The following is a 72,089-nucleotide window of genomic DNA, read 5'->3' as shown; positions in this document are numbered from 1 at the left end:
ATTTGTCACTCCGTGTAAACGGAGAGGTATCTCTGGGCCCACTCGGTAGGACATCATCATAATGTGCACAATGTGATCAAGGAGTTGATCACGGGATGATGTGTTACGAAACGAGTAAAGAGACTTGCCGGTAACGAGATTGAACAAGGTATCGGGATACCGACGATCGAATCTCGGACAAGTATCGTACCGCTAGACAAAGGGAATTGTATACGGGATTGATTAAGTCCTTGACATCGTGGTTCATCCGATGAGATCATTGTGGAACATGTGGGAGCCAACATGGGTATCCAGATCCCGCTGTTGGTTATTAACCGGAGAGTCATCTCGGTCATGTCTGCATGTCTCCCGAACCCATAGGGTCTACACACTTAAGGTTCGGTGACGCTAGGGTTATAGAGATATTAGTATGCGGTAACCCGAAAGTTGTTCGGAGTCCCGGATGAGATCCCGGACGTCACGAGGAGTTCCAGAATGGTCCGGAGGTAAAGAATTATATATAGGAAGTGCTATCTCGGCCATCGGGACAAGTTTTGGGGTCACCGGTATTGTACCGGAACCACCAGAAGGGTCCCGGGGGTCCACCGGGTGGGGCCACCTACCCCGGGGGCCACATGGGCTGCAGGGGGTGCGCCTTGGCCTACATGGGCCAAGGGCACCAGCCCCAAGAGGCCCATGCGCCAAGAGATAAGGGAAAGGAAGAGTCCTAAAGGGGAAGGCACCTCCGATGTGCCTTGGGGAGGATGGACTCCTCCCTGGCCGCACCCTTCCTTGGAGGAAGGGCCAAGGCTGCGCCCCCCCTCTCCCTTGACCCTATATATAGTGGGGGGAAGGGAGGGCAGCACCAGCTAAGCCTTGGCGCCTCCCTCTCCCTCCCATGACACATCTCCCTCCTCCCGCAGCGCTTGGCGAAGCCCTGTTGGAATCCCGCTACTTCCACCACCACGCCGTCGTGCTGCTGGATCTCCATCAACCTCTCCTCCCCCCTTGCTGGATCAAGAAGGAGACGTCGCTGCTCCGTATGTGTGTTGAACGCGGAGGTGCCGTCCGTTCGGCGCTAGGATCATCGGTGATTTGGATCACGACGAGTACGACTCCATCAACCCCGTTCTCTTGAACGCTTCCGCGCGCGATCTACAAGAGTATGTAGATCCACTCCTCCCTCGTTGCTAGATGACTCCATAGATAGATCTTGGTGACACGTAGAATTTTTTTGAATTTATGCTACGTTCCCCAACACATTAACCTTAATGAACTCCGTAGCAGAAGGCTGCCAAGTCACAAAATTCTCTTCCACATCATTAGTAAAATTTAAACCATCCAATGGTTTAGATTTTACCATTGGATGCACATTTCAAAAAACTTTTCGGTAATAGTTTTTGTGTGTGACACACAACCCTTATTTTGAAAGTTTGACATGAAAGCGAAGTTGCCTTGTATAGAAAATTAGAGGAAATACTAGTTTATGGAACCTCCCACTATGACCTGCCTCACTCACTCCCCTTTATCTATACCATTCAGGTTACAATCCTTTTTCTTTTCTTTTTTGAATTGACAACGGGATGGAATGGCTCCCCATCTGAATATTTCATTAGAAAAAGATTAGTCCAGTTTATAAGGAATAGCTAATCCAAAACATGCCAAAAATCACACAAGCAGCAGCAGCAACAACAACAACAATAATAATAAGAGAAATAGGTGCCCATGACACGACATAGCCCAACAATCATTTTATTCTGGTTAAAACTTTAATTGAAGAGGCGAACCAACCTGTGGTTGGATGGTTAGGAGGACAGTGGTATTCTCACTCATCAGAATTCAAGTCACGATGCTCGCATTTTTCTTGGATTTATTTCAGGATTTTCGGCGATGCGTGTTCAGTGGAAGGAGACGTTCCGTCGACTACGAGACGCCTACGGTGTCTTTGTAAAATCTTAAGATGATATGTCGCTCAGTCTCTCGAAGGTGCTCATAGGGGCAAGATGTATGTGCGCACGTGTTCATAGGTATGAGTGGATGCGTGTGTATATAAGCATTTGAGTGTGTACTTGTATGTTAAAAAAACCTTAATTGAAGCTTTGGAAAGTAAATACTTTGAAAAGAAAAATATATGAAATCATCACATTACATTCCAGCTAAACTGTGAAAGACCACTCACAATTCACAAAACCCATTGCCAGGAGAGACCCACACAAGATGCATATGATTCAGAACAGCAACGCAAACCAATGGACACACACTGACACACATCTACATCCGAGCGACACAGCCGTGGCGCCTGCCGACGAAGCCTCTGATGGCCTCGATGAGCTCGGCGATGCGCGCCGCCGCCTCCTCGTCGGCCGGCTCGGGGGCGCCCTGGTTAAGGTAGAACATATGGCCCACACCGGGGCTCTGCGCCACCTCTACATCCTTCCCAGCGCGCCGCATCACGTTGCAATACTCAACCTGCCGGTCACGCATCGTGTCCAAGGTCGCGACACTCACCAGAAGCGGCGGCATGGCCAGAACTGCCGCCGCCGCGTCGTCCCGGACGGGCCAAATGTAGGGGTGGTCTCGGGTGGCGCCTTTGGGGAGTGCCAGCGCCAGGAGCCTGTCCGCCAGCTTGTAGTCCACGTACGGGTCCAGTTGCATGTCGGCCGACTCGGATCGGCTTGGAGTGGACCGGGAGAAACCCGGGTTGAGCATAATGGCTCCGGCGAGCCGGACCGGGCCCCGGTAGGCCGGCTCCGCCGAGTTGAACCCGGCGGCAACATGGTGCACCAGGTTGGCTCCATTGCTATCACCTATCAGGAAGACACGTGAAAAGTCGGCCACGGCCTTGAGCTTCCCCACCGGGTCGGACGTCGGCTCAAGGACCGGTTCAGCTAGCAGCCCTGGCTGAGCGAGCGACTTCAGCCAGTCAATGGCGGCAAAGCCGGCGGCCATGGCCGCCGGGAGCGGGTGCTCCGGAGCAAGGGGGAGAGTGATGGACACGATACCGGCAATGGGGATGGAGGCGGCGAGACGGGCGTAGAAGCAATGGTACAGCGACCAGGTAGGGTCGGTCAGGCAGAACACGCCGGCGTGGAAGTGGAGGAGGACCGGAAGACGGCGACCAGCCAAAGGAGCCGCCTCCGGGAGGTAGAGGCGGAGAGGCGGGTTGGCCCGGATGTCGTGCACCGTTACACCGTTGCGCGGCACATCGTACGGCGCAATGGTGGTTGCTAGTTGGCTTGCCTCCGGGGGAGGCGGAGACCGCTCGATGGTGCCGTCGTCGTAGACCTTGATCCAACCCCCGATGTCCTCCACTAGTTTCTTGCAGCAGACAGTGTCTGCCATTCTCTAGTGACTTTTGGTACGTGTGCGTGTGTTTGAACTATGTTGGCTGTGTCGCTTGATGGGATGATAACCACTTCTTACGAAGCCTTATATAGAGGTTTCAAGGGTGGGTTATTAGTTAGCTAAATAATGTTCTTGCTGGGGGCGAGGGGTATTCATATTTATTAAACTCTATAGTTTAGTTGTGCCCTGTCATTGTTGACATTACTCTCTCTTGTCTCTATGTGAAAGTAAAATAACATCCTGGTTCTGACAAAATACTTTTAGTTGCTGCCGTCCGTGCTGAAATTAATTTCCAAGGTTGATTTATTAAGACATGGGAAATGTCAGATAGAAGGGATTGGTGCACACGATTGACTAGCATAATCTGGTAGTGTTGCTCCTTCCACGTTCTCCATAGAGTTATTATACACGCTACATTATACATTCATCCGGAAGGTATATTCCACTTCATCAAATTTTCATCAGCCAACTCTATACTTTGTCCTTTTAGCTACATTTTCTTCTTCTGAATTGGTAGTGTAATGATAGCTATATTCAGCCAGTATGACAGTATACATTTAGGCCCCGTTTGGTAGCTCAATATATAAGAAAACACACTAGCGTACATATACATGAAATATTTTCTGAAAAAGTCTGAATCTTTTATTTAAAAAATGCGAACAATTTTAAAATGCTGAATAGTTTTGGAATTTGTGAACGAAATTTGAACAATTTTACTTTGAAAGTGAACAAAATTTTGAAACACAAACAATTTCTGAACATCTTTCGAAACATGATTTTTTTTAAAATTGTGGTTTTCTTTTTTGGGGGGGGGTTTGTTTGTCCCATTTTCCTTTTTATTTTTCAATTTTATTTTGATCTTAGTTCTCTTTAAAAAATCACAAACTATTTCTAAATCGCGAACCTTTTCTTAAATCCATGAACTTTTCAAATTCGGAAATATTATTTTAATATCGTGAACTTTGTTTTCAATCTGTGAACGTTTTTACACATCCAAGTACTATTTTCAACTTTATGAACTTTTTCCAATGCCCGGGATTTTTTCTTCAAATTCGTGAGCATCTGTTTTTAAAATTCATGATTTTTTTTCAAATCCATGAATGCCTGGGCAGGCCCAACAGGCACGCGACAAGAAAGATGCATTGCCTAGTTGGGCTAAAACATAAGCTTTTTTTTCTTTTCTATTTTTAGTTTTTCTTTTTTCCTTAATTTGTTTTTCTCCTTTTTGAAACCTATATAAAATTTGAAATATTTTTTTAATGCCAAAAATGTTCATATTTTCAAACATTGTTCACAATTTTTAAAAATATTCTGAAATTAAAAACACTATTCACGTTTACATTTTTGGCCACAAATTTAATAAATGTTTGCAATTTGTGGATAATATCAATTGTTGGGAATTTGTCCACAGTTTTAGAAAAAGTGTTCAAGTTTATAAAATTTGCATACACAATTTGAAATTCCATAAATTGTTCACTAATTTCAATAGATTGTTAGGATATAGGAGAATGTTCATGTTGATTGATAATGCCAAAAATTGGAAATAACAGAGGCATTCTTAATTAGAAACTACATGCTCACTGATGCACCCGTTTGGCCTAGTCTAGCCCACTCCTCTCAATAGGTGTTTTTTTTTCAATGGATGAATAACCCCGACTTCTTGCAACATCTTGACACGGATATATGAAACATCCATGCCAGGTTTGAACAACTTCCGACACCGTTTGCACGTTGTGACACGTCCGCCCATTTATCAGTTTTTTTTCACCGAGAAAACTCTAGAAAATGCAAAACTTGTTAAAAATCCAAACAATTTGGCACGATGCCTTGAATTTATCATATAAGTTGGTGGAAAAAAATTGGAGCCATTCGACGGATGTCGAAAATCAACGTGCTTTCAAAAGGACCTTTCTCACCCTACCTGAACACCCTTCCTTGGACATGGTCTTTGGGGTGCTATTGTTTTCTTAGGACTTTCAGATGAATCTCTAATTCTTTTTCCCCCGTTTCTGCTTGGAGTCAGGTCATGCGAGTTCATCCAACCTTGCATTGCAATTTGCAAGTAACCTTGCTTCAGCAGAGGAGAATTGGGTGATGGACTTGCTATCAGCCTGGTTATGAACTACTATGTCTATTCCTAAATAGATAGCATATTAGAAAGCATGCACTCTAAATTTGGCTGATGCGATAAAAAGAGTATTCATATTGTTTTGTTGAGTAAATAAGGTATTCAAATTGTTTGGGTGAAATGTACGTGAAAGGAATATTGATTTACGAAGAATGATATTTCAAATTATGTATGCCAAGAATTAGGTACTACACACTTTGTGTGAAATTTCAAATTTTCAAAAGGGTTAAACTATTATTTTTAGGGAAGGTTATCCTATATATGATTACATGTGTCAGCTGAGACGTGCAATGCAAGCTTCCTGGTGTGACAAAAATTTGTGGAATTGAAAAAAGTTCATCGGTTTGAAAAAGGTTAAGAATTTGACAAAAAGTTCACAAATTTGAAAAAAAATCACAAAATAAAAAAAGTTCACAATTTTGACAAAACAAAGTTCACGAATTTGATAAAAGTTTGTGAAATTCAAAAAAGTTCATCAACTTGAAAAAATGTTAAATAATTAGTAAAAAGGTTAAAAAATTTGAAAAAAAAATCTTGAAATTGATAAAAGTATGCGATATTGAAAAATATTCATTTATATGAAAAAAGATCACATATTTAAAAGATAAGTTCAGGGATTTAAAAAATGTTCACGAATTTAAGAAAATGAAAAAATAAAATAGAAAAATAAGAAGAAATAAAGAAAAATAAACCGAAGAAAAAAAGGCAAAAAAGAAAAACAAACTGATAAAATACACAACAAGATGAATAAAAGAAGAATCCAAGCGGAAGAGGTGCGCTGTCCTAGTTGGTTACCGTAGGTATACATAAAACAAGAGGTTGGGTGTTCGATACTGCCTCACCCACTTATTTTTTGAAGCTTAAAAAAATTATAAATTAATAAATGGGCCAGGGCCAGGATGGAGCGGGGACGTGTTCCAGTTTGTCTTTTTTTTACGGGGAAATATTTGGAGCTTTATTCAACAATCGAAGCCCCTGCAGAATCTGCAAGGAGGCTAGTTACAATGATGCCAGGGGCAGAGTCAAACCAACATTCTGTTACATCCAGTGTGCTTGCATGTCTAGCACATAGGTGAGCAGGGTAGTTGGCTGTTCTCGAAATATATTGAATACAGAAAGACTTAAAACTAGAAGAATGCTCCAAAATTTCGGACAGGATGGGCGCCACAACAGTCCTATCATCATGCCGCGAGTTCCAGAGATTAACGACCTCCAGGCAGTCGGATTCTATCACGACTCTCTCATAACCCCTGAGCTTAGCAAATATGACACCGTCCCGGATTGCTAGGGTTTCAGAGATAAGGGGGTTGGTAATCCCCTGATAAGGTTTACACCATGCAGCTCTGAAAGTGGAAAGGGATCGAGCAACTCCTCCCACCCCTCCTCTTCGAGCTTCCAATGCAACACTGCCATCAGTGTTTATCTTGACCTCCCCCTCCTCAGGTGGCCTCCATCCATGGCCCGGAAGCAGCCGGGCCTGAGCCTTTGGTAGATCAAGCAAAGCTAAAGTATCTCTGGTCATTTTCATGGACTGTATTGGGTCGAGACCACCTTTATCATGAGTTATATTATTTCTAGACGTCCAAATAGCCCACATGATCGTCACCAGTTTGGCTCGATCGGACTCAGAGAACTTGGGATCACAAGTGATATCCTTTGACCATGTTAGAGGGTGTAGATCAGGTCGTTTTACCCCAAGCCAAACCGGAGCTTGAGTCCAAAGCCCTCTCGCGTGGGAACAATTCAACAATGCATGCATCATGTCTTCATCTTCATGCTGACATATTTTGCACTGGCTCACTGTTGCTATATGTCGATATTTGAGTGTGGATTCTATTGGCAGAATACCTCGTAAAACCCTCCACCAAAATACTCTCACTTTTGGCAGAACCTTCAGTTTACATAATGTGGTCCATAACTATTTCTCTGTCGCTAATGCTTCGACTACCGTCCCTTCCTCTAGAGCCAAATGCTCGTTCTGAGTCACGAGAGCGCGGTAAGCTGACTTGACAGTGTATGAACCAGATCTCTCAAAAGCCCATGCCAGAATATCATCACCACCGCCAATCCTTAGGGGGATGTTCAGAATGGCGTCTGCATCTGATGGTATGAAGTTCTCTCTGATTACCTGATCTTTCCAGAGCCAAGTTTCAGGATCGATAAGATCAGACACTTGCTGTAGCTGCGCATTACCAATGTGAGCAACCGGAATCATAGTTCTGGTATCAGGGATCCATTTGTCCTCCCAGATAGAAACGGTCGTGCCGCTTCCAATGCGCTTAAGCAAGCCTGATTTCAACGCTTCCCTGCCTGCGATTATAGCCCTCCACACAGCTGAAGAAAACTTTGGTGCAGTGGCTTGCATGAAATCACAGGAGTGGAAATATCTTCCTTTCAAGACCCGCGAACACAGAGAGTTGGGATTCGTCATCAAGCACCACCCATGCTTGCCGAGCAGTGCTAAATTAAAGAGTTGTAAGTCTTTGAATCCCATCCCTCCTTTAACTTTTGGTGCAGCCAAAGAATCCCAAGATAACCAATGTAAAGACCGGCGATCAAGGTTATTGCTCCACCAGTATTTTGCCATAAGTGAGGCCAACTTCTTACACACTTTTTTCGTTAGCTGAAAGCAAGACATACTGTATGTGGGAATTGATTGGGCGACTGCTTTAATTCTGACTTCCCTTCCAGCGCATGAAATAAGTCTCTCTACTCCACCTTGGAGTTTTGACCGAATCCTCTCCTCGATGTGGTCGAAAGTTCCTCCAGTAATTCGACCAACAGCCGTTGGAAGGCCGAGGTAGCGTTCACCAAAAGCTTCCACTGAAATCTGTAGCGTTTGCTTTAGTAAAAGCCTTGTAGAATCATGAGTGTTTGGGCTAAAAAATATTGCACTTTTTTCTTTATTCACTGCTTGGCCAGAACACTCCACATAGATACGAAGAATCTCATTCAACCGATAAGCACTCTGCACCTTAGCTTGCAGGAAGATCAGGCTATCGTCCGCAAAAATTAAGTGATTGATCCACGGACATCGATAGCTAACCCGTATGCCTTTGTCGATATAAGCCCCTCCATAGAAATTCAGCTGTGAAGTGAGGCCCTCAGCACAAAGCAGAAACAAGTAAGGTGATACGGGGTCACCCTGACGGAACCCCCGAGAGGGAGAGAAGAAAGGGAGAAGCTCGCCATTTACTCGAATAGCAAACCGCACTAAATTTACGCACTTCATAATGAGACGAACAAATTCCATTCCAAACCCCAACTTTAGCATAATCGCTTCGAGGTAGTGCCACTCAACGCGATCATAGGCTTTCATCATATCTAACTTAATAGCAGAAGCAGCATTTCCTCCCTTCTTCCTTCTCTTCATGGCATGCACGCTTTCATACGCGATTAAGACATTGTCTGTTATCAAGCGACCCGGGACGAATGCGCTCTGCTCCGATCCAATAATATCATCCAAAAACTCTCTCAGCCAATTAGTGATCGCTTTGGCAGCAACTTTATACAGGACGGAGCAAAGAGAGATCGGGCGATATTGGGAAATCTTTTGTGGAAAACGTACCTTGGGTATTAGGGTGATGGATGTGTCATTCATACCCGCTGGCAATTCACCACCATTCAAGAAATTGAGCGCCACTGGAATTATGTCATCCTTTAGGAGATTCCAGTGTCGCTGAAAAAATCCCGCGGTGAACCCATCGACTCCTGGGGCTTTTGATGGTGCCATTTGAAACAGAGCTTTTTTAACTTCTTCTGCCCTGTATGGCTTTTGCAGCTCGTAATTCATCCGGTCCGTAACTCTGCTGGGTACATACTCGAGCAGATCTTCCATCTGCTGAAAACCTTGAGACATGTATAAATTTTTGAAAAAACTTTGGACCTCTTCCCGATCCTCCTCAGGAGTGGTGCACATAGTACCATCCGAGCGTTCAAGTTTCTCGATCCGGTTCATGCGCTTACGCTGAGACATTTGGGCATGGAAATATCTCATGTTCCTGTCTCCTTCACGCAGCCATGGTACTCTAGACCGCTGTCGGGCCCAAATCTCTTCTTGGTGCAGGGCAAGTCTTAGCTTCTTCACAATCGCTTTCTCCTCCTCGGACGGCCCACTGCCCACAGATCGACTCCGCAGCCGTGTTAGCTGTTCACGTAACTTACGTTTGCGAGCAAGACAACCAAACTCCCTTTTACCCCATGCAGATAACTGTGTCTATAAGTTGTTCAGGGCCTCAACCACGCCACCTAGGCCGTGCCGACCCGACCCCTTCTGCCAAGAGTCTAGTATGAGCTGGTCATAATCCGCATGTGTCTGCCACATGTCCTCATATCGAAAGGGTTTGGGCCCTCGATGTACACTGGAAGTTAGTTTTCCCTTAGATCTGCTAAGACAAAACAGTGATCTGACTCCGCAGCAACAATGTGCCGAACTTTGACATTTGCAAATAAATCAGTAAGTGCTGTGTTGCCAAAGGCTCTGTCCAGCCGGGCTTTAACATTTGATCTACCCGACTGCCTATTATCCCATGTATATTCCATGCCTGACCAGCCCAAGTCAACCATTGCACACTCATCCATTACTTTCCGGAACGCTTTCATATGCCACTCGAGTCTTGGTGAGAGAGAAAAGTGTTCGGAGCCGAATAATGTTTCGTTAAAATCCCCAATGCACATCCATGCTTCATGCCGGATAGCAAACAAAGTTCTCATGAATCTCCAACTGTGCCATCTATCTTCCACGCGCGGAGCTCCATAGAATCCTGTGACACGCCATTTTTTGGACGTATCATTTTTCCTCTGCACCATAACATCGATATGGGCAGAACTATAATTTTTGAGCTCAACATCTAGCTCAGCAGACCAGAACAAACTTAGTCCCCCACTGAGTCCAACGCTGCTCACCGCAAAACATCCCGCAAAACCAAGAGAGTTCTGTAGATTCTCCACTCGCTTGGCTGAAATTTTGGTCTCCATGAGAAATAAGAGACCGGGCCATTCCTGCTTCACAATGCTGCGAAGCTCCTGAACTGCCTCGGGGTTCCCAAGCCCCCGCCAGTTCCAGCTGAGGCAACTCATCATTCTCGGCGGGGCTACTCTGTAGCCGCCGCCGAACATCCTGAGTTTTGAGAGTTAGTGGGAGTCAGTTTTTTCTTTTTGGTTTCTGGCTCCCTCCCTGACTCCTTCTCATCACCATCCGAACGCACCTTGCCCGCTGTAAACACCACCACAGCATTTGTGGTTTCATTCATTTGTGGTTTCTGCGGTTGATCAGTCGGAGGCAAAGTGATCTGTCGATAAACTTGCTTCGTTCCATGAGCCCCCCTTTCTCTTATTCCTCTGATCATGCTTCTTTTTAGGCGAGTTAACCTCCGGACTGGAATCAGCTCTAGCGTTTGTAGCACGAGCATCTTTAGTGCTACTTTGGCTAGACTGTTGCTCCTTGGACGAGCTATCATTAGACACACCTTTTTTCTTCTCCTCTGGCGCTCTCAGGCTTGTTTTAAAAGGTAGCTCACCATTTTCATCACGCGTACCAGGAGTCGGACAATGAAGGTCAAAATGTCCCAGTCGCCCGCATGAGAAACAGAAATTTGATACTTGCTCATATTGAATATCATACCAGTTCCTCCCACCTCTTGCTGCATAATCAATTAAGATCCACCTGCGAAGAGGCTTTCTTACATCAATGGTAACCCTAGCTCGAAGGTACCCACCAACTGGGTCGAATTGCACAGATGATGCATTATTATCGATTTGTTTGGCCACTGCTTTTCCCATCACATCATTCCGCAAATTGAAAGGTAAATTTGGGACCCTAACCCAAATCTGAAGGTTCTCAAACTGCAGCTCAGACGGCCGCATACACTCTTTAAATTCCGTGAGAACAACTGCGTGCTTGCTTATATGCCACGGCGATCCCTCCCACACGTGATCGCGATCACGTTGGGACTCAAACTCTGCAATGAACATGTTCTCACCCGCCGGGCGGAACACCAATCCTCTAGGGTTTCCCCAAGCCGGGCGCAACGCATTGGCGATCGTCTGAATATGCAATAAGTTCCAGTTTGTCTGATGGGCCGGCGGATCTGCTATGTACGTCTACAAACAGCTCGTACGCGTCACATACGGAAGTGTGTATACGTTATGGTCAAATGACTATACTATCCTTATACATTTTGTGAAAAGGATGTATACATAAGTTTTTCTTTTCGAAAAGGTGAAGAATCGGGCTTCTGTGTCGGCTGATGCACACAATCATCTTTGTTTTGAAGTTTGATACCATTCTTATAGAATAGTCGAAAAAAGTCCAGAGCACAACCAAACACAAAATAAGAATACATGACACACCATTTAACACTTCCCAAACAAAGTGTGTGGCGCAACATTTATCACGCATTTACTTAATCTTTTTCGATTAACGATGTATTTTATTGACTCAGTGTAGTGATGCCGTAGCGATACAATCTCTATGTGTTGTTGCTGATTTCACGCAGCACACCGACGATGTCGCCTCTCATCGTGTCTGCTCGCGACCAGCGGCCATGGTCGCTCGAGCACGCTCCGGCCACCTTCACCCAACTATGCCGCTCCGACTCCATGCTGCATCGCCTCCATTATTACCATTATCGTGTACGCAACACCCCTTCTCCCTTCCCCAACTAGACCGAGCTCCTGCTCAAGGCCATGACTGCAAGCAATGCAACACGGTGACTTTCTGCAACAAGACATCTGTTGCTAAATTTTTTTACAACAAGAGCTCTTTTGCAAAAAAAAAATTCAAAAATATCCTGCAACAAGACCTCTATTGCAAATAAAAAATAAAAGAAATCTGCAACACAATCTTTGTTTTAAATATTCTTGCAACAAGACATGTGTTGCAAAAAGGGTTATCGCAACACGACTTCTATTGCAAAAGTGACGATGATGCTTGATCGGAAGATTGGTCTTATCAGGCGTCTCATAAACCGCGCCGGCCCATGCGTAGCACGACCCTCTTTTTTCAATTCCTTGGCCCTCCCAGCTTATTTTCACAGCATTTCGGCCTCACTAAGGGCATGTACAATGATGCTATTTTTGAAGTGCCACGTAGGATAAATGATGAGGTGGAGGAGAGAGAACTCATAAGAGAAGACAAGAGATGATCTCTTAGCATAATATGTCTCACCACGTTTTTAGGAATAGCTAGTTATTGAAGATAAGACTAAGAGATGGCCCATTGTAGATATTCTTTTTTGTTATCTCTAAATTACATGTAAGATTTAAGATAAGACTATTTTATCAACCATTGTACATGCCCTAATACAACTTTCCTCGCTCCACCACTGGTTGTAGTCCCCCCGTCGCCGTAGTGGTTGTGGGGAGCCCCAACGCATGAGAAATTCCTGCTGGAGCAACCCCTAAATCCGGCGTCGTAGTTCTCAGTTTGACCTCACCCGCCATGGACATGGTCGCCGTAGCCGAGACCCTGTTGTCCGCCGCCGTCGTACCCGCCTAGCACTGTCGCCTGCATCACAGTCGGCGGGGCCGTAACCTCCAGGCGATGCTTAGAGCATCTCCAGCCGTTGCGCCCCCAAGACGCGCCGAAAATCGCCTCTTGGGGGCGAGCTGGCGGTTTTTTCGGCGTGGGGACGATACGTCCCCAGCCGTTGGGCCCCAGACGTCCCCACAGTTCGGTCAAGAATATCCTGAAGTACCTGAAGAGGACTAAGGATATGTTTCTCGTTTATGAAGGTGACAAAGAGCTCGTCGTAAAGGGTTGCGTCGATGCTAGCTTCGACACAGATCTGGATGACTCTAAGTCACAAACCAGATACATGTATATTTTGAATGGTGGGGCAGTAAGCTGGTGCAGTTGCAAGCAAAGCGTTGTGGCGGGATCTACATGTGAAGCGGAGTACATGGCAGCCTCGGAGGTAGCACAAGAAGCAATCTGGGTGAAGGAGTTCATTACCGACCTAGGAGTCATTCCCAATGCGTCGGGCCCGATGATTCTCTTCTGTGACAACACTGGAGCTATTGCCCTTGCCAAGGAGCCCAGGTTTCACAGGAAGACCAGGCATATCAAGCGTCGCTTCAACTCCATTCGTGAAAGTGTTCAAAATGAAGACATTGATATTTGTAAAGTACATAGGGATCTGAATGTGGCAGATCCGTTGACTAAACCTCTCCCTAGAGCAAAACATGATCAACACCAGAACTCTATGGGTGTTCGATTCATCACAATGTAACTAGATTATTGACTCTAGTGCAAGTGGAAGACTGTTGGAAATATGCCCTAGAGGCAATAATAAAATGGTTATTATTATATTTCCTTGTTCATGATAATTTTCTATTGTTCATGCTATAATTGTGTTATCTGGAAATCCTAATACATGTGTGAATACATAGACCACAACACGTCCCTAGTGAGCCTCTAGTTGACTAGCTCGTTGATCAAAAGATAGTCATGGTTTCCTGACTATGGACATTAGATGTCATTGATAACAGGATCACATCATTAGGAGAATGATGTGATGGGCAAGACCCAATCCTAAGCATAGCTCAAAGATCGTGTAGTTCGTTTGCTAGAGCTTTTCCGAGTGTCAAGTATCATTTCCTTAGACCATGAGATTGTGTAACTCCCGGATACCGTAGGAGTGCTTTGGGTGTGCCAAACGTCACAACGTAACTGGGTGACTATAAAGGTGCACTACGGGTATCTCCGAAAGTGTCTGTTGGGTTGGCACGAATCGAGACTGGGATTTGTCACTCCGTATGACGGAGAGGTATCTCTGGGCCCACTCGATAATGCATCATCATAATGAGCTCAATGTGACCAAGTGGTTGATCACGGGATCATGCATTACGATACGAGTAAAGTGACTTGCCGGTAACGAGATTGAACGAGGTATTGGGATACTGACGATCGAGTCTCGGGCAAGTAACGTACCGATTGACAAAGGGAATTGTATACGGGATTGATTGAATCCTCGACATCGTGGTTCATCCGATGAGATCATCGAGAAGCATGTGGGAGCCAATATGGGTATCAAGATCCGACTGTTGGTTATTGACCGGAGAGTCGTCTCGGTCATGTCTGCGTGTCTCCCGAACCCGTAGGGTCTACACACTTTAAGGTTCGGTGACGCTAGGGTTGTTGAGATATTAGTATGCCGTAACCCGAAAGTTGTTCGGAGTCCCGGATGAGATCCCGGACGTCACAAGGAGTTCCGGAATGGTCCGGAGGTGAAGAATTATATATAGGAAGTCCAGTTTCGGCCATCAGGAAAGTTTCAGGGGTCACCGGTATTGTACCGGGACCATCGGAAGGGTCCCGGGGGTCCACCGGGTGGGGCCACCTATCCCGGAGGGCCCCATGGACTGAAGTGGGGAAGGAAACTAGCCCCTGGTGGGCTGGTGCGCCCCCCATGGGCCTCCCCATGCGCCTAGGGTTGGAAACCCTAGGGGGGGGGGGGGGGGTCGCCCCACTTGGCTTAGGGGGCAAGCCACCCCCTTGGAGATTGGATCTCCTAGGGCCGGCGCCCCCCTAGGGGTCCTATATATAGTGGGAGGGAGGGAGGGCAGCCGCACCCTAGCCCCTGGCGCCTCCCTCTCCCTCCCGTGACACCTCTCCCTCTCGCTAAGCTTGGCGAAGCCCTACCGAGATCATTGTTGCTTCCACCACCATGCCGTCGTGCTGTTGGATCTCCATCAACCTCTCCTTCCCCCTTGCTGGATCAAGTTGGAGGAGACGTCTTCCCAATCGTACGTGTGTTGAACGCGGAGGTGCCGTCCGTTCGGCGCTCGGTCATCGGTGATTTGGATCACGACGAGTACGACTCCATCAACCCCGTTCTCTTGAACGCTTCCGCTCGCGATCTACAAGTGTATGTAGATGCACTCCCCTTTCCCTTATTGCTAGATAACTCGATAGATTGATGTTGGGGCGCGGCTTACTCTTAGTCGGAGACAAGCATGCTAGCAGTCGCTGGGAGAGACTTGTGGTTTGTCGGGGGCGAGACGAGAGATCTCCGATCCGGTTTATCCGGGCCGGATCGGGAGGTTCCTTTTTTGCCACCCAAAACCAGATTTGCTACATCTCACCTGACAAGGATGATCACCCTCATGTGCTACTAGATTGAAGCATTGCTTCACGATGCCATGCCATGCAAGGCGCTCCCATGCTTTTAGCAACCCAAAACCAGATTTTATTTCTGTATAGACACCAAAAATCAACCAAACAATACACTAACTTTGAGGGTGATGATCATCCTTGGCAGGTGGAACCATTCCACACGAATTCAATTCAGCAGCGAGACCTCCATGGCCAGGCTCGCCCTGAACAGGAAGAAAGAGAAAAAGTAAGAATGCCAAGGCAGCGGCCTACGAGACGGAATGCCTGGTGTTCCGCGAATGCGTGGACTTGGTCTCGGCCTCGAGGTTGACGGAGCCGGGGCTCTCCGACGTGTCGGAGCCGGCGCTGTTCTCCCCGCTGCTCGCCTTGCCGGACCACAGCTTGCTCAGCATCTTCCTCGGCATCTGCAGCGGGCCCTTGGCCGCCGCCTTGCCGCCGTTCCCTCCGCTCTTGTTGTTGCCCAGGCCGCTCATCGACCGGAAGGAGCTGGTGTCGCCGGACGCTGGCGCCATGCCGCCGCCCCACTGGTCGTCCTCGGTCGTGGCCGTCGTGGCGGCCGACCTGGAGCTGCCATACGAGTTGCCGTTCTCTCCGGGGAGGAGCGAGCGCAGGGCGGAGGACGGGTGGTGATCAGACGCTGCCGCCTCGGCGGAGGCCGATGCTCGGAGCTGCTCGAAGAAGAGGACCTGCACGACCAAGCGCAGAGGGAGGCGCTCGTTCTGCACGGCGTGGGAGCTCGCCTCGGCGGTCAGCTTCTTGCAGTCCATGAGCCCGCACAGCCTCTTCTTCTCGCTCTTCGTCAGGCTCGGATGCTCCTGCACATGACACATTATTTCAGTTCAAAGTTCTGACTGAGCTCCAACAAACAAACACATGAACATGATGATCCAATCCAATACTAGTATGTAAATGGGCAAGTGTGTAGGTACGTACCTTGAGATACATGTCAATGGCGCGGTAGAGCCCATCGTGGGTCGGCCGAGCCGCGAGGGGCGCCATTTCAGCGATGGCGATGAACTTTTGGAGAGGGAGATTGGGGTCTTTGGCGATCTCGGCTAGATACCCGTCGACCAGCCTCACCAACGCGAGCTCCGAGTCGCCGCCAGAGACCAAAGAGGCCGGGTAGCTCTCACCGTCCTCCAATGCTTCATCATCGCCGTTGCGCTGCACCATGAACTCCTCCAGTATCGAGGACACCAGGTCAACATTGTAGAGAGCATTCTCGTCGGAGCTCGCGGGTATCAGAAGATCAGAGACGGAAGCTCTGTCCAGCTGCGAGCCGATCCTCTTTACCAGGTCGCCGCGCAAGGCCTCGTCTGACCCCAGTAAGCACGCCGCTCTCACCAGCTTGAGCAGGAAGCCGCAGGAGACGGAGCCTCTCTCAGGTGGCAGCAGAGAAATGATGGTCTCAAGAGCCGCACGGTGCCGTGTGCAGTCAAGCCCGTTGCTCGCAGCACTGTCCAAGGTGCTGAACAGCCTTCGGTACGCGTAGGCTCGCAGCGCTTCTCCGACCACCTCGCCGGCGGTTCTCCCCTTGGCCTTGATGGCCAGGATCACCTTCTTGTACAAGCCCATCTCGAGGTCGCAGATGTCCTCCACCCACCAGTCCCTGGGCACCGTCAGCTGCTTCCTCACGCCGTTCCAGTGCGAGTCGGGGTCGCTCTCCGACGGCAGCTTCTTCCGGTTGTAGGTGTACGACCAGTCGACCTCCGAGGGGTCGATGGAAGCCTTGGCCGCGATGGAGTCCACACAGTGGTTGATCACCTTCAGGTTCTCTGACCAGGGAAGGAGCGACCTTGTTGTCTGCAGCACGATGATCGAGTCCTTCCAGGTGCGGAATATGCTGGAGGAGAGGAACACATCAATCTTGTAGATGAGGTTCCCTTTGTCGATCGTCTCGAACATTTCGAGAAACTCGGCCGCGCAGCGGGCCGCGAGGACGTTGTACGCGTTCAGCGTGACGGTCATACCATAGCAGAACTTTGCACAGATTTCAAATGCTGAAGGTCCACCGGGGATGTCAGAAATGTCTACTTCATCGTTGCCTTCCTCGTCCGTGGAGGCAACCAATGTTTGCAGACGGGAACTCTTGGACAAAAGTGGGAACTGCACGCAATTTGAACAACAATGTCAGTACTATTTAACCAAGGACAGAATTGCAATGGATATGGATCAGCTGTCACTAACTCTACTGGATTATATGTCAAAAACTCATGCGAAAAGCTTTAACTTCAACCAATGTAAGGGGTCATAAAACAGTATATGCTAAAAACGATATCACATATACTCTATCTCCCTCTAATTGACATATAAAATTGTATAATCGAAAGGACTTGAAAGTGCACATTTGAAGCAAAAATAGTGTGGAGGGGCATTTGAACGCTTGATCAAAAAGAAAAGTGAAATTGTACCTTATGAAGATAAAACTTGACATCTCCTACAGTGATAACAATATCCGTCGCCAGTTCAGTTGCCACAAACCTACAAAAGACATTCCAACATATAAATGTAGTGCAAACCGAGACACGACATGACATAGAAGTGTACAGCATACAAGACGAACATACAAGGTTGCAAAATGATTAAAATTTTGGAGATGAAAATAGAATAAAAATGCTTAGTATTTAAAGTGTTTGCATGCATATTTTCAATGACACCTTTGACATCATCATAGGCAAACATCACTAGTATATTTTCAAGACATGAGCATCTTGAAGATTTTCTGATACTGAAATGTGTCAATGATTTGTCAAATTGGGCATCCAGTAACTTTAAGACAAATAGATATGTTGCACAATGGAGTCTCATGCAAATCTACATCAGAAATAGTAATGGAGTTAATGATAATGAGAATGAATGATAAACTAATTCATAGGTTTGTTTTAGGACCATGTTGGTTCAGAGAATCGGGACCGCAATAATTGCAAGGAAAAATGATCACACACGGCGGAGGAAGAAAACATGTTTTGCGAAAAAGAATGAGACATAAAGCAAAGATCCCTAGAATCTGAACTATAACATGAAATGACATAACAAACTCATCCACTCGCTGAATTGGCTAAGAGTAAGAAAAGGAATGACAGAGTGATAGCCTAAATAAAGTACCAAGGGCAAAGATATAAAGTGAAGAAAGCAAATTCATGAAAGGTAGCCATGTGTATATGACAGGTATAACTAATCAGACTACTAAGTGGTCCAAGGAAAATGATCTGACAACAAATGGAACTTCATTTTCAAAATGGACCACACCACCACCAACCCATGAACACTGAACATGCTAGAAGAAATATATACGAGGAAATTGGCACATGCTCTGAATCTGAAGTATACAGAAAACGTAAGAAGACATGCCATTGGCAAAGAATCAGAGAAGATGTATCTGTAAAGGAGATCAATTGTATCGAGAGCCTTTTGAGCGCGATCATGAAAACCCACTGCTTAACACAAACAGCACTCTCTTTCACACATAACCTTTTGGTGCCAATCATTGTCGAATGAACAATAATAATAGTACACACTTCACTGCAAATGTTTTGTAATTTAGAGTAGACCCGGCTGCTTGTTATACCATTGCTACAAACTACGAAATACTAATATAGCTAGTATAGCTTTAATAAGATCAAGCATTCAAACTTGCTTGACATGGGTAGTACAAAGATCTGCCCAACAAAACCCATAATCATACTTCTAACTTAAGTTTGCAGCTAAGTACTCAGGGTGTTTGCAAGACAAAACTTCAAGAGTTACTATCTTGGAGTAGACGATTTTGAAGTTCGCTAACAAAGTAACAACTGCAACTCAGCATAGATTACAGAGGAACAACATCAAGTTAAGTTGGTTTCTGTCGCGTTAAAACTTTGTCCCAAGGTCTGTAGTTTTTCTTTTGTACCATATACTTTTTTAGAACATGTACCTGTTATGTTTGTATTTAATAATAATAGAAAATAGGCCTATCTCATATTAACTCATGTACACAAATAAGAGAAGCAGATCCCTGCTAACTTTGGACAAATAGAGAACTAAGGATGGCAGTAAAGTTTAATCAGGAATATGAGCGTACAACCACTTTTATGTACACAAATGGATCAACTACAACTCATGGACTACAGGCTGAAAATAGAAGCTAGACCACAAGTGATCAAATCAGTAGAAAAAATAATAAACCAGAGTGAGAAGTCAAACAATATGCATTAGTTCACCTGATATTCCCCTCTGTCTGAAAGACATCTGGCTTTGCTCCAAGCTTCATATACTTCATCTTCACACAACTGAGAGTAACCTGAATCCCCTCTCTGTCTTCTCCTTGTCTCCAATCCAATCACCACAGATCAGAACGAAGAAGCACGAAGTGACAAGATCCCTGAGCTATAAAGCTGTAAAGATCTAGGTCTTGGTGTTCCCCTTGCTCATGGCATTGCCAAGGCCAAGAAACCAATTAAAGTAGGATATCTCTCTCTCTCTAGATTGGCAAACTATTTCAACAATCTTGTGGAGCTCTGGGTCCACGAGAGCACAATGCCAGGAATCCAAGAACTCCCCCAAAGCTGGATCACACAAGCAGCACCTGCAAAGCAGCACGGAGCAGCACCTTGGGGTGAGGGGACAGCGGGAATAATTGGTGAGGCAAGGAGGGATGGGGTGTAGGGAGACCATGGGAACAAGCACTAGTGAGGCTGGAATCTTATCAGGTTGCAGTGGAGAAACCCACATGAATGGGCACCGGAAAAATAAAACCAAAGTTGGACTTTTTAAAGGAATTTGCACATGAATGCAGTCAATCGGAGAATAAATAAAGAAGCCGCAGAACGGTCTTGTGCAAACCGTTGCTTTTGCTGTACCAAAAAATAAGATGGGGAGAAACAGAAAAAAACACACACTGTAAATTCAAGAAAATGGCGAGAATATGAACTGCGTATAGAGCTGAAAATATACAACAAATGCGTTATAAAGCTTGATTTTGTTTGAAGCAAGGGATGAATACACTGGGAAAGTGAGAGAGACGCACAAAATCGTCAATGCAAGATTCACATTCCAGGAGAAGAACTGCGTACAGAAACGGAAGCAAAGGGGATAAAAAATGGAGGAGATTACCTTTGGCCAGGGATATCAACCACTCCGCCGAATTTCCCGGGGGAGAACCGCGAGAACGGAGAATTTCCAGGAGAGGCAGAGCGGAAGCGCCCAAGATCGCGCTCGCGCACGGACGGAAATGGGAGGAGCAGTCAATCAAGCGGACATCTGCGTGATTCAGGTTCTGTGTGTGTTCTCGAGACAAGACTCGCTTTGCGACTACTCCAAAGCAAGGAGTAATGGAGTTAGTTTAGCTTTAAAAGCTAGCGGCGGTGGGGGGTGGCAAATGGCAATGGCAATGTGCCATTGGGTGGGGCCGGAGAATGGACTGTTCTGCCCCCAGAGATCACTGCTCCCTCGTCTCCGCTGCATGCTGGCCCAAACAATTTTCTTTTCTTTAGTTTTGAGTAAAATTAACCATGCTTTTAGATTTTCTTTTAATAAAGGGCAACAATTTTTATTACTAACTTAAAATGTAGCATAAGGTGATACATACATACATACCATAACAAAATTATGCCCTACTTACACACAGCCACGCGGAAGTGTTGTCGGGTTCCGTTTGGTGACGGCGGGGATTGCTTGTTGGAGGTTTTCGACCTCGTCCGCTGCTGGGGCAACAGGCCGGGGTACTTATCCCTGGCGGTTGTCTTGGGGCGGGTGTCTTACAACTAAAAGGACGTTGTTAGTGCCGGCCAGGCATTGCCTGGACTCACCGATATTCTCCTGGAGCTCGATGGTGTTGCGGAGTATCCTTCTAAGACTTGCAATGATCTTCTGCCTCCTGGCTTATCGTGTAGCGTGTCGTCTAGCACCGCGGTGGCTTGGAGGCCGCGGGCTGGTGTTTGGAGTAGGGTGGTGTCCATAGGCTCATCGAAACTTATGCCCACCTCGCGACCTTGGGCCACGAGGGCATTAGTGGTTGCCCTTGGCTGGCGAAGAGCTCGGCGTCGCCTCTCATTGTTCATCGTTTCTTGCCGTCGTGCCTTCTGCGCGGCGACCACCATCGTGTTTTTCTGTAACTGTAGTTGGGCGACTAGGGTAGCCTACCGGAAGGCTTCTATTGTCTGTGTGGTGGGATCGCTCCTTGGTATGGGAACGCTGAACAATTGCAACTCCTCTTCAGTAATGAGGGGCTGCATCATCGTGGTCCTAGCGAGGCTAGAAATTATGGCCCCATGGGTTGTGAAGCTCGACAGGCCAACGCCGAGGATGTTGAATTTGCTTGGACAGTGACCAACTGGGGGTGGGGCCGGAGGTGCTGATGGAGCGATGGCCACTGGCTCCGGGACTGGGGGCTGTGAGGTTGTAAGCCCCACGTGTGTTGTTGTGGCTCCGCTAGCGTTGGGTTTGATCGGATCCATTGGTGTTGAAGAACTTCCGGCAGGATCGCTACTCGTCTATGATGCAGTCTTCTGGTATATGGTTGATGAACCAATTGTCGAGCATAATGGCGACCAGGCGGTGCGACATCAGGGTGGGCTAAAAGAGTCAGTGTGAAGTCGGCGCAGTGATCTAACCTTAAGGCCAAGGTTCGAGCCTCGAGTACTAGATGTCTTGGTCCAAGATCGCGCCCTTCGAGCCGAGAGTCACTAGCGAGGACATTGTAGGCCCCGACAAGACGGGTCGAGCCTCCATGTTGAAGCTGATATGGTCGTGCAAACGCGTCTGTATCTCCCACCAGTATGTGGCCTCAATGTTCTGTAGGACGAAGCAGCCCCATAAGTCGACAGTCGATGGAAATGGTGTCATGAACCCCGGTGTGGGTGGGTGGGTGGTCGGTGGGTTGATGTCGACCTAGCCAGCCCTGCCCATGCCGAAGGTGATGAAGCTTTCTCCGGGCGGGAGACCACCGAAAACGTGAGAAGACCCGATCTGGGTTCGGTCCCTGGTCGACGCAACCCCTCCGTGACACGTCGATGGACCGTGCGTGGAACTATCAGTACCCTCGGTAGGGTGGCAAACATGTCTGGAAGTACCAGACCAGAGATCGCACAAGGAGTTTACCCAGGTTTGGCCCCTCTGGGAGAGGTATATCCCACATCCTACTTCTGGTTTGTATTCATGGTGGAGTACCTCATACGAGGTTTACAAAGGGGGATGATGTTATTGTTGGGGAACGTTGCAGAAAACAAAAATTTTCCTACTCGTTTCACCAAGATCATCTAGGAGTTCATCTAGCAACGAGTCATCGGATGCATCTACATACCTTTGTAGATGGCGCACGAAAGCGTTCAAAAGAACGGTGATGATGTAGTCGTACTCGACGTGATCCAAATCACCGATGACCAGCGCCGAACGGACGGCACCTCCGCGTTCAACACACGTACGGGACGGGAGACGTCTCCTCCTTCTTGATCCAGCAAGGGGGGAGGAGAGGTTGATGAAGATCCAGCAGCACGACGGCGTGGTGGTGGATGCAGGGCGTCACAGAAGCAGGGCTTCGCCAAGACTACGAGGGAGAGACGTAACGGGGGGAGATGGAGGCGCCAGGGGCTGGTGTGAAATCCCTCCTCTCCCCCCACTATATATAGGGGTGCCATGGGGGGGCGCCGGCCCTAGTAGATGAGATCTACTAAGGGGGGCGGCGGCCAAGGGGAGGATTCCCTCCCCCCCAAGGCACCTAGGGGTGCCTTCCACCACATGGACTCTTCCATGGTGGAAACCCTAGGCGCATGGGCCTATAGGGGCTGGCGCCCCAGCCCACTATGGGCTGGGTTCCCTCCTATTTCAGCCCATGGGGCCCTCCGGGATAGGTGGCCCCACCCGGTGGACCCCCGGGACCCTTCCGGTGGTCCCGGTACAATACCGATAACCCCGAAACTTGTCCCGATGCCCGAAACAGCACTTCCTATATATAATTCTTTACCTCCGGACCATTCCGGAACTCCTCGTGACGTCCGGGATCTCATCCGGGACTCCGAACAACATTCAGGTTTCTGCATATACATATCTTCACAACCCTAGCGTCACCGAACCTTAAGTGTGTAGACCCTACGGGTTCGGGAGACAAGCAGACATGACCGAGACGACTCTCCGGTCAATAACCAACAGCGGGATCTGGATACCCATGTTGGCTCCCACATGCTCCACGATGATTTCATCGGATGAACCACGATGTCGAGGATTCAATCAACCCCGTATGCAATTCCCTTTGTCAATCGATATGTTACTTGCCCGAGATTCGATCGTCGGTATCCCAATACCTCGTTCAATCTCGTTACCGGCAAGTCACTTTACTCGTACCGTAATGCATGATCCCGTGACCAGACACTTGGTCACTTTGAGCTCATTATGATGATGCATTACCGAGTGGGCCCAGTGATACCTCTCCGTCATACGGAGTGACAAATCCCAGTCTTGATCCATGTCAACCCAACAGACACTTTCGGAGATACCCGTAGTCTACCTTTATAGTCACCCAGTTACGTTGTGACGTTTGGCATACCCAAAGCACTCCTACGGTATCCGGGAGTTACACGATCTCATGGTCTAAGGAAAAGATACTTTGACATTGGAAAACTCTAGCAAACGAACTATACGATCTTGTGCTATGTTTAGGATTGGGTCTTGTCCATCACATCATTCTCCTAATGATGTGATCTCGTTATCAATGACATCCAATGTCCATAGTCAGGAAACCATGACTATCTGTTGATCAACGAGCTAGTCAACTAGAGGCTTACTAGGGACATGTTGGTGTCTGTTATTCACACATGTATTACGATTTCCGGATAACACAATTATAGCATGAATAAAGACAATTATCATGAACAAGGAAATATAATAATAATGCTTTTATTATTGCCTCTAGGGCATATTTCCAACAGTCTCCCACTTGCACTAGAGTCAATAATCTAGTTACATTGTGACGAATCGAACACCCATGGAATTCTGGTGTTGATCATGTTTTGCTCTAGGGAGAGGTTTAGTCAATGGATCTGCTATATTCAGGTCCGTATGTACTTTACAAATCTCTATGTCTCCATCTTGAACATTTTCACGAATGGAGTTGAAGCGACGCTTGATGTGCCTTGTCTTCTTGTGAAACCTGGGCTCCTTGGCAAGTGCAATAGCTCCAGTGTTGTCACAAAAGATTTGATTGGCCCCGACGCATTGGGTATGACTCCTAGGTCGGTGATGAACTCCTTCACCCATATTGCTTCATGTGCTGCCTCCGAGGCTGCCATGTACTCCGCTTCACATGTAGATCCCGCCACGACGCTTTGCGTGCAACTGCACCAGCTTACTGCCCCACCATTCAAAATATACACGTATCCGGTTTGTGACTTTGAGTCATCCAGATCTGTGTCGAAGCTAGCGTCGACGTAACCCTTTACGACGAGCTCTTCGTCACCTCCATAAACGAGAAACATTTCCTTAGTCCTTTTCAGGTACTTCAGGATATTCTTGACCGCTGTCCAGTGTTCCTTGCCGGGATTACTTTGGTACCTTCCTACCAAACTTACGGCAAGGTTTACATCAGATCTGGTACACAGCATGGCATACATAATAGAACCTATGGCTGAGGCATAGGGGATGACACTCATCTCTTCTATTTCTTCTGCCGTGGTCGGACATTGAGCTGAGCTCAATTTCATACCTTGCAACACAGGCAAGAACCCCTTCTTAGACTGATCCATATTGAACTTCTTCAATATCTTATCAAGGTATGTGCTTTGTGAAAGACCTATGAGGCGTCTCGATCTATCTCTATAGATTTTGATGCCTAATATATAAGCAGCTTCTCCAAGGTCCTTCATTGAAAAACTCTTATTCAAGTAGGCCTTGATGCTGTCCAAGAGTTCTATATCATTTCCCATCAAAAGTATGTCATCTACATATAATATGAGAAATGCTACAGAGCTCCCACTCACTTTCTTGTAAACGCAGGCTTCTCCATAAGTCTGCGTGAACCCAAACGCTTTGATCATCTCATCAAAGCGAATGTTCCAACTCCGAGATGCTTGCACCAACCCATAAATCGAGCGTTGGAGCTTGCACACCTTGTCAGCATTCTTAGGATCGACAAAACCTTCCGGCTGCATCATATACAATTCTTCCTTAAGGAAACCATTAAGGAATGCCGTTTTGATGTCCATTTGCCATATTTCATAATCATAGAATGCGGCAATCGCTAACATGATTCGGACGGACTTCAGCTTCGCTACCGGTGAGAAAGTCTCATCGTAGTCAACCCCTTGAACTTGTCGATAACCCTTAGCGACAAGCCGAGCTTTATAGATGGTCACATTACCATCCGCGTCTGTCTTCTTCTTAAAGATCCATTTATTTTCTATGGCTCGCCGTTCAACGGGCAAGTCAGTTAAAGTCCATACTTCGTTTTCATACATGGATCCTATCTCGGATTTCATGGCTTCTAGCCATTTTTCGGAATCCGGGCCCGCCATCGCTTCTTCATAGTTCGAAGGTTCACCGTTGTCTAACAACATGATTTCCAAGACAGGGTTGCCGTACCACTCTGGTGCGGAACGTGTTCTTGTGGACCTTCGAATTTCAGTAGGAGCTTGATCAGAAGTATCTTGATCATTATCATTAACTTCCTCTCTAGTCGGTGCTGGCACCTCAGGAACATTTTCTTGAGTTGCGCCATTTTCCGGTTCAAGAGGTAATACTTCATCAAGCTCTACTTTCCTCCCACTTACTTCTTTCGAGAGAAACTCTTTCTCTAGAAAGGAGCCATTCTTGGCAACAAAGATCTTGCCTTCGGATCTGAGGTAGAAGGTGTACCCAATAGTTTCTTTTGGGTATCCTATGAAGACGCATTTTTCCGACTTGGGTTCGAGCTTCTCAGGTTGAAGTTTCTTCACATAAGCATCGCATCCCCAAACTTTTAGAAACGACAGCTTAGGTTTCTTCCCAAACCATAATTCATACAGTGTCGTCTCAACGGATTTCGACGGAGCCCTATTTAAAGTGAATGCGGCAGTCTCTAAAGCATAGCCCCAAAAGGATAGCGGTAAATCGGTAAGAGACATCATAGATCGCACCATATCTAATAGAGTGCGATTACGACGTTCGGACACACCGTTACGCTGAGGTGTTCCAGGCGGCGTGAGTTGTGAAACTATTCCACATTTTCTTAAGTGCGTGCCAAATTCGTGACTCAAGTATTCTCCTCCACGATCTGATCGTAGAAACTTGATTTTTCCTGTCACGTTGATTTTCAACCTCACTCTGAAATTCCTTGAACTTTTCAAAGGTTTCAGACTTGTGTTTCATTAAGTAGATATACCCATACCTACTTAAATCATCAGTGAGGGTGAGAACATAACGATAGCCACCGCAAGCCTCAACACTCATTGGACCGCACACATCAGTATGTATGATTTCCAATAAGTCGGTTGCTCGCTCCATTGTTCCTGAGAACGGAGTCTTGGTCATTTTACCCATAAGGCATGGTTCACACGTGTCAAATGATTCATAATCAAGAGACTCTAAAAGTCCATCAGCATGGAGCTTCTTCATGCGTTTGACACCTATGTGACCAAGGCGGCAGTGCCACAAGTATGTGGGACTATCAACCTTACTTCTTTTGGTACTCACATTATGAACATGTGTAGCATCACGTTCGAGATTCATAAAGAATAAACCATTCACCATAGGAGCATGACCATAAAACATATCTCTCATAAAAATGGAACAACCATTATTCTCAGATTTAAAAGAGTAGCCATCTCGAATTAAACGAGATCCCGATACAACGTTCATGCTCAAAGCTGGCACTAAATAACAATTATTAAGGTTTAAAACTAATCCCGAAGGGAGATGCAGAGGCAGCGTGCCAACGGCGATCGCATTGACCTTGGAACCATTCCCGACGCGCATCGTCACCTCGTCCTTTGCCAGTTTCCGCTTATTCCGCAGCCCCTGCTTTGAGTTACAAATGTGAGCAATTGCACCGGTATCAAATACCCAGGAGCTACTACGGGCACTAGTAAGGTACACATCAATTACATGTATATCACATATACCTTTTGTTTTGCCGGCCTTCTTATCCGCTAAGTACTTAGTGCAGTTCCGCTTCCAGTGACCGCTTCCCTTGCAATAAAAGCACTCAGTCTCGGGCTTGGGTCCATTCTTTGGCTTCTTCCCGGCAGCTTGCTTGCCGGGCGCGGCAACCTCCTTGCCGTCCTTCTTGAAGTTCTTTTTACCCTTGCCCTTTTTGAACTTAGTGGTTTTATTGACCATCAACACTTGATGCTCCTTCTTGACTTCTACCTCCGCTGATTTCAGCATTGAGAACAACTCAGGAATGGTCTTTTGCATCCCCTGCATGTTGAAGTTCATCACAAAGCTCTTGTAGCTTGGTGGAAGCGACTGGAGGATTCTGTCAATGACCGCATCATCCGGGAGATTAACTCCCAGCTGAGACAAGCGGTTATGCAACCCAGACATAGTGAGTATGTGCTCACTGACAGAACTATTTTCCTCCATCTTACAGCTGAAGAACTTATCGGAGACTTCATATCTCTCGATCCGGGCATGAGCTTGAAAAACCATTTTCAGCTCTTCGAACATCTCGTATGCTCCATGTCTCTCAAAACGTTTTTGGAGCCCCGGCTCTAAGCTGTAAAGCATGCCGCACTGAACGAGGGAGTAGTCGTCAACACGTGTCTGCCAAGCGTTCATAACGTCTTGGTTCTGTGGGACGGGAGGATCACCTAGCGGTGCTTGTAGGACATAATCTTTCTTGGCAGCTATGAGGATGATCCTCAGGTTCCGGACCCAGTCCGTATAGTTGCTGCCATCGTCTTTCAGCTTGGTTTTCTCTAGGAACGCGTTGAAGTTGAGGACTACGTTGGCCATTTGATCTACAAGACATATTGCAAAGATTTTAGACTAAGTTCATGATAATTAAGTTCATCTAATCAAATTATCAATGAACTCCCACTTAGATTAGACATCCCTCTAGTTATCTAAGTATTACATGATCCGAGTTAACTAGACCGTGTCCGATCATCACGTGAGACGGACTAGTCAACGTCGGTGAACATCTTCATGTTGATCGTATCTTCTATACGACTCATGCTCGACCTTTCGGTCTTCTGTGTTCCGAGGCCATGTCTGTACATGCTAGGCTCGTCAAGTCAACCTAAGTGTTTGCATGTGTAAATCTGTCTTACACCCGTTGTATGTGAACGTCTGAATAAAACACCCGATCATCACGTGATGTTTTGAAACAGCGAACTGTCGCAACGGTGCACAGTTAGGGGGAACACTTCTTGAAATTAGTATGAGGGATCATCTTATTTACTACCGTCGTTCTAAGTAAACAAGATGCAAAACATGATAAACATCACATGCAATCAATTAATAAACGTGACATGATATGGCCAATATCACATAGCTCCTTTGATCTCCATCTTGGGGCTCCATGATCATCTTGTCACCGGCTTGACACCATGATCTCCATCATCATGATCTCCATCATCATGTCTCCATGAAGTTGCTCGCCAACTATTACTTCTACTACTATGGCTAACGCGTTTAGCAATAAAGTAAAGTAATTTACATGGCGTTCCTCGATGACACGCAGGTCATATAAAATAATAAAGACAACTCCTATGGCTCCTGCCGGTTGTCATACTCATCGACATGCAAGTCGTGATTCCTATTACAATAGCATGAACATCTCATACATCACATATAGATCATTCATCATTCATCACAACTTTGGCCATATCATATCACAAACCACTTGCTGCAAAAACAAGTTAGACGTCCTCTAATTGTTGTTGCAAGTTTTACGTGGCTGAATTAGGGTTCTAGCAAGAACGTCTTCTTACCTACGTTAAAGCCACAGTGTGATTTGTCAACTTCTATTTACCCTTCATAAGGACCCTGTTCATCGAATCCGCTCCAACTAAAGTGGGAGAGACAGACACCCGCCAGCCACCTTATGCAACTAGTGCATGTTAGTCGGTGGAACCGGTCTCACGTAAGTGTACGTGTAAGGTTGGTCCGGGCCGCTTCATCCCACAATACTGCTGAAGCAAGAAAAGACTAGTAACGGCAAGAAAGTTGACAGATCTACGCCCACAACTCATTGTGTTCTACTCGCGCAAGAAGAACTACGCATAGACCTAGCTCATGATGCCACTGTTGGGGAACGTTGCAGAAAACAAAAATTTTCCTACTCGTTTCACCAAGATCATCTAGGAGTTCATCTAGCAACGAGTCATCGGATGCATCTACATACCTTTGTAGATGGCGCACGGAAGCGTTCAAAAGAACGGTGATGATGTAGTCGTACTCGACGTGATCCAAATCACCGATGACCAGCGCCGAACGGACGGCACCTCCTCGTTCAACACACGTACGGGACGGGAGACGTCTCCTCCTTCTTGATCCAGCAAGGGGGGAGGAGAGGTTGATGAAGATCCAGCAGCACGACGGCGTGGTGGTGGATGCAGGGCGTCACAGAAGCAGGGCTTCGCCAAGACTACGAGGGAGAGACGTAACGGGGGGAGATGGAGGCGCCAGGGGCTGGTGTGAAATCCCTCCTCTCCCCCCCACTATATATAGGGGTGCCATGGGGGGGGGGCGCCGGCCCTAGTAGATGAGATCTACTAAGGGGGGCGGCGGCCAAGGGGAGGATTCCCTCCCCCCCAAGGCACCTAGGGGTGCCTTCCACCACATGGACTCTTCCATGGTGGAAACCCTAGGCGCATGGGCCTATAGGGGCTGGCGCCCCAGCCCACTATGGGCTGGGTTCCCTCCTATTTCAGCCCATGGGGCCCTCCGGGATAGGTGGCCCCACCCGGTGGACCCCCGGGACCCTTCCGGTGGTCCCGGTACAATACCGATAACCCCGAAACTTGTCCCGATGCCCGAAACAGCACTTCCTATATATAATTATTTACCTCCGGACCATTCCGGAACTCCTCGTGACGTCCGGGATCTCATCCGGGACTCCGAACAACATTCGGGTTTCTGCATATACATATCTTCACAACCCTAGCGTCACCGAACCTTAAGTGTGTAGACCCTACGGGTTCGGGAGACAAGCAGACATGACCGAGACGACTCTCCGGTCAATAACCAACAGCGGGATCTGGATACCCATGTTGGCTCCCACATGCTCCACGATGATTTCATCGGATGAACCACGATGTCGAGGATTCAATCAACCCCGTATGCAATTCCCTTTGTCAATCGATATGTTACTTGCCCGAGATTCGATCGTCGGTATCCCAATACCTCGTTCAATCTCGTTACCGGCAAGTCACTTTACTCGTACCGTAATGCATGATCCCGTGACCAGACACTTGGTCACTTTGAGCTCATTATGATGATGCATTACCGAGTGGGCCCAGTGATACCTCTCCGTCATACGGAGTGACAAATCCCAGTCTTGATCCATGTCAACCCAACAGACACTTTCGGAGATACCCGTAGTCTACCTTTATAGTCACCCAGTTACGTTGTGACGTTTGGCATACCCAAAGCACTCCTACGGTATCCGGGAGTTACACGATCTCATGGTCTAAGGAAAAGATACTTTGACATTGGAAAACTCTAGCAAACGACCTATACGATCTTGTGCTATGTTTAGGATTGGGTCTTGTCCATCACATCATTCTCCTAATGATGTGATCTCGTTATCAATGACATCCAATGTCCATAGTCAGGAAACCATGACTATCTGTTGATCAACGAGCTAGTCAACTAGAGGCTTACTAGGGACATGTTGGTGTCTGTTATTCACACATGTATTACGATTTCCGGATAACACAATTATAGCATGAATAAAGACAATTATCATGAACAAGGAAATATAATAATAATGCTTTTATTATTGCCTCTAGGGCATATTTCCAACAGTTATGACTACTGAGAGTTTGTTCTACAATAGTAGATGGGAATGGCTACCCCTAGCCCCACCTTACATAGATGACGTGGGCTAGGGTTTTACAGGAGATCGGTCTGATCTAAGGCGCCGTCCTCTTGGCTTGTGCGCCAAGATGATCTCTAGATGTTCATCTGGGCTCCGGGGCTCCCACCAGTCATCAGATCCTTGCTGGGCCTCCTAAGCCTCGTGGCTAGTTGTCGGCTCGCCTCTGAGAGGCCACCCCTGGTGTACTACACCGTCATACTCTAATGCGTATCTTCCATCTCACTGAAAAGTGTCTGATGTGTTGATGGAGATCGAATCGATGAGAGATCTTAGCTAACTAAATAACGAAGAGCTAGCTAGCTAGAAAACTTACTATTTTCAAGGATCATATTGCTACTTATGAGTTGCGTTGGGATTTCCTCAAAGAGGATAGGATGATGCAGTACAATAGAGATAAGTATTTCCCTTAGTTAAGAGCCAAGGTTATCAATCCAGTAGGAGAATCACACAAAGCCTCGTGAACATCACCTGCACACACAAAAGCAAATACTTGCACCCAACGCAAACAAGGGGGTTGTCAATCCCCTCGTTGGTTACTTGCAAGGATTAAATCTTGTAGTGGTAGATAATAAGATAAATTGCAAAACAAAATAAAAGAAATAAAATTGTAGTAAGGTACTTTTGTGTTTTTATATATGATAAAAGTAGACCCCGGGGACATAGTTTTCGCTAGAGTCTTCTCTCTCGAGCACATGGCATACGGTGGGTGAACAAATTATTGTTGGGCATTTGATAGAAAAGTGCATAGTTATGACGATATTCAAGGCAATGATCATGTATATAGGCATCACGTCCGAGACAAGTAGACCGACTCCTGCCTGCATATACTACTATTACTCCACCCATCGACCGCTATCCAGCATGCATCTAGGGTATTAAGTTAATAAAAACAGAGTAATGCCTTAAACAAGATGACATGATGTACACAAAGTAAACCCAATCAATATGAATAAACCCCATCGTTTTACCCTTACTGGCAACAATACAAATACGTTCTTGTCCCCTACTTTGTCACTGGGATATAGAGCACTACAAGACCGAACCCATTACAGAGCACCTCTCACACTGAAGATAAAATCAATCTAGTTAGTCAAACCAAATGGATAGATCGGGGAGAAATACAAAGCTATAACAATCATGCATAAAAGAGTTCAGAGAAGACTGGATTAATATTCATAAATAATTAGATCATAAACCCATAATTCATTAGACCCCAAAAGAAGATTACATCGGATAGAACTTCAAAAACATCGACGAGAACATTGTATTGAAGATCAAAGAGAGAGAAGAAGCCATCTAGCTACTAGTTATGGACCTGTAGGTCTGTGATGAATTACTCACACATCATCCGTAGGGCAGCAAGGATGATGTAGAAGCCCTCCATGATCGATTCCCCCTCTAGAAGAGTACTGGAAAAGGTCTCGAGGTGGGATCGCCATTGGTGTAAAAGAAAATATGCTAACTTGATTGTTGACTCTAGTGCAAGTGGGAGACTGTTGGAAATATACCCTAGAGGCAATAATATTTGTATTATTATATTTTCTTGTTCATAATTAAAAAGTTTATATCCTATGCTATAACTGCTATGATCCTGGAATACACAACTCAGTGGAAAACTCATATGCATGTGTGGAATGATAAACGGTTAAATAAAAGTTTCCTAGTCTTGCCTCTAGGACTAGCTCAAGTGTTGTTGGTGAACACATTTTCCGGATCTTAGGATATCGTTAAAAGTGTTAAACGATAGTCCTAAAACAACATTGAGATTATGACATTACAAGAATGATCATACTGAATCGACCCAAATTTGTCTGTTACAAATTGAATAATATCGTCTATAATCAATTGTAATAATACATAGTCTTAACTTGTGATTTTGCTCCTTAGACCATGAAAGCATCATAGTCACTTCTACCGAACGGTGAGATTTGGGGTTGCTCAAACATCACCTATAACACGGTGATCGTAAAGACAACTTACAGGTTCATCAGAAAGTTTGACAAGGGACTAGATAGCTCGAGAGTAGGATTTACTCCTCCGACGATGGAGAGATATTATTAGGGGCCTCTCAGTATAACAGCATCCAACATCGTCTGGCCAAACACGGGTGACTACGTCACGGGGATGCCGGAACACAACAACGGAAAAGGAACAAAACCGATAGACGAGGATTTCGGTATAATGAGCATGTGTTGACTCAGGAGGATACCGATGCATACCAGGTTTTGTAAAGTATCACGAAGCAAAGGGAACATCACATGATAACCAAAGGTTCATTCGAATATCATTCCTGTGCTCATAGGGATCAATATGGACGTCCACGGTTCCGCTATCGGTCATTGAACGAAGGGGTTTCATTCATGTCTATGAGTTACCGAACCTATAGGATCACAAGCTTCAAGAAATCACGGTCTACATAGTGTTAGTACTACGGGAGTGATGAGAATGTATTTTTGGAATTTTTTCATTAATATTCGGAATAGTTCCGAGAGGATCCAGAAGCAGTTCAGGGTCACTGGAAGGGTTTCGGAGAGTATCGGGTAATTACGGGGTATTACTGATATATATATATATATATGCAAAATGTTTCCGGGGATGTTAAATTATATATAAAATGTTCTGAAAATATTTAGAACTATTTAATATTGAATTTAATATCAATGGGACTTAAAAGGCCAAGAGGTGAAAGGTAACTTGGGCCACAAAGGCCCAAGTGGGGGAGGCGCCCCTTCCCTAAGGAAGGAGGCCAAATTGGGGTGGAGGGGGAGTCAGACTCCTTCCCATAGGCCGGCGCACCAAGGAGGAGTCCTTCCTCCTTGGTGGCAGCCCTTCCTCTCCCCTCCAACCTATATATACATGAGGATTTGTCCTCTTTTGATATACAAGTTTTGGAGCCTCATCTATGTTGGGGAACGTAGCATGTAATTTCAAAATTTTCCTACGATCACGCAAGATCTATCTAGGAGATGCATAGCAACGAGACGGGGAGAGTGTGTCCACGTACCCTCGTATTCCAAAAGCGGAAGCGTTAGATTAACGTGGTTGGTGTAGTCGAACGTCTTCACGATCCAACCGATCCAAGTACCGAACGTACAACACCTCCGTGTTCAGCACACATTCAGATCGATGACAACCCTCGAGCTCTTGATCCAGTTGAGGGTCGAGGGAGAGTTCCGTTAGCACGATGGCGTGGCGATGGTGTTGGTGATATGACCCGCGCAGGGCTTTGCCTAAGCACTACGACACTATGACCGGAGGAGTAAACTATGGAGGGGGGGCATCGCACACGGCTAAGAGAACTATTGGTATGCCTTTGGGGTGCCCCCTGCCCTCTTATATAAATGAGGGGGAAGAGAGGCCGGCGGCCAGGAAGGGCGCGCCATGGGGGGAGTCCTACTTGGACTCCTAGTCCAAGTAGGATTCACCCCCCCTTTTCCTTTCTTCCACCGAAGGGAATAGGAAGGAGAGATAGAGGGAGAGGGAAAGGGAAGGGGGCACCGCCCCCTCCTCCTTGTCCTATTCATACTCCCTAGGAGGGGGCGTGCGGCCACCCCCCGCGGGCTTCCCTCTTTATCCCTTAGGCCCATGTTGGCCCAACACTTCCCCGGGGGGGTTCCGGTAACCCCTCGGTACTCCGGAAAAACACCCGAATCACTCGGAACCATTCCGATGTCCAAATATGACCTTCCAATATATGAATCTTTACCTCTCGACCATTTCGAGACTCCTCGTCATGTCCGTGATCTCATCCGGGACTTCGAACAAACTTCGGTCACCAAAACACATAACTCATAATACAAATCGTCATCGAACGTTAAGCGTGCGGACCCTACGGGTTCGAGAACTATGTAGACATGACCGAGACACATCTCCGGTCAATAACCAATAGCGGAACCTGGATGATCATATTGGCTCCTACATATTCTTCAAAGATTTTATCGGTCAAACCGCATAACAACATACGTTATTCCCTTTGTCATCGGTATGTTACTTGCCCGAGATTCGATCGTCGGTATCATCGTACCTAGTTCAATATCGTTAGTGGAAAGTCTCTGTACTCATTCCGTAATGCATCATCCCACAACTAACTCATTAGTCACATTTCTTGCAAGGCTTATAGTGATGTGCATTATCGAGAGGGCCCAGAGATACCTCTCCAATACTCGGAGTGACAAATCCTAATCTCGATCTATGCCAACTCAACAAATACCTTCGGAGACACCTGTAGAGCATCTTTATAATCACCCAGTTATGTTGTGACGTTTGATAGCACACAAGGTGTTCCTCTGGTATTCGGGAGTTGCATAATCTCATCATAGTTAGAGGAATATGTATAAGTCATGAAGAAAGCAATAACAATAAAACTAAACGGTCATTATGCTAAGCTAACGGATGGGTCTTGTCCATCACATCATTCTCCAATGATGTGATCTCGTTTATCAAATGACAACACATGTCTATGGTTAGGAACTTAACCATCTTTGATTAACGAGCTAGTCAAGTAGAGGCATACAAGGGACACTCTGTTTTGTCTATGTATTCACACATGTACTAAGTTTCCGGTTAATACAATTATAGCATGAATAATAAACATTTATCATGATATGAGGAAATATAAATAACAACTTTATTATTGCCTCTAGGGCATATTTTCTTCAGTCTCCCACTTGCACTAGAGTCAATAATCTAGATTACGTAGTAATGATTCTAGCACCCACGGAGTCTTGGTGTTGATCATGTTTTGCTCGTGGAAGAGGCTTAGTCAACGGGTCTGCAACATTCAGATCCGTATGTATTTTGCAAATCTCTATGTCTTCCTCCTTGACTTGATCGCAGATGGAATTGAAGCATCTCTTGATGTGTTTGGTTCTCTTGTGAAATCTGGATTCCTTCGCTAAGGCAATCGCTCCAGTATTGTCACAAAAGATTTCCATTGGACCCAATGCACTAGATATTACACCTAGATCGGATATGAACTCATTCATCCAGACTCCTTCATTTGCTGCTTCCGAAGCAGCTATGTACTCCGCTTCACACGTATATCCCGCCACAACGCTCTGCTTGGAACTGCAAGAACTGATAGCTCCACCATTCAATATAAATATTTATCCGGTTTGTGACTTAGAGTCATCCGGATCAGTGTCAAAGCTTGCATCGACGTAACCATTTACGACAAGCTCTTTGTCACCTCCATAAACGAGAAACATATCCTTAGTCCTTTTCAGGTATTTCAGGATATTCTTGACCGTTGTCAAGTGATCCACTCCTGGATTACTTTGGTACCTTCCTGCTAAACTTATAGCATGACACACATCAGGTCTGGTACACAGCATTGCATACATGATAGAAGCTATGGCTGAGACATAGGGAATGACCTTCATTTTATCTCTATCTTCTGAAGTGGACGGGCATTGAGTCCGACTCAACTTCACACCTTGTAACACACGCAAGAACCCTTTCTTTCACTCATCCATTTTGACTTTCTTCAAAACTTTATCAAGGTATGTGCTTTGTGAAAGTCCAATTAAGCCCAATATATAAGCAGCTTCACCGAGGTCTTTCATTGAAAAATTCTTATTCAAGTATCTTTTTATGCTATCCAGAAATTCTGTATTATTTCCAATCAACAATATGTTGAAGGAAATATGCCCTAGAGGCAATAATAAAGTTATTATTTATTTCCTTATTTCATGATAAATGTTTATTATTTGTGCTAGAATTGTATTAACCGGAAACATAATACATGTGTGAATACATAGAAAAACATAGTGTCACTAGTATGCCTCTACTTGACTAGCTCGTTAATCAAAGATGGTTAAGTCTCCTAGCCATAGACAAAGAGTTGTCATTTGATTAACGGGATCACATCATTAGGAGAATGATGTGATTGACTTGACCCATTCCGTTAGCTTAGCACTTGATCGTTTAGTTTGTTGCTATTGCTTTCTTCATGACTTATACATGTTCCTATGACTATGAGATTATGCAACTCCCGTTTACCGGAGGAACACTTTGTGTGCTACCAAACATCACAACATAACGGGGTGGTTATAAAGGTGCTCTACAGGTGTCTCCGAAGGTACTTGTTGGGTTGGCGTATTTCGAGATTAGGATTTGTCACTCCGATTGTTGGAGAGGTATCTATGGGCCCACTCGGCAATACACATCACTTAAGCCTTGCACGACGAATTGCAACTAATGAGTTAGTTGCGGGATGATGTGTTACGGAATGAGTAAAGAGACTTGCCGGTAACGAGATTGAACTAGGTATTGAGATACCGACGATCGAATCTCGGGCAAGTAACATACCGATGACAAAGGGAACAACGTATGTTGTTATGTGGTTTGACCGATAAAGATCTTCGTAGAATATGTAGGAGCCAATATGAGCATCCAGGTTCCGCTATTGGTTATTGACCGGAGACGTGTCTCGGTCATGTCTACATAGTTCTCGAACCCGTAGGGTCCGCACGCTTAAAGTTCGATGACGGTTATATTATGAGTTTATGGTTTTTGATGTACCGAAGGTAGTTCGGAGTCTCGGATGTGATCATGGACATGACGAGGAGTCTCGAAATGTTCGATACGTAAAGATCGAAATATTGGACGACTATATTTGGATATCGGAATGGTTCCGGGTGAGATCGGGATAATACCGGATCACCGGGAGGTTATCAGAACCCCCCGGGAGGTATATGGGCCTTAATGGGCTTTAGTGGAAAGGAGGGGAAAGGAGCAAGGGAGGGGGCGCCCCCCCAAGCCCAATCTGAATTGGGAGGGGGCTGCCCCCCTTTCCTTCCTCCCTCCCTCCTTCCTCTTCCTTCCCTCTCCCTCTCCAAATAGGAAAAGGAGGAGTCTTATTCCCGGGGGAGTAGGACTCCCCCCTTGGGCGCGCCTCCTCCCCTTAGCTGGCCCTCTCCTCCCCTCCTTTATATATGGAGGAGAGGGGCACCTCATAGACACAACAATTGATCTCTTGGATCTTTTAGCTGTGTGTGGTGCCCCTCTCCACCATAGTCCACCTCGATAATATCGTAGCGGTGCTTAGGCGAAGCCCTGCAATGGTAGAACATCAACATCGTCACCACGCCGTTGTGCTGACGAAACTCTCCCTCAAAGCTCGGCTGGATCGGAGTTCGAGGGAAGTCATCAAGTTGAACGTGTGCAGAACTCGGAGGTGTCGTGCGTTCGGTACTTGATCGGTCGGATCATGAAGACTTACGACTACATCAACTGCGTTGTGCTAACGCTTCCGCTTTCGGTCTACGAGGGTACGTGGAAACACTCTCCCTTCTCATTACTATGCATCACCATGATCTTGCGTGTGCGTAGGTAAATTTTTGAAATTACTACGTTCCCCAACAGTGGCATCAGAGCCAGGTTTTATGCGTTGATGTTATATGCACGAGTAGAACACAAGTGAGTTGTGGGCGATACAAGTCATACTGCTTACCAACATGTCATACTTTGGTTCGGGGGTATTGTTGGATGAAGTGGCCCAGACCGACATTACGCTTACGCTTACGCGAGAATGGTTCTACCTATGTGCTTCGCACACAGGTGGTTGGCGGGTGTCAGTTTCTCCAACTTTATTTGAACCGAGTGTGGCTACGCCCGGTCCTTGAGAAGGTTAAAACAACACTAACTTGATGAACTATCGTTGTGGTTTTGATGCGTAGGTAAGAACGGTTCTTGCTCAGCCCGTAGCAGCCACATAAAACTTGCAACAACAAAGTAGAGGGCATCTAACTTGTTTTTGCAGGGCATGTTGTGATGTGATATGGCCAAGACGTGATGAGATATAAGTTGTTGTATGAGATGATCATGTTTTGTTAAAGTTATCGGCAATTGGCAAAAGCCTTATGGTTGTCTCTTTATTGCATATGATGCAAGTGCCAAATAATTGATTTACTTTATCGCTATGCGATAGCAATAGTTGCAAGAGCAATAGTTGGCGAGACAACCATGTGATGACACATTGATATAGATCAAGATGATGGAGATCATGGTGTCATGCCGGTGATGAAGGAGATCATGATGATGCTTTGGATATAGAGATCAAAGGCACAAGATGATGATGGCCATATCATGTCACATATTTTGATTACATGTGATGTTTATCTTTTATACATCTTACTTTGCTTAGTTATGACGGTAGCATTATAAGATGATCTCTCACTAAATTTCAAGATAAAAGTGTTCTCCCTGAGTATGCACCGTTGCCAAAGTTCGTCGTGCCCAGACACCACGTGATGATCGGGTGTGATAAGCTCTACGTCCATCTATAACGGGTGCAAGCCAGTTTTGCACACGCAGAATACTCAGGTTAAACTTGACAAGCCTAGCATATGCAGATATGGCCTCGGAACACTGAGACCGAAAGGTCGAGCGTGAATCATATAGTATATATGATCAACATAGTGATGTTCACCATTGAAAACTACTCCATTTCACGTGATGGTCGGTTATGGTTTAGTTGATTTGGATCACATGATCACTTAGATGATTAGAGAGATGTCTATCTAAGTGGGAGTTCTTAAGTAATATGATTAATTGAACTTTAATTTATCATGAACTTAGTCCTGGTAGTATTAGCATATCTATGTTGTAGATCAATAGCTCGCCTTTAGCTCCTCTGTTTTATTTTTGATATGTTCCTAGAGAAAACTAAGTTGAAAGATGTTAGTAGCAATGATGCAGATTGGATCCGTGATATGAGGATTATCCTCATTGTTGCACAGAAGAATTATGTCCTTGATGCACCACTAGGTGACAGACCTATTGCAGGAGCAGGTGCAGACGTTATGAACGTTTGGCTAGCTCAATATGATGACTACTTGATAGTTTAGTGCACCATGCTTAACAGCTTAGAATCGGGACTTCAACAATGTTTTGAACGTCATTGATCATATGAGATGTTCCAGGAGTTGAAGTTAATATTTCAAGCAAATACCCGAGTTGAGAGATATGAAGTCTCCAACAAGTTCTATAGCTAAAAGATGGAGGAGAATAGCTCAAGCAGTGAGCATGTGCTCAGATTGTCTAGGTACTACAATCACTTGAATCAAGTGGGAGTTAATCTTCCAGATAAAATAGTGATTGACAGAATTCTCTAGTCACCATCACCAAGTTAGTAGAACTTCGTGATGAACTATAGTATGCAAGGGATGACGAAAACGATTCCCGAGCTTTTCATGATGATGAAATCAATGAAGGTAGAAATCAAGAAAGAGCATCAAGTGTTGATGATTAACAAGACCACTAGTTTCAAGAAAAGGGCAAAGGGAAAGAAAGGGAACTTCAAGAAGAACGGCAAGCAAGTTGCTGCTCAAGTGAAGAAGCCCAAGTTTGGACCTAAGCCTGAGACCAAGTGCTTCTACTGCAAAGGGACTGGTCACTGTAAGCGGAACTGCCCCAAGTATTTGGCGGATAAGAAGGATGGCAAAGTGAACAATGTTGTATTTGATATACATGCTATTGATGTGTACTTTACTAGTGTTTATAGCAACCCCTCGGTATTTGATACTGGTTCAGTCGCTAAGAGTAGTAACTAAAACGGGAGTTGCAGAATGAACAGAGACTAGTTAAGGGTGAAGTGACGATGTGTGTTGGAAGTGGTTCCAAGATTGATATGATCATCATCGCACACTCCCTATACTTTCGGGATTAGTGTTAAACCTAAATAAATGTTATTTGGCATTTGCGTTGAGCATGAATATGATTTGATCATGTTTATTGCAATACGGTTATTCATTTAAAATCATAGAATAATTGTTGTTCTGTTTACATGAATAAAACCTTCTATGGTTATACACCCAATGAAATTGGTTTGTTGGATCTCGATCGTAGTGATACACATATTCATAATATTGAAGCCAAAAGATGCAAAGTTAATAATGATAGTGCAACTTATTTGTGGCACTACCATTTGGGTCATACTGGTATAAAGCGCATGAAGAAACTCCATGCTAATGGGCTTTTGGAATCACTTGATTATGAATCAGTTGATGCTTTCGAACCATGCCTCATGGGCAAGATGACTAAGACTCCGTTCTCCGAAACAATGGAGCGAGCAACAAACTTGTTGGAAATGATACATACTGATGTATGCAGTCCAATGAGTGTTGAGGCTCGCGGTGGGTATCGTTATTTTCTGACCTTCACAGATGATTTGAGCAGATATGGGTATATCTACTTGAAGAAACATAAGTATGAAACATTTGAAAAGTTCAAAGAATTTCAGAGTGAAGTGGAAAATCATCGTAACAAGAAAATAAAGTTTCTACGATCTGATCGCAGAGGCAAATATTTGAGTTACGAGTTTGGTCTTCAATTAAAACAATGTTGAATAGTTTCACAAACTCATGCCACCTGGAACACCACAGCGTAATGGTGTGTCCGAATGTCATAACCGTACTTTATTTGATATAGTGCAATCTATGATGTCTCTTACCGATTTACCACTATCGTTTTGGGGTTATGCATTAGAGACATCTGTATTCACATTAAAAAGGGCAGAATCTAAATCCGTTGAGACGACACCATATGAACTATGGTTTAGCAAGAAACCTAAGCTGTCGTTTCTTAAAGTTTGGGGTTGCGATGCTTATGTGAAAAAGTTTCATCTTGATAAGCTCAAACCCAATCGGAGAAATGTGTCTTCATAGGATACCCAAAAGAGACAGTTGGGTACACCTTCTATCACAGATCTGAAGGCAAGACTTTTGTTGCTAAGAATGGATCCTTTCTAGAGAAGGAGTTTCTCTCGAAAGAAGTGAGTGGGAGGAAAGTAGAACTTGATGAGGTAACTATACCTGCTCCCTTATTGGAAAGTAGTTCATCACAGAAATCTTTTTCTGTGACTCCTAGACCAATTAGTGAGGAAGCTAATGATGATGATCATGTAACTTCAGATCAAGTTACTACCGAACCTCGTAGGTCAATCAGAGTGAGATCCGCACTAGAGTGGTACGGTAATCCTATTCTGGAGGTCATGTTGCTTGACCATAACGAACCTACGAACTATGAGGAAGCGATGATGAGCCCAAATTCCGCAAAATGGTTTAAGGCCATGAAATCTGAGATGGGATCCATGTATGAGAACAAACTATGGACTTTGGTTGACTTGCCCAATGATCGGCAAGCCATTGAGAATAAATGGATCTTCAAGAGGAAGACGGACACTGATAGTAGTGTTACTATCTACAAAGCTCGAATTGTCGCAAAAATGTTTTTGACAAGTTCAAAGTGTTGACTACGATGAGATTTTCTCACTCGTAGAGATGCTTAAGTCTGTCCGAATCATGTTAGCAATTGCCACATTTGATGAAATCTGGCAAATGGATATCAAAACTGCATTCCTGAATGGATTTCTGGAAGAAGAGTTGTATATGATGCAACCAGAAGGTTTTAATGATCCAAAGGGTGCTAACAAAATCTGCAAGCTCCAGCGATCCATCTATGGACTGGTGCAAGCATCTCGGAGTTGGAATATATGCTTTGATGAGTTGACCAAAGCATATAGTTTTATACAAACTTGCGGTGAAGCCTGTATTTACAAGAAAGTGAGTGGGAGCTCTGTAGCATTTCTGATATTATATGTGGATGACATATTGCTGATTGGAAATGATATAGAATTTCTGGATAGCATAAAATGATACTTGAATAAAAGTTTTTCAAAGAAAGACCTCGGTGAAGCTACTTAGATATTGAGCATCAAGATCTATAGAGATAGATCAAGACGCTTGATAAGTTTTTTCAATGAGTACATACCTTGACAAGATTTTGAAGTAGTTCAAAATGGAACAGTCAAAGAAGGAGTTCTCGCCTGTGTTGCAAGGTGTGAAGTTGAGTAAAACTCAAAACCCGACCACGACAGAAGATAGAGAGAGAATGAAAGTCATTCCCTATGCCTCAACCATAGGTTCTATAAAGTATGTCATGCTGTGTACCAGACCTATTGTATACCATGCCCTGAATTTGGCAAGGGAGTACAATAGTGATCTAGGAGTAGATCACTGGACATTGGTCAAAATTATCCTTAGTGGAATAAGGATATGTTTCTCGATTATGGAGGTGACAAAAGGTTCGTCGTAAAGGTTTACGTCGATGCAAGTTTTGACACTAATCCAGATGACTCTAAGTCTCAATCTGGATACATATTGAAAGTGGGAGCAATTAGCTAGAGTAGCTCCGTGCAGAGCATTGTTGGCATAGAAATTTGCAAAATACATACGGATCTGAATGTGGCAGACACGTTGACTAAACTTCCCTCACAAACAAAACATGATCACACCTTAGTACTCTTTGGGTATTAATCACATAGTGATGTGAACTAGATTATTGACTCTAGTAAACCCTTTGGGTCTTGGTCACATGACGATGTAAACTATTGATGTTAAATCACATGGCGATGTGAACTAGATTATTGACTCTAGTGCAAGTGGGAGACTGAAGGAAATATGCCCTAGAGGCAATAATATAGTTATTATTTATTTCCTTATTTCATGATAAATGTTTATTATTCATGCTAGAATTATATTAACCGGAAACATAATACATGTGTGAATACATAGACAAACATAGTGTCACTAGTATGTCTCTACTTGACTAGCTCGTTAATCAAAGATGGTTAAGTTTCCTAGCCATAGACAAAGAGTTGTCATTTGATTAACGGGATCACATCATTAGGAGAATGATGTGATTGACTTGACCCATTCCGTTAGCTTAGCACTTGTTCGTTTAGTTTGTTGCTATTGCTTTCTTCATGACTTATACATGTTCCTATGACTATGAGATTATGCAACTCCCGTTTACCGGAGGAACACTTTGTGTGCTGCCAAATGTCACAAGTAACTGGGTGATTATAAAGGTTCTCTACAGGTGTCTCCGAAGGTACTTGTTGGGTTGGCGTATTTCGAGATTAGGATTTGTCACTCCGATTGTCGGAGAGGTATCTCTGGGCCCACTCGGTAATACACATCACTTAAGCCTTGCAAGCATTGCAACTAATGAGTTAGTTGCGGGATGATGTGTTACGGAACGAGTAAAGAGACTTGCCGGTAACGAGATTGAACTAGGTATTGAGATACCGACGATCGAATCTCGGGCAAGTAACATACCGATGACAAAGGGAACAACGCATGTTGTTATGCGGTTTGACCGATAAAGATCTTCGTAGAATATGTAGTAGCCAATATGAGCATCCATGTTCCTCTATTGGTTATTGACCGGAGACGTGTCTCGGTCATGTCTACATAGTTCTCAAACCCATAGGGTCCGCACGCTTAAAGTTCGATGACGGTTATATTATGAGTTTATGGTTTTTGATGTACCGAAGGTAGTTCGGAATCCCGGATGTGATCATGGACATGACGAGGAGTCTCGAAATGTTCAAGACGTAAAGATCGATATATTGGACGACTATATTTGGATACCGGAATGGTTCTGGGTGAGATCGGGATAATACCGGAGCACCGGGAGGTTATCGGAACCCGCGGGAGGTATATGGACCTTAATGGGCTTTAGTGGAAAGGAGGGGAAAGGAGCAAGGGAGGGGGCGCCCCCCCAAGCCCAATCCGAATTGGGAGGTGGGCCGGGCCCCCCTTTCCTTCCTCCCTCCTTCCTCTTCCTTCCCTCTCCCTCTCCAAATAGGAAAATGAGGAGTCCTACTCCCGCTGGGAGTAGGACTCCCCCCTTGGGCGCGCTTCTTCCCCTTGGCCGGCCCTCTCCTCCCCTCCTTTATATACGAAGGAGAGGGGCACCCCATAGACACAACAATTGATCTCTTGGATCTTTTAGCCGTGTGCGGTGCCCCTCTCCACCATAGTCCACCTCGATAATATCGTAGCGGTGCTTAGGCGAAGCCCTGCAACGGTAGAACATCAACATCGTCACCGCGCCGTTGTGATGACGGAACTCTCCCTCAAAGCTCGGCTGGATCGGAGTTCGAGGGACGTCATCGAGTTGAACGTGTGTAGAACTCGGAGGTGCCGTGCGTTCGGTACTTGATCGGTCGGATCGTGAAGACGTACGACTACATCAACCGCGTTGTGCTAATGCTTCCGCTTTCGGTCTACAAGGGTACGTGGACACATTCTCCCCTCTCGTTGCTATGCATCACCATGATCTTGCGTGTGCATAGGTAAAATTTTGAAATTACTACATTCCCCAACATATGTCACCCACATAATATTAGAAATGCTGCAGAGCTCCCACTCACTTTCTTGTAAATACATGCTTCTCCAAAAGTCTGTATAAAACCATATGCTTTGATCACACTATCAAAGCATATATTCCAACTCCGAGAGGCTTGCATCAGTCCATAAATGGATCGCTGGAGCTTGCACATTTTGTTAGCACCTTTAAGATCGACAAAACCTTCTGGTTGCATCATATACAACTCTTCTTTAAGATATCCATTAAGGAATGCAGCTTTGACATCCATTTGCCAAATTTCATAATCATAAAATGTGGCAATTTCTAATATGATTCGGACAGACTTAAGCATCGCTACGGGTGAGAAGGTCCCATCGTAGTCAACTCCTTGAACTTGTCGAAAACCTTTCGCAACAAGTCGAGCTTTGTAGATAGTAACATTACCATCAGTGTCAGTCTTCTTCTTGAAGATCCATTTATTCTCTATGGCTTGCAGATCATCGGGCAAGTCAACCAAAGTCCATACTTTATTCTCATACATGGATCCCATCTCAGGTTTCATGGCCTCAAGCTATTTCTCGAAATATGGGCTCATCATCTCTTCCTAATAGTTTGTAGGTTCATCATGGTTAAGTAACATGACCTCCAGAACAGGATTACCATACCACTCTGGTGTGAATCATACTTTGGTTGACCTATGAGGTTTTGTAGTAACTTGATCTGAAGTTTCACGATCATCATCATTAACTTCCTCACTAATTGGTGTAGGAATCACTGGAACTGATTTCTGTGATGAACTACTTTCCAATTCGGGAGAAGGTACAATTACCTCATCAAGTTCTACTTTTCTCCCACTCACTTCTTTCGAGAGAAACTCCTTCTCTAGAAAGGATCCATTCTTAGCAACGAATATCTTGCCTTCAGATTTGTGATAGAAGGTGTACCCAACTGTCTCCTTTGGGTATCCTATCAAGACACATTTCTCCAATTTGGGTTCGAGCTTATCAGGTTGAAGCTTTTTCACATAAGCATCGCAGCCCCAAACTTTAAGAAACGACGGCTTAGGTTTCTTGCCGAACCACAGTTCATATGGTGTCGTCTCAATGGATTTAGATGGTGCCCTATTTAACTTGGATGCAGCCGTCTCTAAAGCATAACCCCAAAATGATAGCGATAAATCAATAAGAGACATCATAGATCGCACCATATCTAATAAAGTACGGTTACGACGTTCGGACACACCATTATGCTGTGGTGTTCCAGGTGGCATGAGTTGGGAAACTATTCCACATTGTTTCAAATGAAGACCAAACTCATAACTCAAATATTCACCTCCACGATCAGATCGTAGAAACTTTATTTTCTTGTTACGATGATTTTCCACTTCACTCTGAAATTCTTTGAACTTTTCAAATGTTTCATACTTATGTTTCTTCAAGTAGATATACCCATATCTGCTCAAATCATCTGTGAAGGTCAGAAAATAACGATACCCACCGCGAGCCTCAACACTCATTGGACTGCATACATCAGTATATATTATTTCCAATAAGTCAGTTGCTCGCTCCATTGTTCCGGAGAACGGAGTTTTAGTCATCTTGCCCATGAGGCATGGTTCGCAAGCATCAAGTGATTCCAAAAGTCCATCAACATGGAGTTTCTTCATGTGCTTTACACCAAGATGACCTAAACGACAATGCCACAAATAAGTTGCACTATCATTATTAACTTTGCATCTTTTGGCTTCAATATTATGAATATATGTATCACTACAATCAAGATTCAACAAAAATAGACCACTCATCAAGGGTGCATGACCATAAAAGATAATACTCATATAAATAGAACAACCGTTATTCTCATATTTAAATGAATAACCATCTCGCATCAAACAAGATCCAGATATAATGTTCATGCTCAACGCTGGCACCAAGTAACGATTATTTAGGTCTAAAACTAATCCCGGCGGTAGATGTAGAGGTAGCGTGCCGACGGCGATCACATCCACTTTGGAACCATTTCCCACGCGCATCGTCACCTCATCCTTAGCCAATCTTCGTTTAATCTGTAGCCCTTGTTTCGAGTTGCAAATATGAGCAACAGAACCAGTATCAAATACCCAGGCACTACTAGGAGCATTAGTAAGGTACACATCAATAACATGTATATCAAATATACCTTTCACTTTGCCATCCTTCTTATCCGCCAAATACTTGGGGCAGTTCCGCTTCCAGTGACCAGTCCCTTTGCAGTAGAAGCACTCAGTTTCAGGCTTAGGTCCAGACTTAGGCTTCTTCCCTTAAGCAACAACTTGCTTGTTGTTCTTCTTGAAGTTCCCCTTCTTCCCTTTGCCCTTTTTCTTGAAACTAGTGGTCTTGTTAACCATCAACACTTGATGCTCCTTCTTGATTTCTACCTCCGGAGCCTTTAGCATTGCGAAGAGCTCAGGAATTGTCTTTTCCATCCCTTGCATATTATAGTTCATCACGAAGCCTTTATAGCTTGGTGGCAGTGATTGAAGAACTCTGTCAATGACACTATCATCAGGAAGATTAACTACCAGCTGAGTCAAGTGGTTGTGGTACCCAGACATTCTGAGTATGTGTTCACTGAAGAACTATTCTCCTCCATTTTGCAGCTATAAAACTTGTTGGAGACTTCATATCTCTCAACTCGGGCATTTTCTTGAAATATTAACTTCAACTTCTGGAACATCCCATATGCCCCATGACGTTCAAAACGTCTTTGAAGTCCCGATTCTAAGCCGCAAAGCATGACACACTGAACTATCGAGTAGTCATCAACTTTGCTCTGCCAGAAGTTCATAATGTCTGGAGTTGCTCCTGCAACGGGTCTTGCACCTAGCGGTGCTTCCAGGACGTAATTCTTCTGTGCAGCAATGAGGATAATCCTCAAGTGACGGACCCAGTCCGTGTAGTTGCTACCATCATATTTCAACTTACCTTTCTCTAGGAATGCATTAAAATTCAAGGGAACGGTAGATGGGCCATTGATCTACAACAACATAGATATGCAAAAACTATCAGGTACTAAGTTCATGATAAATTAAAGTTTAATTAATCATATTACTAAAGAACTCCCACTGAGATAGATATCCCTCTAGTCATCTAAATGATCACGTGATCCATATCAACTAAACCATGTCCGATCATCACGTGAGATGGAGTAGTTTTCAATGGTGAACATCACTATGTTGATCATATCTACTATATGATTCATGTTCGACCTTTCGGTCTTAGTGTTTCGAGGCCATATCTGGATATGCTAGGCTCGTCAAGTTTAACCCGAGTATTCTGCATGTGCAAAACTGGTTTGCACCCATTGTATGTGAACGTAGAGCTTATCACACCCGATCATCACGTGGTGTCTCGGCACAACGAACTGTAGCAACAATGCATACTCAGGGAGAACACTTATTCCTTGAAATTTAGTGAGAGATCATCTTATAAGCAAAATAAGATGCATAAAGGATAAACATCTCATGCAATCAAAATATGTGACATGATATGGCCATCATCATCTTGTGCCTTTGATCTCCATCTCCAAAGCACTGTCATGATCTCCATTGTCACCGGCTTGACACCTTGATCTCCATCGTAGCGTCGTTGTCGTCTCGCCAACTATTGCTTCTACAACTATCACTATCGCATAGTGATAAAATAAAGCAATTACATGGCGATTGCATTCCATACAATAAAGCGACAACCATAAGGCTCCTGCCAGTTGCCGATAACTTTTACAAAACATGATCATTTCATACAACAATTTATATCTCATCACGTCTTGACCATGTCAGATCACAACATGCCCTGCAAAAACAAGTTAGATGTCCTCTACTTTGTTGTTGCAAGTTTTACGTGGCTGCTATGGGCTTCTAGCAAGAACGGTTCTCACCTACGCATCAAAACCACAACGGTTTTTCATCAAGTGTGTTGTTTTAATCTTCATCAAGGACCGGCCGTAGTCATACTCGATTCAACTAAAGTTGGAGAAACAGACACCCGCCAACCACCTGTGTGCAAAGCACGTCGGTAGAACCAGACTCATAAACGCGGTCATGTAATGTCGGTCCGGGCCGCTTCATCCAACAATACCGCTGAATCAAAGTAAGATGTTGGTGGTAAGCAGTATGACTATTATCGCCCATAACTCTTTATGTTCTACTCGTGCATATCATCTACGCATAGACCTGGCTCGGATGCCACTGTTGGGGAATGTAGCATGTAATTTCAAAATTTTCCTGCGATGACGCAAGATCTATCTAGGAGATGCATAGCAATGAGACGGGGAGTGTGACGCCCTGAGACCGATGTTCCAGATGTCTTCCAGTTATTCGCTGTTGTTGCCTTGTCATTTGCTTGTGTGTTGCATCTTGCCATGTCATCATGTGCATTGCATCATCATGTTTTCGAAACTTGCATCCGTCTCGGCCTTCTCGTTCTCTCCGTTGTCCGTTCTAAGCCCAGACACACTTGCACGCGCCCGCGGCATGTCCGAAATATTATTTTACAAGTAGGCAGAAAATGTTCTCGAAATGAGTTGAAAGTTGACAAGCGGTGTTGTTATAGTGTAGATAGGCCGCCTGCCAAGTTTCATCGCATTCGGAGTTCGTTTGATGCCCCAACGTATAACTATAGCGGCAGTATAGCCGATCTTTTCGTCGGACATTTTCGGTCTCCGAAAACCGTGCCGGGCGGCATCTCTCCCCTCTTCTCTCAGACCAACCCACTCTTCACAATCCGCCAGACCCAACCTAACCTCTCTCGTCAGCCCGCGGCCCTCCTCGCGCGCGCGTCCGAAAGTTGTCCCGAACCCGACCCGGACTGTTGCCACCGTTGTGTCCGGATCATCCCCAAACATCTACAAAACGTCTCCGTTTTCTTATTTGGACCCCCTAACTATTTTATTCGCGGTCGTCCGATTACGATCGGAGGGACGGATTAGCCCCTACCCAAAATTCTTATTGCTATATATAGTCCAACCCCTAGACCAAACCCTAAAATTTAGGAGCCTTGTCCCATGGAGCGGCCGCCACTCATCCTGTCTCTTCCTCCTCGGGTTCCTCCCCGATCCAAAAGCCCCTCCTCGCTTTCACCACCACACCAACCAGATCCCCCCTGCTCCCTGCCTCCTTCTCCTCGTTCCCGATGGCCACATCTCCGGCCAGAACGGGCCGTCCCAGACCTCCACCGCCCGGATCCGGTGACTCTTGCCGCCGCCGCCAAGAACCTCGCCGGAGAACGACGCTCCGCCCTGGACCCGCTCGTTTCAGCCACCGCTGCCGCTCTGAACCTTGCGCCCCGCTACGACTGCTTCATTTGTCGAGAAGGAGCTCTCCCTCGTCGCTGTGTTGACCCCTCCCCATCCCGCCACTCGCCGGAGTCCTCAGCGCCGGTGTGCCCTGCTGCCTTGTCCCGTTCCCGGCCGCCAAGTCCCACGCCGCCGCCGCTCGTCTTCCTGTCGAGAAGAGGAGGAGGACGCCTCTGCTCGCTGCGTTGACCCTCTGCATCGGCCGCGTCCAGCCCCGATCCGCCAGCGCCTCGCCTCGATCTGGAGAGGCCCAGCTCCATCCCCCGTCGGGCCGCTCCTGCTGGCCTGCTTCCCCGGCCCAAGGCCCGCTGTGAGCAGCTCCCTCAGCCCCTCCTCTCTGTTCAGCCCAGCAGTGCACCAGATTTGGCCCAGTGTATATTTTTTCAGTTCAGCGATTTATCTTTTATCCAGAGCCGTCCAGTTTTACAGAAAAGCCCTTGTTGATCATGCATTTAATAATTGCACAACCGTGCATCATATTAAAACAACTTATATATGTAAAGTGCTTAGAATTTTGTCTAGTTCCATAATATGCCACTTTCAATCATGTTTAAAATGCCTAACATGTTGTTTGTTTAATTTTGCATAAATTCCATGCTAAAATGCTTTATTTCATAACTAATTAACCGTAGCTCGAATTTAAATAAACTTTATATGTAAATGGGGTAGAAAAATGCCTAGTTTAACATGGTGGCCTCACTTTGCATGTTTAACAACTCTAAAATTGTGTTTAGGGCAGAACAGTACCAAAACCTAAAATATGCACATGAGGAGTTTCCAGACTTGTTGTTTGTTGTTCCGGCCTCATTTAAACTTGCCTATATAGGTAGTTTTCATTTGCTTCACCCTCTTGCCATGTTTAACAACATTTAATATTGTTGGGTCCATAAACAAGATCGAACTAAATAAGTCACGTGGTGTTTCGTCAATATGCAACGGAGTTGCATATTGAGCTCCATTTAATTTGTAGGATTGTTTGTGCATTTTGCCATGCCATGCCTCATTAAACCGGACATGCATCATACTTGTTTGTGCATCATGCCATGTTCATGTGTTGGTTGTTTACTATGTTGTGTGCTTCTTTCCGGTGTTGCTTCTTCGGGTTGGTTCCGGTTACGTCGCGTTTGTGAGGATTCGTGTGACTCCGCCCGTTTGTCTTCTTCATGGACTCGTTCTTCTTCCTTGCGGGATTTCAGGCAAGATGACCATACCCTCGAAATCACTTCTATCTTTGCTTATGCCTATGCTACGATACCTACCACCTGCTTATCATGCCTCCCATATTGCCATGTTCAGCCTCTAACCCACCTTGTCCTAGCAAACCGTTGTTTGGCTATGTTACCGCTTTTGCTCAGCCCCTCTTATAGCATTGTTAGTTGCAGGTGAAGATGAAGTTTGTTCCTTGTTGGAACATGTTTATTGTTGGGATATCACAATATCTCTTATTTAATTAATGCACCTATATACTTGGTAAAGGGTGGAAGGCTCGGCCTTATGCCTGGTGTTTTGTTCCACTCTTGCCGCCCTAGTTTCCGTCATATCGGTGTTATGTTCCCGGATTTTGCGTTCCTTACGCGGCTGGGTGATAATGGGAACCCCTTGACAGTTCGTCTTGAATAAAACTCCTCCAGCAAGGCCCAACATTGGTTTTACCATTCACCACCTAGCCTTTTCTTTTCCCTTGGGTTTCCGGAGCCCAAGGGTCATCTTTATTAAACCCCCGGGCCAGTGCTCCTCTGAGTGTTGGTCCAACCTGTCAACCGCCGGTGGCCACTAGGGGCAACTCTGGGCTGGCCTATCGGAAGTTTGGACAATCCGGTGTGCCCTGAGAACGAGATATGTGCAGCTCCTATCGGAATTTGTCGGCACAGCGGGTGGCTTTGCTGGTCTTGTTTTACCTTGTCGAAATGTCTTGTAACCGGGATTCCGAGTCTGATCGGGTCTTCCTGGGAGAAGGAATATCCTTCGTTGACCGTGAGAGCTTGTGATGGGCTAAGTTGGGACACCCCTGCAGGGATTTGAACTTTCGAAAGCCGTGCCCGTGGTTATGGGCAGATGGGAATTTGTTAATGTCCGGTTGTAGAGAACTTGAAACTTGACCTTAATTAAAATACATCAACCGCGTGTGTAACCGTGATGGTCTCTTTTCGGCGGTGTCCGGGAAGTGAACACGGTGTTGGAGTTATGCTTGACGTAAGTAGTTTTGGATCACTTCTTGATCATACTTTCTCGATCGTGCTTTGCCTTCTCTTCTCGCTCTCATTTGCGTATGTTAGCCACCAAATATGCTAGTCGCTTGCTGCAGCCCCACCTCATACCTTTCACCTCTCCTATAAGCTTAAATAGTCTTGATCGCGAGGGTGTGAGATTGCTGAGTCCCCGTGGCTCACAGATACTTCCAAAACCAGTTTCAGGTGCCGATGAGACCGTGCAGGTGACGCAACCCAGCTCAAGGAGGAGCTTGTTGAAGATCGTGTTCGTAGTCTTGTTTCATTTCCAGTTGATCAGTAGTGGCGCCCAGTTGGGGTCGATCGGGGACCTTGTCGCATTTGGGGTTGTTCTTTATTTTGGTTCCGTAGTCGGACCTTGATTGTATTTGGATGTTGTAATGCTATTCATGTATTATGTGAAGTGGCGATTGTAAGCCAACTATGTATCCCTTTCCCTTATGTATTACATGGGTTGTGTGAAGATTACCTCACTTGCGACATTGCTTTCAATGCGGTTATGCCTCTAAGTCGTGCTTCGACACGTGGGAGATATAGCCGCATCGAGGGCGTTACAGGGAGAGTGTGTCCACGTACCCTCGTAGACCGAAAGCGGAAGCGTTAGATTAATGCAGTTGATGTAGTCGAACGTCTTCATGATCCAACCGATCCAAATGCCGAACGTACAGCACCTCCGTGTTCAGCACACGTTCAGCTCGATGACGTCCCTCAAGCTATTGATCTAGTTGAGGGTCAAGGGAGAGTTCCGTCAGCACGACGGCGTGACGATGGTGTTGGTGATGTGATCCGCGCGGGCTTCGCCTAAGCACTACGACACTATGACCGGAGGAGTAAACTGTGGAGGGGGGCACCGCACACGGCTAAGAGAACTATTGGTGTGCCTTTGGGGTACCCCCGCCCACGTATATAAAGGAGGGGGTAGAGAGGCCGGCGGCCAGGAAGGGCGCGCCATGGGGGGAGTCCTACTTGGACTCCTAGTACAAGTAGGATTCGGCCCCCTTTTCCTTTCTTCCACCAGAGGGAATAGGAAGGAGAGGGAGAGGGAAAGGGAAGGGGTTCCGGTAACCCCTCGGTACTCCGGAAAAATACCCGAATCACTCGGAACCATTCTGATGTCTGAATATAACCTTCCAATATATGAATCTTACCTCTCGACCATTTCGAGACTCCTCGTCATGTCCGTGATTTCATCCGGGACTCCGAACAAACTTTGGTCACCAAAACACATAACTCATAATACAAATCGTCATTGAACGTTAAGCGTGCGGACCCTACGGGTTCAAGAACTATGTAGACATGACCGAGACACATCTCTGGTCAATAAACAATAGCGGAACCTGGATGCTCATATTGGCTCCTACATATTCCTCGAAAATCTTTATCAGTCAAACCGCATAACAACATACGTTATTCCCTTTGTCATTGGTATGTTACTTGCCCGAGATTCGATCGTCGGTATCATCATACTTAGTTCGATCTCATTACCGGCAAGTCTCTTTACTCGTTCTGTAATGCATCATCCCGCAACTAACTCATTAGTCACATTGCTTGCAAGGCTTATAGTGATGTGCATTACCGAGAGGGCCCAGAGATACCTCTCCGATAGTCGGAGTGACAAATCCTAATCTCGATCTATGCCAACTCAACAAACACCTTCGGAGACACCTGTAGATCATATTTATAATCACCCAGTTACGTTGTGACGTTTGATAGCACACAAGGTGTTCCTTCGGTATTCGGGAGTTGCATAATCTCACAGTCAGAGGAATATGTATAAGTCATGAAGAAAACAATAGCAATAAAACTAAACGATCATTATGATAAGCTAACGTATGGGTCTTGTCCATCACATCATTCTCCAATGATGTGATCCCGTTTATCAAATGACAACACATGTCTGGTTAGGAAACTTAACCATCTTTGATTAACGAGCTAGTCAAGCAGAGGCATACTAGGGACACTCTGTTTTGTCTATGTATTCACACATGTACTAAGTTTCTGGTTAATACAATTCTAGCATGAATAATAAACATTTATCATGATATAAGGAAATATAAATAACAACTTTATTATTGCCTCTAGGGCATATTTCCTTCACTCTAATTCTTCTAGTTCTAATTCTAGTTGGTCCTAGTTGACTAATTAGAGCTAGACTAATCCTCTAATCCTCATAATTAGAAGCCCTCGTGTGGTTCTAATCATCTTCCTCTAATTCTCTGGCGACGATTAACTCTAGACGGCGAGAGCTATCGGATCGTGAAGGTTGTACGATTGCAACCAAGTAGAGAGGTCATGCTTTCGATCTTCGGATCGAGGGACTGATCGTGAGCGGTTCGCGAGATCGTTAATCGACAGTTCGAGGGAGTACAAGTACGATCTACACCGACACATTATTCTTCTGCTGCAACTTGGTGACGGTAACGATCATGATCCCTACCCGTTATGCATCTTCATATTGATCTTGAGTGTGCGTAGGCGCAGAATTTTTTGTTTTCTACCATGTTTCCCAACAACCACCAATTGGGCTCGCCGAGCGCATTACCATGAACAACCACCAATGCTACCAACCGCCGCGGGCCAGATCTGGGTAGGGGAGGCCCGAATCCCCCTCCAACAGCACTACCATAGCCATACCAAGAGAAGGCGGGCATGACCGGGCCGAGCTATTGCCACTGGTAAAATGTTGCAATCGGGATAGCCGTAGGTCAGAGTGGAAGGGTGGGCGGGAGCAGGATGAGGCGGATCACTGACGCAGCCGCCGGTGACGGTGGAGGTGAAGGAGGGGCGAGGCGCCACATGAGCCGCAGGAGAAGCCTGCTAGGGGAGCAGTCGCCCCGGATATGCCACCAGGAGCCGTGAAGTTAGCTAGCAGGCCACCGAGAGACTCGTCGCTGGACCACCCAAGCGCGACATCGCTAGGGGAGGCACGAGCGAGCGCCACCATGCGAGGACACAGACCGCCCTATCACTAGGGGATGTGTCGGCATCCCCACCACTAGGAGCTGGATGCAGGCTAGATCTGAGGGAGGAAGCCCGCGGCCCGCGCAAGGCGTAATGCGTGCGAGACGAGGTGCACGGGGTGGGTGGTGGCGGTGTTGGATGACAACGAAGCAAGGAGGGAGCTTGTGGTATGACGCCGCGCCGGAAGTCAAGGATTGATGGACGTAAGCACGACAAGTGCATGCAACGACAGACGAATGCGGCAAGCCGTCCGAGCGCCGGATTAACGCCTCACCGCCACCATCCTCAGAAGCTCCCCGGCTTACTCAGGTAGCAGCAAGGACATGGGCGCGAATGAGCGACGATGGCGGGTAGGTTTACGACCGCCACTCATATCGACCTTGCCGGAGCGATGCGGGGGCTTTTCGCAAGCGTTATAAAGGATCTCTTGGGTAAGGTTGGACGAAGGACGAGTGAACGGCGGAATTTTATGTCCTTTTTTAAGTAGGAGAGAATAGAGTGATAAGTAGGAGAGATTGGTAGAAAAAAATCTGCCATTTAGGCCCATCGTCGGCAGGCGAAACCACATATCTTAGTAGTTAGATTGTCCTCTGAGGAAAGAATACGAAACATTAAAAAACTTTTAAAAGGCTAATCATGCTGAAAAAAGGTAGCATGTTACGTTTTAGAAAAGTCACATGGCGCATCAATTCTTTTCAGAGAAAAGCCCATGCTGCGACCTATAGAAATTCATGTCGGGTATCACCAAGTGTGCGTGTCGAAGTTTGCCATGCTAATCACTCTGAAGATAGCCAGCATTGTTCCTCTTATCACTCTGAACATGGACTCATGCACTTAATGATGGAGGTAAGAGCATCTATAACCGGACCTTGTTAGAATAAATCCAAGGACCAAGCAATCACACGAGATACAACATCGAGATTTGTTAACAAGGTTCACCGATATGGCTACATCCCCGAGGCATGACTACGGGCGCTCCTCCCCATGATACCGTCACAATACCGCACGCTGGCCGCCCGGGCGCCGGCACACGCCGCCAGCTCCCCCTGCGTGCCCGTGCTATTATGATGGCATAGGTTACATCGTGTGTCTACTCTCGGTATATATGAGAGGCCTATGATACAAGTGTCCTACTTGGACACGACTGTATATTCTGTCTACACACCGTACGACTCCAAGTCCAACTGTAACCTAACTTGTACAATAATATTCGACACAACTCTAACAGACCCCTTAAACCCGTCTTATACATCTGGGCGGACCGTCCGGTCACTGTCTGGTCATGATTTTTTTGACCCAGACGGTCCCTTCAAACAGCCCTCAAATGCCCGGGCTGACCGGCATCCCCCATATCCAGCTCAAATATGAGGCAGATATGGGGCGCCTGGGCACGCCCGCCACGTTGGACCCGGCCCACACTAGCCCACCTGTCCACACATAAATTCCTTCCCATCCTCTCGCCGGACCAAACCTTAGCCACTTCACTCCCCTCCGCCACCCAAACTCATCTCCGGCTCCTTCCGGCCTTCTCCGGCGTGGCGGGAAGCGGATCCGAGTCCTTCACCTCCAGATCCGTCGACCCTGAGCTCATCCCGCGCGGCCTCGAGGAGGAGATGGCCGTCCGGCTTGCGCTCCGCCTCGCTCGGGAGGAGGCCCGTGGACGGCTGCGCTCGGACTCCATCCGTCGGGAATCCATTGGGTCCGCCCAAATGGGGCTTGGATCCGGCGCTAGGCCGGCCATAGCTGCCTCGCCGGAGGCCGTGCAGTCCGTCTGGCGTCCGGACGCGCTGACGGACGCGCAACCCCTCCGGTGGTGCGCCGAGCATCGGGACGCACCATGGGCCTCGTCCAACGAGGCCATGGCACGGCGTGCCCGCCATGCAAGGCACCGGGCGCGGGAGGCGGCGGCAGCCCTGGCGGCAGCGGACGTCGGCGAGGCGGAGTCGCATTCTCCGGTGCCCCGTATGGCACATTAGTCCAGGCGTCGCAACCGCATTGTGGTGGACGTCGGCGGCTCATCCCCGGACGGATCCATCATCGATCTGACGTCCACAGGCACCGTTCGGGTTCCGATCTCCGACGAGGAAGAGTAGGGCATGGAAGACGGCGGGGCCTTGAGTCCCGTGAGCCAGCTCATGTCCCATGCCCTACCCAACCTTGCCGGGGACCGGCCCAACACTCCGAGGAGCACAGCCGGCCGCCGGACATGGCCAGGGCGGAGCCAGGCAAGTGGGGAGCGGAACCGGACGAGCTCCACGTAGATTATGTTTCACGTTACATTTAATAATATGGATTTGAGGATCCGAATGTGGAATGCGTTTTTTAAGAGGTGACCGGTCACTGTTTGCAGACGCGTCTGGACGTGTCCGCGGGCGTTTGAGGGGTCAGATTTGCCAAGTCCGGCTGTAGATGCTCTAAGGCATGCAAATAGAGATTACCTTGGCAATTGTCTTGCTCACACTCCAATAATACCGGGCTTTGGCCCGGGCTGCCTCATTTTGTATTAATCAGAAGATATACAAACACCAAAATAACAAATTTCCAAAAAAACAATATAACAAATTATTAAACTTCATCGGGAAAAAAAAACTAGGAGTGAAGGTGAAGGATAGAAATAGAATATCAGTCAAACCACCTGATGCAATGTTAAGAAATTTCTGCCAAAAGATCATGTTGGATCGATCACCTCTCTTTCCTCCTTTGACCGCCCTACTACTTGTTTACATCTTGCATCTTCACCATGGCCATTAATTTTAGCACCGGCCTCCCCTCTTTAGGTTTGACTAGAAACGTAACTAACTGAATCTTGTGACAGAAAATCACTTTAGTTCCAACTACAGTTAACTGTTATGATGCTTAACAAGATCTCATTCATATCATATCCATCTTCTCCTAACGGTTCCCAAGGATGGTGCATCTTTACTTAAGTATATAATTGCACTTGTGGTCTACTACTCTTTACCTGGGCCGATCTCACTCACTTCAACTTTCTTGGTCCCCTCCCCGAAATCTATCTAATCTACTTATCTTTCTTTCTTTCTTTCTTTATCAATTTTGCCTGGTTTTTTTAGAACCAAATGCATTGTTACACCTAGAGTGGTGCAATATCATAAGCTCCGATTCAGATGGGAGGTAGTGGCAATGATGAAACCAAACAGACACAAAGTACAAACTTTCCTGTATATTATGGTAGGCTGCAACTTTCAGTCTGTCACACTATGGACCTTGACACATGGTGTCCATTGTTATCATCAGGAATCTGTCCATTGTTATGAGGGCATGCCTTGTACTAGCATTCTTCAAATTCCACATTTGCCCCTCTCTTTTCATTTCCTTTTTATTGCAAAGGCTTGGAGATAATCTGTACAGGTACATGTATGAGTAATACTATTTGGTCCATATTGTAGGCTGCGGTGAGATCTAGGATACTAGATTATTGCATTCAGCCAGATTGGCTCACAAGTCCCAAGGCCCCCCAATATTTTGTTGTTCTGCCCTACACAAGCAGCATCAAGCCATACATCTCTAGATCCATGAGCACATCTTGGAGATAAGCTCTGAACAAGTCCAGGGCTCATCAGTCATCCGGGCAGGAGCCCACAAAGCCAGCAAATGAGGGTGTCCTATGAGGGAGAAAGCAGTGACCTACACCATTCATGGAGACTGTACTGAGCAGCATTCCATGGCTCTGCATGCACAGAGGATGTGTCCATGTTGAGCATGGCAGCCATGCCCTACCCACTTTGCAGTGTCCAGCTCCAGCCATCCGTGGCTCATCAATCAGAATTGTCCTCCAAAAGGAGGACTGATCTGAGCTGGTTAACTATCCACTGTCATGCCATTATAGTACAGTGTGTGGTCAAGTGACAGGACCTTGGCATGCATCAATCGGTAGCCCTAAAAGTCAAAGTGAGATTTGGACCCCTCTCCCTGTCAATTTGTTCACTGCATTGTGCTTCTGCATGCTCTGGTTTGGCCTGGAGCATCACTGATTAATTCCTTCTGACTTCACCTACTACATATCTTGCTAGTTGTTGCAGCCAGATGAAAACTTAGAAGTCTGTGGTTGTGATTTACGAACTGTTTCGTTCTTAAATCGAATCAGTGTTTTTATTTTATTTTGGAGAAGATCGACCATGTGTTCGTGTCAAACGAGAGGCAGATGGCTACTCTGGAGAAGATCAACCATGTGTTCGTGTCAAACGAGTGGGATGAGGCGTATCCGACGTGTTTCCTCTCAGCTCTGGGCACTGCAGTCTCCGATCATTGCCCGTTAATGTTGGATATGAATGTCTCCATATGCACAAAGAAGAGGTTCAAGTTTGAGTCCTTCTGGACTCGTGCGGAGGTTTTTTTTGATGTGGTCAAGATGGCTTGGACTATGACTCCGGCGGCCTCTAATGACTACCTCACCTTACAAAGTAAGCTAAGGGCGACGGCACGGAGCCTGCAAAAGTGGAGTGATCGTTGGATTAGCAACGTGAAGCTTCAAATTGCCATTGCTATCGAGGTCATTAAGCAGCTGGATATTGCTATGGAGGCAAGGACGCTATCGGATGCAGAGAGGGATCTGCGCAAGTGTTTAAAGAGGAAGCTTTTGGGTTTGAGCTCGTTGGAGCGAACAATCGCTAGGCAGAGATCTAGAATGCTGCATCTGCGTGAGGGCGACGGGAACACGAGGTTGTTCCATCAACAAGCAAGTCATAGGCAAAGAAAGAATGTTTTGAGGACGGTCAAGTACAATGATCGATTATATGCCGGCCAGGATGAGGTGGCTTCGGCGGTGGATGCTTATTTTTGGTGCGGCATTTGGGGGTGCATGCCCTCGTGGATATGCGCTCAACCTGGATGTGCTGGGCCTTCCACGCCTAAACCTGGCGCATCTTGAGCGGCCGTTTACGGAGGAGGAGGTTGAAGGAGTGATCAAGTTAATGCCTCGGGATAAAGCGCCGGGTCCTGATGGTTTTACGGGCAGATTCTATGCTACTTGCTGGAGTATAATCAAGGAGGATTTCATGAGAGCGATGGGCTGCTTCTACAATGGTGACATGAGGGGTTTGGCGGCCATCAATAAGTCCTTGGTCTCTCTTTTGCCCAAGAAAGATGGTGCCCTGGAGGTGTGTGACTTCAGACCCATCAACCTTGTGCATGGGGAGTGAAGATTTTCGAGAAGGTGCTTGCGTGTAGACTCGTGGAAGATCTACCTAAACTGGTTGGTAATCACCAAAGTGCTTTCGTCAAGGGCAGATCTTTGCACGACAATTTCATGCTTGTGCAAAGCACGGCAAGAAGGCTTCATGCTCTGAAGAACTCGGCGATTTTGCTTAAGCTGGACATATCGAAAGCTTTCAATTCGGTGCAATGGCCCTTCTTGGTTGAGGTGTTGCAGCATATGGGATTCGGGCCAAGGTGGAGGTCTTGGATTTGTGGAATCCTTTCAACCTATACCACAAAAGTAATGGTCAATGGTGCACCGGAAGACACGATGTACAACTGCAAAGGGGATCCTATCTCCCCAATGCTTTTCATCCTAACTAAGGAGCCGATGCAAAGGATGATGCAGCTGGCAGTGACCCGAGGGGTGATGGAACCTTTGGCGCGTGTGGGCATGGAGAAGCGACTACCAATCTTTGCGGATGACGTTGTTCTATTTGTCAAACCAAATATGGTGGATCTTGCGGCTTGCAAGTGTATATTGGAGCTTTTCGGCCAAGCATCGGGACTGAGGATCAACATGCAAAAATCAGCAGCTATTCCTATTAGATGCTCGGAGGACCATATTACCATGGCATGTGCCAAGCTCCAGTGCCCCTTGGGATCCTTCCCGATCAAGTATTTGGGGCTGCCACTCTCATTAACGAGGCCATCGGCGGCACAGTTGAAGTATTTGGTGGATCAAATGGCTAATAAGCTACCAAAATGGAGGGCATCGCTTATGCCAAAGAGTGGCAGACTAACCTTGGTCCAATCGGTGCTATGTGCCATGCCAATTCACGCTATGATGGTGCTGGATCTACCGATGAAAACAATTGCTGCAATGAAGAAGATTTGCAGAGATTTCTTGTGGTGTAGACGAGCGGAGGCTAACGGTGGCAATTGTGCGGTGGCTTGGGATGCGCTGTGAAGGAAATATGCCCTAGAGGCAATAATAAAGTTATTATTTATTTCCTTATATCATGATAAATGTTTATTATTCATGCTAGAATTGTATTAACTGGAAACATAATACATGTGTGAATACATAGACAAACAGAGTGTCACTAGTATGCCTCTACTTGACTAGCTCGTTAATCAAAGATGGTTATGTTTCCTAACCATGGACAAAGAGTTGTTATTTGATTAACGGGATCACATCATTAGGTGAATGATCTGATTGACATGACCCATTCCACTAGCTTAGCACCCGATCGTTTAGTATGTTGCTATTGCTTTCTTCATGACTTATACATGTTCCTATGACTATGAGATTATGCAACTCCCGTTTGCCGGAGGAACACTTTGTGTGCTACCAAATGTCACAACGTAACTGGGTGATTATAAAGGTGCTCTACAGGTGTCTCCAAAGGTACATGTTGGGTTGGCGTATTTTGAGCTTAGGATTTGTCACTCCGATTGTCGGAGAGGTATCTCTGGGCCCTCTCGGTAATGCACATCACATAAGCCTTGCAAGCATTGCAACTAATGAGTTAGTTGTGATATGATGTATTACGGAACGAGTAAAGAGACTTGCCGGTAACGAGATTGAACTAGGTATTGAGATACCGACGATCGAATCTCGGGCAAGTAACATACCGATGACAAAGGGAACAACGTATGTTGTTATGCGGTCTGACCGATAAAAGATCTTCGTAGAATATGTAGGAACCAATATGAGCATCCAGGTTCCACTATTGGTTATTGACCGGAGACGTGTCTCGGTCATGTCTACATTGTTCTCGAACCCGTAGGGTCCACACGCTTAAGGTTTCGATGACAGTTATATTATGAGTTTATGCAGTTTGATGTACCGAAGTTTGTTCGGAGTCCCGGATGTGATCACGGACATGACGAGGAGTCTCGAAATGGTCGAGACATAAAGATTGATATATTGGAAGCCTATATTTGGATATCGGAAGTGTTCCGGGTGAAATCGGGATTTTACCGGAGTACCGGGAGGTTACCGGAACCCCCTGGGAGGTATATGGGCCTTAGTGGGCTTTAGTGGAAAAGAGGAGAGGTGGCCAGGGCTGGGCCGCGCGCCCCTCCCCCTGTAGTCCGAATAGGATAAGGAGAGGGGGGCGGCGCCCCCCCCCTTCCTTCTCTCTCTCCTCTTTCCCCCTCCCGAATCCTATTCCAACTAGGAAAGGGGGGGAATCCTACTCCCGGTGGGAGTAGGACTCCTCCTGGCGCGCCCTCCTCCTGGCCGGCCGCACCCTCCCTTTGATCCTTTATATACGGGGGCAGGGGGCACCCCTTGACACACAAGTTGATCCACGTGATCATATTCTTAACCGTGTGCGGTGCCCCCTTCCACCATAGTCCTCGATAATATTGTAGCGGTGCTTAGGCGAAGCCCTGCGACGGTAGTACATCAAGATCGTCACCACGCCGTCGTGCTGACGGAACTCTTCCCCGACACTTTGCTGGATCGGAGTCCGGGGATCGTCATCGAGCTGAACGTGTGCTAGAACTCGGAGGTGCCGTAGTTTCGGTGCTTGATCGGTCGGGCCGTGAAGACGTACGACTACATCAACCGCATTGTACTAACGCTTCCACTGTCGGTCTACAAGGGTACGTAGATCACACTCTCCCCTCTCGTTGCTATGCATCACCATGATCTTGCGTGTGCGTAGGAAAATTTTGAAATTACTACGTTCCCCAACAGTGGCATCCGAGACTAGATTTTATGTGTTGATGTTATATGCACGAGTAGAACACAAGTGAGTTGTGGGCGATATAAGTCATACTGCTTACCAGCATGTCATACTTTGGTTCGGCGATATTGTTGGACGAAGCGGCCCGGACGCGTACGCTTACGCGAGACCGGTTCTCCCGACGTGCTTTGCACAAAGGTGGCTAGCGGGTGACAGTTTCTCCAACTTTAGTTGAACCGAGTGTGACTACGCCCGGTCCTTGCGAAGGTTAAAACAGCACCAACTTGACAAACTATCGTTGTGGTTTTGATGCGTAGGTAAGATTGGTTCTTGCTTAAGCTCGTAGCAGCCACGTAAAACTTGCGACAACAAAGTAGAGGACGTCTAACTTGTTTTTGCAGGGCATGTTGTGATGTGATATGGTCAAGACATGATGCTAAATTTTATTGTATGAGATGATCATGTTTTGTAACCGAGTTATCGGCAACTGGCAGGAGCCATATGGTTGTCGCTTTATTGTATGCAATGCAATCGCGCTGTAATGCTTTACCTTATCACTAAGCGGTAGCGATAGTCGTGGAAGCATAAGATTGGCGAGACGACAACGATGCTACGATGGAGATCAAGGTGTCGCGCCGGTGACGATGGTGATCACGACGGTGCTTCGAAGATGGAGATCACAAGCACAAGATGATGATGGCCATATCATATCACTTATATTGATTGCATGTGATGTTTATCTTTTATGCATCTTATCTTGCTTTGATTGACGGTAGCATTATAAGATGATCTCTCACTAATTATCAAGAAGTGTTCTCCCTGAGTATGCACCATTGCGAAAGTTCTTCGTGCTGAGACACCACGTGATGATCGGGTGTGATAGGCTCTACGTTCAAATACAACGGGTGCAAAACAGTTGCACACGCGGAATACTCAGGTTATACTTGATGAGCCAAGCATATACAGATATGGCCTCGGAACACGGAGACCGAAAGGTCGAGCGTGAATCATATAGTAGATATGATCAACATAGTGATGTTCACCAATGAAACTACTCCATCTCACGTGATGATCGGACATGGTTTAGTTGATTTGGATCACGTAATCACTTACAGGATTAGAGGGATGTCTATCTAAGTGGGAGTTCTTTAAGTAATATGATTAATTGAACCTAAATTTATCATGAACTTAGTACCTGATAGTATCTTGCTTATTTATGTTTGATTTTAGATAGATGGCCCGTGCTTTTGTTCCGTTGAATTTTAATGCGTTCCTTGAGAAAGCAAAGTTGAAAGATGATGGTAGCAATTACACGGACCGGGTCTGTAACTTGAGGATTATCCTCATTGCTGCACAGAAGAATTACGTCCCGGAAGCACCGCTGGGTGCCAGGCCTGCTGCTGGAGCAACACCAGATGTTATGAACGTCTGGCAGAGCAAAGCTGATGACTACTCGATAGTTCAGTGTGCCATGCTTTATGGCTTAGAATCGGGACTTCAACGACGTTTTGAACGTCATGGAGCATATGAGATGTTCCAGGAGTTGAAGTTAATATTTCAAGCAAATGCCCAAATTGAGAGATATGAAGTCTCCAATAAGTTCTATAGCTGCAAGATGGAGGAGAACAGTTCTATCAGTGAGCATATACTCAAAATGTCTGGGTATAATAATCACTTGATTCAATTGGGAGTTAATCTTCCAGATGATTGCGTCATTGACAGAATTCTCCAATCACTGCCACCAAGCTACAAGAGCTTCGTGATGAACTATAATATGCAAGGGATGAATAAGACTATTCCCGAGCTCTTCGCAATGCTGAAAGCTGCAGAGGTAGAAATCAAGAAGGAGCATCAAGTGTTGATGGTCAACAAGACCACTAGTTTCAAGAAAAAGGGCAAAGGGAAGAAGAAGGGGAACTTCAAAAAGAATAGCAAGCAAGTTGCTACTCAAGAGAAGAAACCCAAACCTGGACCTAAGCCTGAAACTGAGTGCTTCTACTGCAAGCAGACTGGTCACTGGAAGCGGAACTGCCCCAAGTATTTGGCGGATAAGAAGGATGGCAAGGTGAATAAAGGTATATGTGATATACATGTTATTGATGTGTACCTTACTAATGCTCGCAGTAGCACCTGGGTATTTGATACTGGTTCTGTTGCTAATATTTGCAACTCGAAACAGGGACTACGGATTAAGCGAAGATTTGCTAAGGACGAGGTGACGATGCGCGTGGGAAATGGTTCCAAAGTCGATGTGATCGCAGTCGGCACGCTACCTCTACATCTACCTTCGGGATTAGTATTAGACCTAAATAATTGTTATTTGGTGCCAGCGTTAAGCATGAACATTATATCTGGATCTTGTTTGATGCGAGACGGTTATTCATTTAAATCAGAGAATAATGGTTGTTCTATTTACATGAGTAATATCTTTTATGGTCATGTACCCTTAAAGAGTGGTCTATTCTTATTAAATCTCGATAGTAGTGACACACATATTCATAGTGTTGAAGCCAAAAGATGCAGAGTTGATAATGATAGTGTAAATTATTTGTGGCACTGCCGTTTGGGTCATATCGGTATAAAGCGCATGAAGAAACTCCATACTGATGGGCTTTTGGAACCACTTGATTATGAATCACTTGGTACTTGCGAACCGTGCCTTATGGGTAAGATGACAAAAACATCGTTCTCTAGTACTATGGAGAGAGCAACAGATTTGTTGGAAATTATACATACAGATGTATGTGGTCCGATGAATGTTGAGGCTCGTGGCGGATATCGTTATTTTCTCACCTTCACAGATGACTTAAGCAGATATGGGTATATCTACTTAATGAAACACAAGTCTGAAACGTTTGAAAAGTTCAAAGAATTTCAGAGTGAAGTTGAAAATCATCATAACAAGAAAATAAAATTCCTGCGATCTGATCGTGGAGGAGAATATTTGAGTTACGAGTTTGGTGTACATTTGAAACAATGTGGAATAGTTTCGCAACTCACGCCACCCGGAACACCACATCGTAATGGTGTGTCCGAACGTCGTAATCGTACTTTACTAGATATGGTGCGATCTATGATGTCTCTTACTGATTTACCGCTATCGTTTTGGGGATACGCTCTAGAGACGGCCGCATTCACGTTAAATAGGGCACCATCAAAATCCGTTGAGACGACGCCTTATGAACTGTGGTTTGGCAAGAAACCAAAGTTGTCATTTCTGAAAGTTTGGGGCTGCGATGCTTATGTGAAAAAGCTTCAACCTGATAAGCTCGAACCCAAATCGGAGAAATGTGTCTTCATAGGATATCCAAAGAAAACTATTGGATACACCTTCTATCACAGATCCGAAGGCAAGACTTTTGTTGCTAAATTCGGAAACTTTTCTAGAGAAGGAGTTTCTCTCGAAAGAAGTGAGTGGGAGGAAAGTAGAACTTGACGAGGTAACTGTACCTACTCCCTTATTGGAAAGTAGTACATCACAGAAACCTGTTTCTGCGACACCTACACCAATTAGTGAGGAAGCTAATGATAATGATCATGAAACTTCAGAACAAGATACTACTGAACCTCGTAGATCAACCAGAGTGAGATCCGCGCCAGAGTGGTACGGTAATCCTGTTCTGGAAGTCATGCTACTAGATCATGATGAACCTATGAACTATGAAGAACCGATGGTGAGCCCAGATTCCGCAAAATGGCTTGAAGCCATGAAATCTGAGATGGGATCCATGTATGAGAACAAAGTATGGACTTTGGTTGACTTGCCCAATGATCGGTAAGCAATTGAGAATAAATGGATATTCAAGAAGAAGACTGACGCTGACGGTAATATTACTGTCTACAAAGCTCGACTTGTCGCAAAAGGTTTTCGGCAAGTTCAAGGGATTGACTACGATGAAACCTTCTCACCCGTAGCGATGCTTAAGTCCGAATCATGTTAGCAATTGCCGCATTTTATGATTATGAAATTTGGCAGATGGATGTCAAAACTGCATTCCTGAATGGATTTCTGGAAGAAGAGTTGTATATGATGAAACCAGAAGGTTTTGTCGATCCAAAGGGAGCTAACAAAGTGTGCAAGCTCCAACGATCCATTTATGGACTAGTGCAAGCCTCTCGGAGTTGGAATAAACGCTTTGATAGTGTGATCAAAGCATTTGGTTTTATACAGACTTTTGGAGAAGCCTGTATTTACAAGAAAGTGAGTAGGAGCTCTGTAGCATTTCTGATATTATATGTGGATGACATATTACTAATTGGAAATGATATAGAATTTCTGGATAGCATAAAGGGATACTTGAATAAGAGTTTTTCAATGAAAGACCTTGGTGAAGCTGCTTACATATTAGGCATTAAGATCTATAGAGATAGATCAAGACGCTTAATTGGACTTTCACAAAGCACATACCTTGACAAAGTTTTGAAGAAGTTCAAAATGGATCAAGCAAAGAAAGGATTCTTGCCTGTGTTACAAGGTGTGAAGTTGAGTAAGACTCAATGCCTGACCACTGCAGAAGATAGAGAGAAAATGAAAGATGTTCCCTATGCTTCAGCCATAGGCTCTATCATGTATGCAATGTTGTGTACCAGACCTGATGTGTGCCTTGCTATAAGTCTAGCAAGGAGGTACCAAAGTAATCCAGGAGTGGATCACTGGACAGCGGTCAAGAACATCCTGAAATACCTGAAAAGGACTAATGATATGTTTCTCGTTTATGGAGGTGACAAAGAGCTCATCGTAAATGGTTACGTTGATGCGAGCTTTGACACTGATCCGGACGATTCTAAATCGCAAACCGGATACGTGTTTACATTAAACGGTGGAGCTGTCAGTTGGTGCAGTTCTAAACAAAGCGTCGTGGCGGGATCTACGTGTGAAGCGGAATACATAGCTACTTCGGAAGCAACAAATGAAGGAGTCTGGATGAAGGAGTTCATATCCGATCTAGGTGTCATACCTAGTGCATCGGGTCCAATGAAAATCTTTTGTGACAATACTGGTGCAATTGCCTTGGCAAAGGAATCCAGATTTCACAAGAGAATCAAGCACATCAAGAGACGCTTCAATTCCATCCGGGATCTAGTCCAGGTGGGAGACATAGAGATTTGCAAGATACATACAGATCTGAATGTAGCAGACCCATTGACTAAGCCTCTTCCACGAGCAAAACATGATCAGCACCAAGGCTCCATGGGTGTTAGAATCATTACTGTGTAATCTAGATTATTGACTCTAGTGCAAGTGGGAGACTGAAGGAAATATGCCCTAGAGGCAATAATAAAGTTATTATTTATTTCCTTATATCATGATAAATGTTTATTATTCATGCTAGAATTGTATTAACCGGAAACATAATACATGTGTGAATACATAGACAAACAGAGTGTTACTAGTATGCCTCTACTTGACTAGCTCGTTAATCAAAGATGGTTATGTTTCCTAACCATGGACAAAGAGTTGTTATTTGATTAACGGGATCACATCATTAGGTGAATGATCTGATTGACATGACCCATTCCATTAGCTTAGCACCCGATCGTTTAGTATGTTGCTATTTCTTTCTTCATGACTTATACATGTTCCTATGACTATGAGATTATGCAACTCCCGTTTGCCGGAGGAACACTTTGTGTGCTACCAAACGTCACAACGTAACTGGGTGATTATAAAGGTGCTCTACAGGTGTCTCCAAAGGTACATGTTGGGTTGGCGTATTTCGAGATTAGGATTTGTCACTCCGATTGTCGGAGAGGTATCTCTGGTCCCTCTCGGTAATGCACATCACATAAGCCTTGCAAGCATTGCAACTAATGAGTTAGTTGTGAGATGATGTATTGCGGAACGAGTAAACAGACTTGCCGGTAACGAGATTGAGCTAGGCATTGAGATACCGACGATCAAATCTCGGGCAAGTAACATACCGATGACAAAGGGAACAACGTATGTTGTTATGCGGTCTGACCGATAAAAGATCTTCGTAGAATATGTAGGAACCAATATGAGCATCCAGGTTCCGCTATTGGTTATTGACCGGAGACGTGTCTCAGTCATGTCTACATTGTTCTCGAACCCGTAGGGTCCGCACGCTTAAGGTTTCGATGACAGTTATATTATGAGTTTATGCATTTTGATGTACCGAAGTTTGTTCGGAGTCCCGGATGTGATCACGGACATGACGAGGAGTCTCGAAATGGTCGATACATAAAGATTGATATATTGGAAGCCTATATTTGGATATCGGAAGTGTTCCGGATGAAATCAGGATTTTACCGGAGTACCGGGAGGTTACCAGAACCCCCCGGAAGGTATATGGGCCTTAGTGGGCTTTAGTGGAAAAGAGGAGAGGTGGCCAGGGCTGGGCCGCGCGCCCCTCCCCCCCTAGTCCGAATAGGATAAGGAGAGGGGGGCGGCGCCCCCCCCCCTTCCTTCTCTCTCTCCTCTTTCCCCCTCCCGAATCCTATTCCAACTAGGAAAGGGGGGAATCCTACTCCCGGTGGGAGTAGGACTCCTCCTGGCGCGCCCTCCTCCTGGCCGGCCGCACCCCCCCCCCTTTGATCCTTTATATACGGGGGAAGGGGGCACCCCTTGACACACAAGTTGATCCACGTGATCATATTCTTAACCGTGTGCGGTGCCCCCTTCCACCATAGTCCTCGATAATATTGTAGCGGTGTTTAGGCGAAGCCCTGCGACGGTAGTACATCAAGATCGTCACCACGCCGTCGTGCTAACGGAACTCTTCCCCGACACTTTGCTGGATCGGAGTCCGGGGATCGTCATCGAGCTGACCGTGTGCTAGAACTCGGAGGTGCCGTAGTTTCGGTGCTTGATCGGTCGGGCCGTGAAGACGTACGACTACATCAACCGCGTTGTGCTAACTCTTCCGCTGTCGGTCTACAAGGGTACGTAGATCACACTCTCCCCTCTCGTTGCTATGCATCACCATGATCTTGCGTGTGCGTAGGAAAATTTTGAAATTACTACGTTCCCCAACACGGTGTGCACACCGAAGTGGGCAGGTGGCCTTGGTTTGCCAAACTTGCGCTGGATGAACATAGCAATGCAAGCGAGATGGTCGTGGCTTGCGAGGACTGATGAGACGAGGCCATGGAGAGAGTTCAAGATCAAGGTCCCGGAAGAGTCAATGGGGCTTTGTACGGCGGCCATGAGGAGTGTGGCTAATTCTGGGCTCACGACACGTTTTTGGGAGGACCGCTGGCTTGATGGCAGCAGGATTCAGGAGGTTGCACCGCTCCTCTACAGCTTGGTTCCAAAGCGCATCAGAGACTCTCGGTTAGTGGGACATGCGGTGGAGAATGGGAGTTGGGCATTGGACGTTGGCCCGGACATAGGACCTGCCGTGCTGCATGAGTTCTTTTTGATATGGCAACTAGTCTCAGCTTGGGAGCCTATGGTGGATGTGCCTGACAAGGTGGTTTGGTCGTGGGAGGCCACCGGACAGTTCTCCGTGAAATCTGCTTATATGGCTGGCTTTTGGGGTCGAGAAGTAAGCGTGACAGTGGACCTAACATGGAAATCACGTGCACCCTCATGGTGCAGGCTTTTCACATGGTTGGCCCTCAGAGACCGATGTTGGACGTCGGACCGACTAGCGAGGCGAGGGTTGCCTCACCAAGACGCGTGCCCGTTTTGCGACCAGGAGGACGAAACCATTAACCACATTCTACTCACTTGCGTCTTTGCTAGTACTGCTTGGGCGAGGATCTGCAAGGCCTTGGGCAAACCGGATTGGACTCCCACTCAACAGGAGAAGTTGGCGGATTGGGCTGTGGCCAAGCAAGGATTAGAAGGTATGAGCATCAAGGATCTTCGTGCTATTATTACGCTAGTCTGGTGGGAGTTGTGGAAGCATAGAAATGGTATTATCTTTGATGGGGCGCGCCCTTGCTTGGAGTATCTACTAGGGAGAGTGAGGCAAGAGGGCCAACTGTGGGCATCGGCCGGACTAATGAAAGGGAACGTAACTCCCTTCTTTAA

At 45.9% G+C, this 72,089-nt stretch overlaps 3 protein-coding genes across 3 annotated transcripts; 1 reads left to right on the top strand and 2 right to left on the bottom strand.

Annotated features, from left to right (window-relative positions):
• Window positions 1–2,250: 2,250 nt before the first annotated feature.
• Window positions 2,251–3,321, bottom strand: LOC125555697 (putative carboxylesterase 17). Its single transcript, XM_048718564.2, has one exon. The coding sequence runs from the start codon at window positions 3,319–3,321 to the stop codon at window positions 2,251–2,253; it is 1,071 nt and encodes a 356-aa protein (XP_048574521.2).
• A 12,298-nt stretch (window positions 3,322–15,619) lies between these two features.
• LOC125508002 (phototropic-responsive NPH3 family protein NPY4) lies at window positions 15,620–20,682 on the bottom strand. The gene is made up of 5 exons (XM_048672546.2): window positions 20,661–20,682; window positions 19,769–20,133; window positions 17,981–18,050; window positions 16,503–17,675; window positions 15,620–16,384 (listed from the first exon to the last, which is right to left on the bottom strand). The coding sequence occupies exons 2-5, from the start codon at window positions 19,825–19,827 to the stop codon at window positions 15,818–15,820; spliced, it is 1,869 nt and encodes a 622-aa protein (XP_048528503.2). The 5' UTR covers window positions 19,828–20,133; window positions 20,661–20,682; the 3' UTR covers window positions 15,620–15,817.
• Window positions 20,683–60,399: 39,717 nt separating this feature from the next.
• LOC147970421 (uncharacterized) lies at window positions 60,400–61,125 on the top strand. Its single transcript, XM_087523428.1, has one exon. It carries the CDS (start codon window positions 60,400–60,402, stop codon window positions 61,123–61,125), a length of 726 nt encoding a protein of 241 aa, XP_087379554.1.
• The last annotated feature ends 10,964 nt before the right edge of the window (window positions 61,126–72,089 follow it).

The sequence above is a fragment of the Triticum urartu genome, chromosome 5A (assembly GCF_056163025.1).
Source record: "Triticum urartu cultivar PI428250 chromosome 5A, HENAU_Tu73, whole genome shotgun sequence".
NCBI lineage: Eukaryota > Viridiplantae > Streptophyta > Magnoliopsida > Poales > Poaceae > Triticum > Triticum urartu.
This window is presented reverse-complemented; position numbering and strand designations above follow the sequence as displayed.

Excerpts from the sequence above, each read along its gene's own strand:
- LOC125555697 (XM_048718564.2), bottom strand. The coding sequence starts at position 3,321 with ATGGCAGACACTGTCTGCTGCAAGAAACTAGTGGAGGACATCGGGGGT.
- LOC125508002 (XM_048672546.2), bottom strand. The coding sequence starts at position 19,827 with ATGAAGTATATGAAGCTTGGAGCAAAGCCAGATGTCTTTCAGACAGAG. Across the intron at positions 18,051-19,768 it reads CAGACAGAGGGGAATATCAG|GTTTGTGGCAACTGAACTGG; the intron begins GTGAACTAATGC and ends TGTCTTTTGTAG. Across the intron at positions 17,676-17,980 it reads TCAAGTTTTATCTTCATAAG|TTCCCACTTTTGTCCAAGAG; the intron begins GTACAATTTCAC and ends AATTGCGTGCAG.
- LOC147970421 (XM_087523428.1), top strand. The coding sequence starts at position 60,400 with ATGGCTACTCTGGAGAAGATCAACCATGTGTTCGTGTCAAACGAGTGG.